Source organism: Podarcis cretensis (genome assembly GCF_951804945.1).
Source record: "Podarcis cretensis genome assembly, chromosome: Z".
NCBI classification, from domain to species: Eukaryota; Metazoa; Chordata; class Lepidosauria; order Squamata; family Lacertidae; genus Podarcis; species Podarcis cretensis.
The window spans coordinates 12,851,141-12,907,553 of record NC_137184.1 but is presented as its reverse complement, the minus strand read 5'-3'; the positions used below and the strand labels follow the sequence as shown (position 1 = coordinate 12,907,553).

Sequence of the window (56,413 nt, the reverse complement as noted above, 5' to 3'; positions counted from 1 at the left end):
CATTTTTCTAGAAAAAGATGTGCCAGAACTCACCGTGAACACCTCCCTCATTCTCTTAGAATGGCAATGGTACCCAGAGCTAATGCTGTGCACTCTGGGGCAGGGCTAGCTGCCCGTAGGGGTGGGGTTAGCCACCTGCAGGGACAAGGTGTCCCCGGGGGGTGGCGGCGAGCGTCCCAGGAAGGCATGGCGAGTGTCCCATGGAAGCGGCGCAGTGATGTTCCCCCACAGGGATGACACCCAGGGCAGCCCGCACCCACATACCCCTTCCTCTGTGATAGGAATTTTATGGTCTTAGATATATGGCAACGTTCACAACCACACGTACATAGATCAGCACAGGAAAGCCAACCTGGAACCATTTTGATTCCTGAACTGAGCAAATGTTTCTCTGCATGGTCAAAATGGAAAAGCCTCCCCATTGTCTCTTCCTTCACAAATCCTGTCTTAATCTGTGTTTGAATAAAGGTGTGAGCCTGTGACCTGGCCCAGGAAATAAGTATTTTACCACTACAAAAGAATGGCCAGGCTCCCCAGGAAATCCAATCAAGTCACCTGCCAGACAGGAAATAAACAAAGCGACAGGAGAAAACAACATGTAAATGTTCTGTTTCCCCTTCATGGATCACTGCCTTGCCGTGGCGAAGGGGCTTGAAGAACTCAGAGAAGCTAAGAACTATGCCGAGCAGGGCACCCAAGATGAACAGGTCATAGTGGAGAGCTTTGACCAAACGTGATCCACCTGGAGGAGGAACCGGCAAGCCACTCCAGTATCCCTGCCAAGAAAACTCCATGGACAAAGACAACAGGCATATAAAAGTTATGACGCTGGAAGATGAGCCCCTCAGGTCGGAAGGCGTCCAACATGCTACTGGGGAAGAGCGGAGGGCAAGTACAAGTAGATCCAGAGCTGATGAAGCGGCTGGGCCAAAGCCGAAAGGACGCTCAGTTGCGGATATGCCTGGAAGCGAAAGGAAAGTCCAATGCTGTAAAGAAAAATATTGCATAGGAACCTGGAATGTAAGAACCATGAACATGGGTAAGTTGGAGGTGGTCAAAAATGAGATGGCAAGAATAAATATTGACATCCTGGGCATCAGTGAACTAAAATGGACGGGAATGGGTGAATTCAGTTCGGATGACCATCATATCTACTACTGTGGGCAAGAAACCCGTAAAAGAAATGGAGTGGCCCTCATAGTCAACAAAAGAGTGGCAAAAGCTGTACTGGGATGCAATGTCAAAAATGATAGAATGATCTCGATATGAATCCAAGGCAGACCTTTTAACATCACAGTAATTCAAGTTTATGCACCAACTACTGGTGCTGAAGAAACTGAAATTGACCAATTCTATGAAGACTTACAACACCTTATAGAAGTGACACCAAAGAAGGATGTTCTTCTCATTATAGGGGATTGGAATGCTAAAGTAGGGAGTCAAGAGATAAAAGGAACAACTGGCAAGTTTGGCCTTGGAGATCAAAACGAAGCAGGGCAAAGGCTAATAGAGTTCTGTCAAGAGAACAAGCTGGTCATCACAAACACGCTTTTCCAACAACACAAGAGACGACTCTACACATGGACATCACCAGATGGGCAGCATCGAAATCAGATTGATTATATTCTCTGCAGCCAAAGATGGAAAAGCTCTATACAGTCAGCAAAAACAAGACCTGGAGCTGACTGTGGCTCAGATCATCAGCTTCTTATAGCAAAATTCAAGCTTAAACTGAAGAAAGTAGGAAAAACCACTGGGCCGGTAAGATACAATCTAAGTCAAATCCCTTATGAATACACAGTGGAAGTGAGGAACAGGTTTAAGGATTTAGATTTGGTGGACAGAGTGCCTGAAGAACTATGGATGGAGGCTCGTAACATTATACAGGAGGCAGCAACGAAAACCATCCCAATGAAAAGGAAATGCAAGAAAGCAAAGTGGCTGTCCAACGAAGCCTTACAAATAGCGGGGGAGAGAAGGCAAGCAAAATGCGAGGGAGATCGTGAAAGATACAGGAAATTGAATGCAGATTTCCAAAGAATAGCAAGGAGAGACAAGAAGACCTTCTTAAACAAGCAATGCAAAGAAATAGAGGAAAGCAATAGAATGGGAAGAACCAGAGATCTGTTCAAGAAAATTGGAGATATGAAAGGAACATTTCGTACAAAGATTTCCATAATAAAGGACAAAAGTGGAAAGGACCTAACAGAAGCAGAAGACATCAAGAAGAGGTGGCAAGAATACACAGAGGAATTATACCAGAAAGAAACGGATGTCTCATATACCCCAGGTAGTGTGGTTGCTGACCTTGAGCCAGACATCCTGGAGAGTGAAGTCAAATGGGCCTTAGAAAGCACTGCAAATAACAAGGCCAGTGGAAGTGATGGTATTCCAGCTGAACTATTTAAAATTTTAAAAGATGATGCTGTTAAGGTGCTACACTCAATATGCCAGCAAGTTTGGAAAACTCAGCAGTGGCCAGAAGATTGGAGAAGATCAGTCTACATCCCAATCCCAAAGAAGGGCAGTGCCAAAGAATGCTCCAACTATCGCACAATTGCACTAATTTCTCACGCTAGCAAGGTTATGCTTAAAATTCTACAAGGAAGGCTCAAGCAGTATGTGGACCGAGAACTCCCAGAAGTGCAAGCTGGATTTAGAAGAGGCAGAGGAACCAGAGACCAAATTGCAAACATGCGCTGGATTATGGAGAAAGCTAGAGAGTTCCAGAAAGACATTTACTTCTGCTTCATTGACTATGCAAAAGCCTTTGACTGTGTCGACCATGGCAAACTATGGCAAGTTCTTAAAGAAATGGGAGTGCCTGATCACCTCATCTGTCTCCTGAGAAATCTCTATGTGGGACAAGAAGCTACAGTTAGAACTGGATATGGAACAACTGACTGGTTTAAAATTGGGAAAGGAGTACGACAAGGCTGCATTTTGTCTCCCTGCTTATTTAACTTATATGCAGAATTCATCATGCGAAAGGCTGGGCTGGATGAATCCCTAGCCGGAATTAAGATTGCCGGAAGAAATATCAACAACCTCAGATATGCAGATGACACAACCTTGATGGCAGAAAGTGAGGAGGAATTAAAGAACCTTTTATTGAGGGTGAAAGAGGAGAGTGCAAAATATGGTCTGAAGCTCAACATCAAAAAAACGAAGATCATGGCTACTGGTCCCATCACCTCCTGGCAAATAGAAGGGGAAGAAATGGAGGCAGTGAGAGATTTTACTTTCTTGGGCTCCATGATCACTGCAGATGGTGACAGCAGCCACGAAATTAAAAGACGCCTGCTTCTTGGGAGAAGGGCAATGACAGGCCTAGACAGCATCTTGAGAAGTAGAGACATCACCTTGCCAACAAAGGTCCGTATAGTTAAAGCTATGGTTTTCCCAGTAGTGATGTATGGAAGTGAGAGCTGGACCATAAAGAAGGCTGATCGCCGAAGAATTGATGCTTTTGAGTTGTGGTGCTGGAGGAGACTCTTGAGAGTCCCATGGACTGCAAGAAGATCAAACCTCTCCATTCTGAAGGAAATCAGCCCTGAGTGCTCACTGGAAGGACAGATTGTGAAGCTGAGGCTCCAGTACTTTGGCCACCTCATGAGAAGAGAAGACTCCCTGGAGAAGACCCTGATGTTGGGAAAGATGGAGGGCACAAGGAGAAGGGGGCGACAGAGGACGAGATGGTTGGATAGTGTTTTCGAGGTTACCAGCATGAGTCTGACCAAGCTGCGGGGGGCAGTGGAGGACAGGAGTGCCTGGCGTTCTCTGGTCCATGGGGTCACGAAGAGTCGGACACGACTAAACGACTAAACAACAACAACAACAAATGTTCTGTTTTAGATCCGCCTTATCTGAGGGGTGGTCTTAGGTTACACCCCTTCTGTGATGTATGCATAATGTTTCTGGGGGTGGTCTTGATCTAGAGGATGGGAATTTCAAAGGTCTTTATAAGCCCTTGCACAGCATTTTTGTGGGTCCTCCTCCTCTCCTGCGTGTGAGGGGAGTACCCTGTTGCAACAGATCAATAAAGATCAAGCTTACTAGCTGCTTTGCTTCTCAATATTCTCTGGTTGGCCTCTGTTATTTTCTCCTACCAATAGGGAACCTATGTAAGGACTCTATATGGGCTCTTGGATACCCATAAGGGAAAAGGGCATATTTTTATTTACAACACCTCTGCCAGTGATCGCGCCCACCTGAGATGTGCCAGAACTGAGTTCCAGCAAGTTCCAGCTGAAAAAAGCCCTGCTTCCAACATTATAATTATCGTACCAAAGAGCTTCGTAGCTTCTCTCTCTCTCTTTCATATACCCCACCTGTCACACACTCCAAACTTAAAAGGTAAAGGTACCCCTGCCCGTACGGGCCAGTCTTGACAGACTCTGGGGTTGTGCGCCCATCTCACTTAAGAGGCCAATGGCCAGCGCTGTCCGGAGACACTTCCGGGTCACGTGGCCAGCGTGACATCGCTGCTCTGGCCAGAGCCAGAGCCGCACACGGAAACGCCGTTTACCTTCCTGCTGGTAAGCGGTCCCTATTTATCTACTTGCACCCGGAGGTGCTTTCGAACTGCTAGGTTGGCAGGCGCTGGGACCGAGCAGCGGGAGCGCACCCCGCCGCAGGGATTTGAACCGCTGACCTTTCGATCGGCAAGTCCTAGGCGCTGAGGCTTTAACCCACAGCGCCACCTGCGTCCCCCACACTCCAAACTTACATAACAGCAAAGGCTATTCAGCAGGGTTGCCAGTTCAGACCCTTCCATTTCAGGTGTAACAGGGAGTCCTTGGAGCACCCCACAATCACCTAACCTTGATTCCCATAGGTTCAGGTTGAGCGTCACAAGCAAGAGGCTTTAGCCAGGTGATAGAAACAAAACAGCAGCCAGTAGGCCTGATCTTTCTTCTTGCAACAAGACCAAAGCAGCCAGAAGCCCCCATCAATGGTTACATCCGTATTTTAAAGTTTCCCATAATACATCTCAGGATGCATCATCAAGACATCATAGATCTGTCACAGAAAAGGTGTGGTCTCGGGTAGAACCTGAGATCCAGGCATACCCCTGTCACGCAAATATAGTCTTTGACACTTACTCCCATCCCAGTACAAAGGAAAGTATTTACAGCTCCTTGGTCCCTGAGTCAAATCAAATACACCCCTCTGTCTTGTCCGGCTTCATCCCACTATAGGATGGATAGGCATTGTGATTGAGGTGGTTGGATATCACTGGCCCATGACTCCTTGGGAAGGCCCTGCAGAGGTGTCTGTACATCTCGGGGATTATGGTGGGCTCACTCACCCCTCCCCTTATACCTCACTTCCCTGGGTCCTAAATGCCATTGGAACGGAGAAGATTGATACAATGAGTGATTTCCGAGGAATTTCTAAAGTTTTGCCATTGAGCCAGTGCATAAATACATTTATCAGTGAATTGATACATTCGGTATTGACACTTTTCCTGTTTTCCTTTGTTGGAGACGTGGGGCTCAGTAGGGAGTCACAGACACTTGAGCTGAGCTTCCCCTGCAGATGCAATGCCTTTGCAGATATGTTGCTGTTGTTTTCTCTTGACACTAGAGGATTTAGTTTGACAGGTGAAAAGGCAGAGAAATACCTCTTGTGTGGTATGTGTGTGAGTGAATTGTTTGCTGGTGTGCAGAGGAGACTCTATCTTTGTCTCATGGTGTGGAGACGCAAGGCTTGTGAAGGGTGGAAGGTATCTCACCCCCCTTCCAATTTCCCACTAACACAGGGCCCAAACCTGAGATGCAAAGGCAGTCCCTGGTGATGTCACAAGGTGTGCCCTGGAGATGGAGGTCAATTGAGAGAGGAGAGCAGAGGAAGGCAGGTGGGGACAGGCTGAGAGCAGTCTGAGGTTGGTGGGGCAGTGTGCCATTTGGCCTCATGAACCAGTTTCAACTGCTGAAAAGTTAAATCACATCGATTGGGCACAAGCAACAGAGGAGCATTCCAGGCAAAATAAGACACACCCCTTAAGTAAGAATTATTCTTTTGTGGCTGACAGGAGGACCTTTCCCAGCTGCAACTGTTGTACTCAGTGGCTTGGCTGGAGGACAACTTTAGCATCTTTGTGTAAACAGCAGTGAGGACCTGAGGCAAAGGGCAGTTGGTGGTGCTTGGCACCTGAAAAAAGAGGACAGTCCAGCTTCCCAACCAAGCGTGAAAAACTGGGAGAATGTGGACAAGCAACTTTGATGCAGCTTCCCAACCCCTTCTTTCCTGCTCCCAAAAGCTGGGAGTCAAGATTTAACAGCTTTTAAATGAAATTGACAAGACACTGGCTTTTTCTGCCATCTATTAATTCCAACTCTGGGGAGTCCAACTCTCCCTCCCACCCCACCCCCACACTTTTTCTATGTCATGCTGGAGGAATATGTTGACCTGACTGATATTTTGGGAAATGGTTTGCCCATTTGCCCTCTATGCAATTGGACATCTCGCCATCCATAATACCAAACTTGGCATGAGGGTTCCCAGGGTGGGGCGGCAGACCTTATTGCTGTTTGTATGTTGGGTGCCATTTTGAATCAAGATGGCAGACTGAAATTTCAGTTTGGCATGACTTTGCCCATTTTGTGGCACATGGTAAGCCACAAGTAGAGATATGCTCATTAGATTCAGCTCAAGAGTGTTCAAGGCGTGTGTGGGGGGGGTCTTCATTGATGTTTAGATGTTGGGTGCCATTTTGAATCCTGGACAGTGCCTGTGTCTGTGATATTAGTGTGGGGGGTATTAGAGGAGAGGTAGTACTTTGGTGGAGGACACACCATGCTCCTTCTGTGGTAGTTGGTTCTCAGCGAGCCAGCCAGCAAGAAATAATATGGATTAAGTGAAGTTAACTCTTTAATAGAAGAAAAAAGGCCTGCTTGGGATGCCAGGCCTAATGAGCACAGCAACTCTTCTCAATAGGTCATGCCCCTGAGGCAGTTGGGGAGCCTGAAGGTCCCCCACCTTCCCACAGCTGCCTAAATTTCTTCCTTCCCTGGATTCTTTTAAAGCAATCTGAGACTCTGCTGACATGCCTGTGTCTTCTCCTTCCTCTTCATACCACTTCTGGTTCTGGTAGACCAGGGAGGTGGGAAGGGGAGCTAGCTCCTCAGCCATGAAATAAATAATTCTTCTTCCCTATTTACAATATGAAACTATTTATTCATTTAAGGTTCAGCCTCACTATCAATCTCATGGATTATCCCATAAAATGCTGCAGCTCTGAGCCAAGGGTTCCCAAACTGGGGTCCATGAAGTTCATTCAGTTGGCCCATAAAACACAGGTTGAATTCAAATTGAAATGCAATAAAATACAATGCAAGAAACAAAAGGAGCAATATAAATACAACAAAAAATGTACAGCACCATGCATTACAGCTGCTACAGCAGGCAGGAAGACCATTAAGTGGTCCACTGAGACTGTCACCACTTTTCAAGTGGTCCACAGGGGGAAAGTTTGGGAACAACTTCAAACACACCTCTTTCTGCAGTTGCATCCAATGTAGCACTAGGTAACTAATTCAGCTAGTACAAGGTTTCTTGCATGTTCAAGAACTTCTCCCCCCTCCCTTTGCCCAGTGTGTACCCTAAATCTGTTCCAGGGGTTCTGCCAACCATTGGATACCTGCCCATCCGTCTACCCTAAGGGAACAGGAGGAGACAATGCAGTTTGAGTTTCATACCCAGTTTTTATTTCTCTGCTGGATACATGTGAGACAATCACATAAAAACAGACCAACACTGGGGGAAACAGAGATTCGTGCAAGACATGCAATGATGGCAAAGGGGTCGTTGCTCCAGCTAAGCCACTGCCTGAGTCCCTGGCAGAGGCCAATGATCCTTTCTAAGAAGGGCAAAGCAAAAGTGGGCCATAGGCCTATATCTGATTTATATGTACAGTGGTACCTCAGTTTAAGAACAGTCTGGTTTACAAACTCCACAAAACCGGAAATAGTGTCTTCGTTCGTGAACTTTAACTCGGTCTAAGAACTGAATCTGAACAGTGGAAGTACACCAGCAGCGGGAGGCCTCATTAGGGAAAGAGCGCCTCGGTTTAAGAATGATTTTGGTTTAAAAACAGACTTCCGGAATGGATTAAGTTCGTAAACCAAGGTGCCACTGTAATGGTGTCTTCTTCCCCCCAGGGCACCTCTGCAAATTTTGGCTCTGTGAGTGGGTGGAGGGTAAAGGAGAGCCTCTCTGCACCCACCGAAAGGGGCAACGGTGTGCAAGGTTCTTTGGGAGAAAGTGAAGGTCCCAGCATAGGCACCCTGAACTTGTGAGTAGAGGGATTCAAACTCAGGCCTCAGGGTCGGTTCTTGATGGGAAGGGAAGGCGATTTTGAAGCACCGACCCATTGACTAGTAAATAACATTATAATAATTTATTATTTATTTGCAACCCACCAAACATAAAAAAATTCCCTATAAGGTATGTCTTCAGAAGCAAAGCTAATTGGTTTTGTCTTGAGGTGGGAGGAGTATAGGAAGAAGAGGTATGGCTCACCTGACATGGAGCTGTGGAACTTTTGGCCCTCTAGAGTGCATTGCACTACAATTCCCATCATCCCTTGCTGTTGGCCATGCTGGCTAAGGCTGATGGGGGTAGGAGTCCAGCAACAGCTTAAGGGACCACAGGCTCCTCACACCCCATGGCCTACCACTTGCAATCCCACAAAACTAAACCCCAAGGCACAAGACTGAGAAACCCTCCCTGGAGGCCTTGCTGTGCTCCTCACCCCACAGCAAATGCCCAGGCAGTGACCCATCTCTCCTCCACTGCTTTGGAGGGCCCAGACCCCCAACTAATCTGTGCTGCCCACACTGCACACCAACTGCCACACAGGTCTGTCTGGCCTTGCCCCTGATTTCCCAGCGGGGTTCTTTGGAGATGTGGTGGCAATGGGAGCACAGCAGCATGTGAGAGACAGGTGAAGCCAGCACAATCCCATGCTGCGGCCCAGAAACATCAAACTAGGGTTGGGAAACCTGGTGGTGGGGAACTTTTGGCCCTCCATATGCTGCTGAATGAGGTATGGTTGAGGGAGCTGGGTACATTTAGCCTGGAAGAGACTGAGAGGAGATACTATAGCCATCTGCAAACTGCAAAAGCCACATGAGACGTTTGTCTGCTAGACATACCTAACAAATGCACATTCTTGCTAGTTAGTATGAGAAGCGGCTAATACCACAGAGGTGTATTACTGAAAGGCAGATACTCAGACCATAGAAATATAATTGGTTGTGTGGTGTTGTTTCCGTTCCTCTCCTGGATAGGAAGCATACAGTACTTCATGTAGCTCTCGCTCTCCCTTTGACTAGCGATGGATGCAGACATGCTTCTGCTAGCTCGAGTTTTAGGCACATGCATGAAGCTGGTTATACTGTAAATATACCGTATTTTGCCTGCATGGTTTTTACTGCTACTGTTGCTGTGAACCTATGCATGATTATAAAGTAAGTAAATCTTACTTTACAAGTTGCTGCCTGTTTTTTTTGTTTTGTTTTGTTTAAGTGGGGTAAGAAGGAGGAAGCCAGCTTACTTTGTTAGCTGGACTTGCTCAAAACAAAGTTTTAGAGACTAATTCCTATGCTTTATTTTGTTTCACCCCACAAACATGGGTGTGTGGAGGGATAAATTGCAATTAATATATCCTCTGCTACCTATTAAAACCCAGCCCCCACAAATACCAGTGGCTTCAAGAAAGGAGACTCTGACATCAGGAGGAACTTTCTGACATTTAAGAGCTGTTCAACAGTGGAATGGTCTCCCTCAGTATGCTGTGGACTCACCCTTCACTGGAGGTTTTAAAGCAGAGGTTAGATGGCCATCTGTCGTGTATGATCTAGTCGAGATCTTTGCGTTGCAGGGGTTTGAATTAGGTGACCCTCTAGGTCCCTTCCAACTCTACAATTCTGTGTTTCTGTTCTATATTTGTACCCTGCTGTTTCTCCTGACAGGGACTCCAGGCACCTTATCCCTTATCTGGATGGGGAACAAATCACCCTGAGCAAGGAATTGTGGGTAGGTGGGTGGGGAGGGATTACTGAGGCACAGCCTCCATGACCAGGCATAGGCAAGGCCTCCCTTCCATAAGGTTTCTGCCAATCTCTCCCCTCTTGATTTTCCTTGTAAGTTTTCCTTGTAAGCGTGAGGGAACTTTAGACTCCCCAGACATTGCTGAACTACAGCTCCCCTCAGGCCCAGCAAGCATGGCCAAAGGCCAAGGATGATGACAGGAGTTGTAATTCAGTCTCATTGGGAGTGGCAAAGAATCCCCACACCTGCACTGGGACTAAGGCTTCCTGGCAGGCAAAACAACACTTCATTCTTCTGATGCATTTTACCTTTTAGTTATAAAATATTTGCAGATCCTTTTGGAGAAAACTGTGATAGAATAAAGCACTGTACTGTTGTTTATGTTAGCTGACTTTGCTAAAAAGGACAGACCTCACCTCTTGGCCGTCCTGTAGTTCAGATGTAGGGAACCTTTGGCCCTCCTGTTGTGGCTGAACTACAACTCCCATAAACCCTGGGTGTTGGCTGCGCTTGCTGAGGAAGATGGGAGTCGTGGTTCAGCAATGCCAGAAGAAGCCAAAAGGTTTCCTCACTCACCTGGCTTCAAGAGAACACAGGACGATGAATGTGAGTGAGCGGTCAGGCAGTGAAAAAGGCTCAGGGGCCTGTTTCTTGGAAGTTGCAAATACGAGTGTCCACTTTCTCCTGCCAGGAAACCTGCCAAGCAAAACCGGGTGGAGGCTGGTTTCTTCTGGAGGAGATGTTGCCTTGGCAGACTATCAAGGTCAATTACTGACCAATGAACCGAGAGGGATGATGAACCAAACACACACATACTCCACTAGCGAAAAACATGTAGTGGGTGGGACGAGACCTCCACCCAACCAGGGCTCTTGCTTGACTTACCCACCCACCCTTTGTGGGGTCCTTAATGCAGTCATTCCAGCTAGAGGGCACCAGGTTGGGGGTGGCAGCTTTAAAACGCTGGCCTGGAAAGAGTTCAAAGTGGTCTAGATTGGGAGCTGGATGCTGGACGGCTGGGAATCACCAACCACTCTCTCCCAGGGTGACAGATGGGACAGCTTCCAGGCACTTTTGCTCCACTGGGTGCTGCTACAGCTTAGCCAGTAGTGGCCTAAAACCCAGCCACAGAAATACATATATATATATATACACACACGCGTGCCAGCCCTGATTCGTTAGGCGGGCAGACAGCAGGGACTTTCTTCTCCTGTACTGAAGCTCCTAGAACCCACTCTGCCCATAGGTTGGGACTGGCATCTTTAAATAATCCCTGCCAGGCTGCCAGAGAAGATGTGGTGTTTGCCTGTTCCCCAAAACGTGAGAGTAGCTTTTCAGGAACTGCAAGCACCGTTCTGCCCTCAGCCCGGAGATGTGCCTCCATCTTAGCCTTTGGGCAGCTATAAGCCAACAGCTGAGAGTTGGGGAGGGGGAGAATTGCAGCCATGCTCTGTGAGCAGAGGATGGTGATGGTTATGCAGACAAAGAGCAAGGAGGTAGTGCATATCCCAGACTGGCCTACACAGCACGCCAAAAGAACCATTGACCCCACCCCACCCCACCCCACCTCTGGCAACCCAGTGAGCAAGGTTGAGGGGGAAGAACCGGGCACATGATGGGAGTGACGCTGTGCCCATGTGGGGCTATCCGCTGTGGAAAAGACGGATGCGCTGGACAATATCCTTGCGGCACAGCGGGCAGGTGCTCAGGGCCTCGGAGCAGGTCTGGCAGCAGCAGACATGGCCGCAAGTCAGGAATACCACCTGGGCCTGGGGGAAAGAGAAGAAGAAGAGGAGGAAGAGGCAAATGCTAGGACCACAGCTCTTACCAACAGCAGGGCCTCCTCGCCACCTGCCCCTTGCACACATGTCATCAGAGATCAGGGTTTTATTCCAAAGCATTCTGATCCTGCTCTTCATCCTCATCCCCATACCTCCACAACAAAGCCTGCCAGAGGATCTGACAAACAAAACAGTTTCTTCTCTCAGGTTTGACATCGAAGACATGACACACAAGGAAAAAAGGATGGGGAGGAGGAGGAAAAAAGCAAGTTCAGGCACAAGATAAGAACATCATCAGAGGATCCCTGTTGGATCAGGCCTTGAGAAACATCACAGATTAGGATTGATGGGTCTTAGGAAGGCCTTCTATAGCCGTGGCATAGAGATGGAGTAGCATTCCATTGTGTCACGCTAATTCCCTGATGCCTCTGAGGATCACTGACTCTGCCTGACATGCAGGTTAAGCTTTCAAAGCTCCTGGGTGGAGGTGAACCTACCTCTTGCTCCATGCAGACCACACACTCACAGCGGTGCTCTTCTGGTGGTGGGGCAGAAGGAGCCATGGCGGTGGGGGACTCTCTGCTGGTCCCCGGAGCAGCAAGCTCAGCCTCTTCTGTAGGCTTCAGCAACTCTGCAAGCAATTGGAAGGAGCTGGGCACTGAGAACAAGCAATTTTATGCAGAGTGGATGCTTTCCTGATGAGCTGGGCTGAAAGGGAGTGGAAGAATGCCAACGCCCCCCCCCCCCCACAGCTCATGAGACATGGCGAGGGGAATGGAGCTTGTGCTAAACCTCAATCTCTGCTCCAACTATACAAGGCAGCTTATGTCCTTAGGAGAGAGGATCCAACAAGTTACCTGGGATGGTTTCAGCCACGGCGTGGATCTCTCGTGCCTTCCGGATGATGGAGTGCTGCAGGCCTGTCTCTGTGATCCCCATCTGGAAGAGGACATAAGCAAATGGCAGAGCGCAGAAAGGAGCCTTCTGAACAGCATGGTTCTCTCCATTTCACTGTGTGTGGAACTTCTATATCAGTACAAATTACGGTCCAGTCCGGTGAAAGGTGGCGGGTGCCCATCGAGACTGGCAGGGAGCCCAAACGGTAGGCGGAGCCAGCTCATGCCTGGCAGAGCCAGAGCCAATCGCAGGCAGAATCAACTCATTTGAAGGTTGTCCCCATCCTCCTCCCTGCAAGGAGCAACCCTGAGACTTAAGAGCAGGGTGAAGGTGAGAGGTTGTGTCACCTCCACCCCCTGGACTGGTTGTGAGAAGGTATGCAGGTGGGGGCTGGCTGAGTGAGGGCAGATTGAAGCTGGGGAGGAGCACCCCACATGCCCAGCCTCCAGTGGTGCGGCCCAGAGGAAAGTTCTGAGGGCTGAACAGAGAGTCCCTAAAGGAAGCATCCAGCCCCTGGACCTGAGGTTCCCAACCCCACCCCTGCTCTAACCTTCCCCACGTACCTTGGCCAAGTCACTTGGGACCATGGCGCTTAGCATTTTGAGCGAGATCCGGTGATGTGCAAAGACGGGCGTGTACTGGTCGGCTGACAGGTCTGCCAGGAGCTTCACGAGCTGCCGTTCCAGTCCTTCCTCCTTCAAAGAAAAAGGACAGCAGTGTTACCAGGTGGCCTCTTGACTGGGAAACCCAGACCCAGGAAGCCTGGAACCTGCCACAGGTGAAAGAGGAGGCCAGAACCATAAGGGGCTACCAGACCCAGTGAAGCCCACGGAAGAGGCAACCTTCTCCACCCCAGCACTTCTGCTAGCCAGTCACCTGCAGCCGGAGTGAAAGGGGCTTCTGGTCCAAAAGCCGCTGGTACTGAATCAGCCAGTAGTTCTCTTGCTTTGTCTCACTCTTAGCTTCCAGCTCCCTCTGCAAGGAAAAAAAACAGAGAGCCAGGGTGGTGTAGTGGTTAGGAGTGTCAGACTAGGATCTGGGAGAGACCAGGGTTCAAATGCATGCCTCCCTTGAGCTTCTTCGGGGGAAAGGTGGGATATACAAGCAAACAAAGGATCGCCATGTGCAGCTTTTGCTGATTCCAGGAGTGTAGCCTGACACCTGGCCTCCTCCAAAGCACCTCTGAGAGAGGGGCAAAGCCACCAGGTGTGGAAACGGCAGAAGGCTGAGCCTGTGTGTGTGTGTGTGTGTGTGTGTGTGTGGAAGAGAGAATTAGCCCCGCTTACAGGTGAGTTGTCTCCTTACCAAAATGGCCTGCAGCTCTTCTTCCCGCTGCCTCTTCTCCTTCAACAGCTGCTGCAGCAGGTAGGTGAGGGCTTGCCGCTGCTCTGTGATTGCCTCCTGAAACGCAGCACACAGGCATTAGGAAACATGCACCATGAGGGCTGTGCAGCAGTAGAAGTGGCTGCCCCCAGAGGAGGCAGCTGGCTCTTCCTCTTAGTGCAAGCCTTCCAAAGCAGAGGCTGCTCCAGCCACCTTTTGGGGGATGCTCAAGCCTGCATCAGCAATGGGGAACCATAGGCCTCCTGGGATCTGAAGGCAGCCCTTCAGGTGTCTTTACCTGGCCCTTGAGACTCTCCCCAAGCCATGTCCTATTTCCCCAGGCTGCATCCCCCCACCCCAGGATGTGCCCATGAACTGGGATATAATGCTTCTTGCTTGCCTTGATGGAGATAGAGGGAGAGAGGTGTCTGCGTGTGAACCTCTGACTTTTTCCACTACTCGAATGTCGCATACTGAACAAAGAGTCACACCAGTTGCTTCACTCACTTTTGCCTCTGGACCTACCCACCACTGGCATTTGGTCCCTGGAAGGCTGCCCATGAAGCAGCACTGCTGTAAAATGTTCCCCACCCCCAAGGCTAGAAGGCGGCGTGCAAACATCGTCCTATCTCTAGGGTCTGAAGTTTGACCTGGACCATCCTGGATGCACCCTTCCCCCATCTCTATATTCCACTGCCTGCTCCCCAACCTCCAGATACAGCACAGGTTCAAAGGAGCTAAGCTGGGTCACAAAAGCGCCAGAGGTTCCCTCACCCTCATACAGAACCTTCTGTTTGAGGTTTGTTTAAAGCAGGTGGGGAGGCAATTTGTTGTGGCCCTCCAGATGTTGCTGATCTGCAACTTCCAGCAGCCCCAGCAGCCAGCATGTTTTCCAGCCAGGAGGAGATGGGAGCGGCAATCCACCAACTTCTGTGGGCCCCCAAAGGTTTCTCCCTCGCCTGGTTTACAACAAGGATGGCTAATGCGGAGTCCCCCAAATGGTTTTTGGCTACTCCCAAATTCTCTGCCCTCACTTGAGTGGATGGAAGCCGAAATTCTGCATCACTCCATTTGTTCTGCTAGCCACGGGGCAAAGCGTTGCTCAGTTTGCTCAGCTCCTGCCCTGGCTTCAGAGATTTCAGCAGGCTTTGACCCCCCCCCCCCTTTCGAGCATCTTTCTGCAACTCTGAAAACCAGAACCTTGCTTGGATCCCCCCAACCCACCACTTTTCCCCACCTTGCAAAATAAAAGCAGGGATACTAATTGTGATTAATGCAGCCTGTCTTCTGCTGGCTGAGGAGAGCAAATGGAGAGGATGGCGTGCTCTTTGGGGATGTTGCTTTTGGAGTGGAGATTTGAGAACAACCAAAAAAAGAAAACAAAACAAAACACACTGAAGCAAAACCAACAAAAAAAAAAGAAAGAAAAGAATTCAAATTCAAAAATGCAGAAAATGTGGAATGCTCAGCAGATCTCAACCCCCTTTTCCTGCCAGCCCACCCACCACTTCCCTCTCTGAACACTACAGCAGGCTATTCCTACAGATCCCCAGGTCTCCAAAAGCAGTAGCGTTTGCAGCGTGTGCTAATTGAAGCCCCAGGAGGCAGGAACCAGGGAATCCCCCCATCCCATCCCCCAAATTTCTGCCTCAAGCATCAAGACACCTCAGAAAGCAGAAGGAAGAGCAGGGCGGGAAGAACGTGAGCCGAGGGAGAGGTCCAAAAGAGGCTGACGTACCTGCAGCGCCTCTGTGTCCAACTGCTGCCTCTTTAACTCCAGCTGGGTCAGCTGCAGTAACTCTCTCTCTATTAATTTAATCTAGGCAGAAGATGAAACAAGGAGGGGAAGGGGAGGTTTGTTTGGTTTTTACTTGCATCGGGAAGGACTCCACTCTCTGCTGTTCGCACTCTGGTCCTATAACTGTATCGCTGTGGTTTCTAACACTCATTTGGCCCAAGAAGAGTTAAGCTGAGCACCTGGAGGTCTCTCCCACAGCACCCTCCTTGCCTATTACTGGTGTGGGGCCAAGAGGGGTTTCATTCTGGGGAAGGGAGTCCTCACGGTGACCAGCTGGACGCTGTGATGTGCAAACTGCAGGTGGGATCCTCAAGAACAGCCTTCACCCACCTGAAATCCTCCAGATGCTCTGGACCACAACTCTCATCAACCCTGGCCAGAGATGTGGGGATGAACAAAGCCCGCTGCAAAGAGTCTTTGGAAATGCAGCTTAATCCCCTCCCCTGACAAATCACGATGAAATACCCTGCTCTCCTAAAACCAAGGGGAAACCTTATTCTGGGAACCGAGGTGCTCTTTCCTCAAAGGCCAGGTACAAGCCTTCAGCTAAAGGAGGGCTGGGGAACTTTTGGCCCGCAAGATGCTGCTGAACTACAACTCCCAGCAGCCCCAGCAAGCACAGTCAGGGGGAGAGGAGTGATGGGAGTTGTAGTGCAGCAACATCTGGAGAGCCACAAGGTTTCACACACCTGAGATAAACCTGGACTGGGGGAAACTGTGGCTCTCCAGCTGATGGCAGAGTACAACTCCCATTGTCCCTTACCACTGGTCATGCTGGCTGATGGGAACTGGGAGTCCAGCAACAGCCCTGAGATAAAGACACCCCCCACTTCACTCTAGAAGTGGAGGTAGCTTAGGAACATAGGAAGCGTCCTTATCCAAGTCAAACCGTTGGGTTCCTGTAGCTCAGGATTGCTACACTGACTGGCAGCCGTTCTGCAGGGCTGTAGGCAAAGAGTCTTTTCCTAGCCCTACCTGGAAATGCTGCTGGGGATTGAACTTGGGACCTTCTGCATGCAAAGCAGGTGATCTGCCACTCTGCTATGGCTCTTCCCACTAGTTAGCTGGCCAGCCTAGGATCACTCGTGAGCCACTGAGCATCCAGGAGGCTTCTGAGAGAAACCGGATGCAGATTCCAGACCTTGTTACAGTTCAGCAAAGCCACCAGAGAAGAGGGAAGACCACAAACACCAGCACCTCTCAGGAAACCCTCTCCCCGGGCAGAAGAAAAAGCCTTGGGACCCCAGCTAGCCAAGTGCTAAGGGTCGGGTGGGGGGATAGCGCCGACAACCTTGCAAACTCTACCACCTCAAACCACTGGCAACAGCTCACTGCCCCTGGTGGGGGACAGCCTGACCTTAAGAAGCAATGTGTTCCAAGTTGGCCGGAATGGATTTGACAAGCAGGTCAGAAACAAATTAAAATGAATGAAGAAACTTATACACGACAACCACTGTAATAATGGAGATAATGCTGTTCATGGGCTGCCGTGGGATGGAAATGCAAACGGAGCCCCTCCCCCCTGCCCCCAGAGATGAGGCAGACCTTCCTGGGCCTGAGGAAGGTAGGGAGAGGATTCAGCTGTCCAGAGCCCCAGAGAGCTCCCCTTGTTCCAATGGCTTTGAGAAGGAAGCTGGACCAAGTGAGAAACTGTCAAATGTTCATCCCACCCAATCCCAGTCCCTGCAGACCCATGACTTCCACTCACCTGATTTCTGATCTGGCAGTGCATGAGATCCCTCTTCACCTGGAGGGCTTCAAATGCAGCCTTCTGCATATCACTCTGAAAAAACAGAACATGCAAGTTCAGGAGAGCACACTTGGCCATTTGGGGAACATGTTCCAACCGGAATAACATCAGGCCCCATTGTTATGGGCCTTGAGAAATCACCTAAAGATTTACTCCAGTTGCCACAAACCTTGCCTACTTGTAGACGTTTTCAACCACAGCTCCTATCAGTCCCAACCATAATGGCTTCATAGGAGGCAACTCATACATTGAAATCATTATTTCAGAACAGGAGAGAAAACACTGTGTATATAAGCCAAAACAGAGTGGTGGGCTGTGATGAAAAGGGGCAAGGGAACTCTTTTGAGAACGCTTCCCACCCAGGAGTGCTCCAAGAGTAACCTGGGGCCAAAGCACAGAAAGAGCTAACAACTGAGCTAGATGGACTTGGTATGTATTGCAGGGGGTTAGATGAGATGTCCTTTTGTGCTCCTTCCAACTCTATAGCTCTGATTCTCCCCCTCCCCTGCCATACTTTGCTTTGGCTCACCCTCTCCCATCCTGCATACAGATGTGCTGCCCTTTTTGCACCCATATCCAGCAAAATACCTCCTGTAGGATCTGGCTGATGGCTTTGTTCTGGTCCAGCTCCTGCCAAGCTAGGATTTGCTGGAACTTCTGGTCCATCTTGGCTAGGCTACAAGAGAAAACATTCCAAGGGTTACCACAATTGCCTCTCGGGAGACAGAGGCAAACTGAGGGTGAGAAGCGCTTTGGAAGACCTTTAGAGGCTGTCAGGACAGGAGCCACTAGTATCAGTACATTTGGAAAAAATCAAAGCCTGTCAGAGGACGGAACCAAACTAACTCCAGTGGGTTTAGGGAACAGAGCCAATATCCCAAGCACGCTCTCTCTCTACCCCTCTCCCCCTCCCTCCACCTTTCTGGCTTACTCTAGCAGGGCCAGTGTGAGCATGGTGTTCTTGGGTTCTGGCACATGGGGATGGAGGGACCCCCCACCCCCATTCACACCCCCATGACAGACTTCCAATCGCTCTAAATGGCAAGTGATGTCAGCTGATCAACAGGTAGCAGAATGGCATCATGGGCCAAATTAGACTCCCTGGATGTAGGGAGCAAGACTGACCCATGTGCCAGAGGTTTCCCACCCCTGCACTCACATAATCTATACGTTGCTGTGATTAACAAAACAGAGGTTCTATTTATGTGGCAAAACATTTCGGCTTCCACCTTTGCCAGCTATTCCACTAAAAACGAAAGCCCGGCGTTTCCAAAGTGGCACTTACAGAGCTTTGAGACTGAACGTTCAGAAGGGCTTTGTTTGCAGAAGCTAAGTGATGCTGGTGTTCTCCTGGCTGAGGGCATGTGGTGGCCAGTGCACTCTTTGCTAATCCTGTGGCATAATTTCTACTGCTGCTACTGACAAGTCCGACAGACTGCGGCCCTCAGAATCGAAATGTCTAAGCAACTGGTTGCTCCGCCTTTCCAGCCAGAGCAGCTAGTGAGGTGAAAGCAGAAACATTTCACCTCATGGATAAAACCTTTTTCTTGTTAATCACAGCAATACACACGCACTAATAAAAACAACAGCATCGCCTCCCTTTCTACAAGCACAGTGTTGTGGACAGAAAGTCAGTCTGTGGGAGAAGAATCGGGATCAAATCACCTTTCAGCCACAAAGCTTGCTGGGTGAGCCTGAGCCACTCATTCTCTCTCAGACAAACCCACCTCGCAGGATTGTTGTGAGGATAAAAAGTGGAGGGAAAGCACATTACGCTTCTTAGATGAAAGGTTAGATTCAAATAATAATAATAATAATGATAATAATAATATGGCCCCCTCCCCACAAAGCAGAGAAATGCCCCATTCTCTCTGGGAGTACCTGGAACAAGTCTGGTTGACAAGATCTTGCCGGCGTGACTCGTAAGCCACCTGCAGGAGCTTGTTCTTATAGGTCTCGGCCAGCATCTGCTGCATGGCCGCTGTGGAGGAAAGAAAATGCACCAAGTCAGGGCCCTGAAGGCTTCTCCTGAGCTTATAAGAGCCTGTTCAAAAACTGTCTCCTCCCGCACATTAGAATAGCACCAAAATTTTCCAGAGATCAGGAAGCAGCTCAGGAGGCTTCCAAATCCATTCCCTGCCTCCAACAATCCACAATTTAGCAGAGGTAGGAAAACCTGGGGGGCGGGGTGTACAGGAGAGATGAAAGAGCAGAACTAGGGGTAGGTAGGGAAGCGTTGTGTCTGCTTCTAGGGAAGGAGGAACCAAAATGGCAGTGCCCTTGTTGTTGATGGGGGAAGAAATACAGAGTACAGAAACCTCAATGGTGAAAAGCCCTGGAGAGTTTTTGGGGATTCGTGCAGAATTTTGCGGGCAGTACTCTCACTTAAGATTGGATCGAAAGCATCCTAACAATCTCTTCCATGCACTAAGCCAGGGGTGGGGAACCTCAGGCCCCGGGGGGCTAAATGTAGCATCCCAGGTCTCTCTGCCTGGTCCTCAGAATCCTCCCCAAGACACAACGCCTTACTCTGGCCCTCTTCAGGGGCTTTTGCCTGGCTGAAGTGTCTCCTTGAATTCTAAAAATACCTCGTTTGTCATGATGGAGGACAGAGGGGAGGGTGTGCATGTGTATGTAAAAAATAGGCTATGGTACAAAAGGAAAAATTTACATTTGTTGTCCCACCCACCCTGGCATGTGGCCTCCAGATGGCTGCCCAGAGAATGCAGCCCTTGAGTGGGACAATATTCCACGTGCTTTCTGTAGAAATCAACATAGCCAGGAGCAGTTCTATGCCTGGGGTGTAAAGGGTCCCACCCAGAACTCCCACAGCCGCACTCACAGGCCACTTCCTTCCTGCGCAGCTGCTCAGCCTCCTCCTGAGTAATGGCCATCAGCTGCTCCATCCGGATCCTGGCAGGGGCAAAGGGAGATATTCAGCCATTGCATGCCCTTCCCTCAAGTGTCATCCAATGGCAAAGGCCTGCCCTGCCTCTTTCATTGTTTAGATTAGACTGAAGGCTCATCAAACCTAGTGTTCCGGTTTCCAGCAGGGGGCAGCCGGAAGCCTCTGGGAAGCCTGGGCATGAAAGCAATGGTCATCTCCCATTTTTATGCATAGCATGTGAAATTTTTCAAACGCTTGGATGAAAAGATGATAGAAGCTGAGGAAGCCACCTTACACCAAGTCAAACCTTCGGTGCATCTAGCTCACTATTGCCTACACTGACTGATGACGACTCTCCAGGGTTTCAGAGAGAGAGCTTTTTCCAACCCCACCTAGAGATGCCAAGGATGGTACGTGGGACCTTCTGCATGCAAAACAGGTGATCTACCACTGAGCTATGGCCTTTCCCCAGTGGCGATCAATGACTACAAGCTACAATGGAGGCAGCATGCCTCTGAATGCCAGGTGCTGGGAACCAAGTACAGAGAGTTGCTGGTGGTGGTCAGAAGATGCATCTGGTCAGTCACTGTGAGAACAAGATGCTGAACTAGACCACCCATTGTTCTGACCCAGGCAACATTTTTTATGTTTTCATGCAAAGGCATCATCCTCCCCGCTCCTTACCCAGCCAAGAGCATCTGGGACACTCACCGGTCATTCTCCAGAGATTTAAGAATCTCAGAGCTCTGCTTTTGCCTAGAAAGAAAGCAAGGAGGGGAAAAAACACCAGAAGCCATTATTAGTCCTGGTTCAGTTCTAAGAGGAGGGGAGAAGCTCATGCAACCACCTGTCTGGACCAGCGCCTGGCTGAGAACCAGCATGGAGTGGAACCTATATAAAGTCCTATATAAACTCTCCACCTTAACCAAATCATGGCTGAAGCAACAGGGTGAAGGATCTTGGTAAAAGATAGCGAGAGAAAAACTCATTCCGCTATGAAGGGTCTGGCGTTTCCAGACCACGACAATTGGGATTTACTTTCAAAGGAAAAAATCCTGGACCAATTTTGCTAACATCAGGGATGTCCTGACAGGGCTACTCCTGTTTGACCTCTTAACTTGAGAGCTGGGAACCTCAGACCCAGAGGCTGAATTTGGCCCTCCAAGTCTCTCTGCCTGGTCCTTGGGACTCACCCCAGCCAACCCCCTTGCCAGCCCTACTTAAATTGAGTGTTTTTGTCTGGCTGGGATGTGCCCCTGAACTCTGATAATGCCTCTTGGTTGACTAGATGGGAGGATAGAGCGCTGTGTGTGTGAGTTCCAATATAAAATTTGCATGTGATGCTCCACCTATTTTAGCCTGTGGCCCCACAAACCACTGGCAAGTGGCCCTTGGAAATCTTCCCAGAAGGAAACATGATCCTCCAGCTAAAAATGTTCCCCAACCTTAACTGAACTCTTTGTCTGGAGTCACACCATCAGATCTGAAAATCCAGCCCAGGTGTCTTTGAGCCTTGGTGCAATAAACCCAGCCTGGGAGTGAAAACAGTCAAGAGTTGCAAGCGTAGCTCCCGTGACTATTGCTCAACACCACCTCTGACCTCTGGTTCTCTTCCAGCAGCTTCTTGATCCGGCCGGACACCCCTTGCTCCATCTGCTTCAGCTGCTCCAACAGCTTCATGCGTTCTTCTCCCAGGCGCTCCTGGTGCCGGGTCAGGCCCTGCTCCAGCCTCACCTGCTCCTGCAAGCAGAGAGCAGAACAGCATCAAAGGACCATTTCACTTGATCTCCAGGACAGCCTTATCTCCCACAGAGGCCTCCTTGGACCTTGCGACCCGAGGGTAAGCCTACATCCGGATTCCTCAGAATGGCATATTTTCCCAACCACAATAAGCAGACGTATGAACCTCTCTTATGGGCAGTGGAGGCTGGTCCATCGGGGTGAATGGGGCACTGTCTCCCCAGCCTACCCGCCTACCTGCAACCAGCTCAGCGGGTAGCAGCACTGCCTGCCAGCTTCTTCCTTCTTAGTCTCTGGGTGGCCCCTTGCAGAACTCAGCAGTGAGGATGAGGACAAAAGTACTTAGCAGTCTCCACCTGTCATTGACTCTGGCGCCATCTACTGTTGGGCTCCCTGCCTTCCGCCCTACCAGTCTCAAAGGGTGTCAGTCATCACTGCCTACAGGGCAATTATCAATCCATCCTAGGATGACCTATTTCATTTTCTTTTACTTAGAAATATTTTTGAGTAGCTTAACCACGGAGCAACAGAAGGGTCCGGGGTGGTGGTAGAAAAGGGAGACAGACAAGATACCTCCTTCATGCTTTGGAGGATCTCCCCTTTCTGGGCGTGGCTCTGGTGCATGAGCTGGGCTTGACCTCGCTGCTCCAGATCCAACCAGCGCTCAAACTCCAGCTTCTCCTGCATCTTCTGCTCCTGGGAAGGACCAACAAAAAGCCTCATCAGCACACACATGCAAACATGTGAACATGTGGCTTGTAGTGTTCCTCCTGGTGCATGACGAGAGACAGGGCTTGTGTGTTCATAAACAGCAGATGGAAGTGAACAAACCTGTGTTTGGACTACAGACTGCAGATGGGGGCAAGGGGGGGTAGAGCTTGCCTAACTGAAAGCTCACCCACACAAAATATAGTAAGGGTTATCCCCCTGCATGTTTTTTGCTTGTTGTTATCTAATCTTACAAATAAAGTTTTTTGAAAAAAAATCCCTCCCAATAGATAATCCTCATGCATGTAGAAATCTAGTATGCCATGGAAAAGCTAGGCTAGATAAGCTACTTTTCTTGGGTGGGGGGGAACGGTGTGTGTGTGAGCAGAAGAGTAATCAATTGTATGAGCTAACACCTGCAGTTTGAAGTGGTATAGTCCAGAGACAACTCTGCCACCTCATCTTCCATTTAATTTTCCTCTCCCCTTTCAGCTGTCACCCAGCGGGCAATTAATCCCTCAAGCTAGAGCATAGAGTAAGATGGGACAGCAGGTGCCCACTCCATCAATTCAGCTGGCAAACCAGCTCACTTTGGGCTCCTCCTCTCCTTAAACCCTTTCCTTTCCAAGCTGCTTGTTACGAGAACTTTGTAAGAACTAATGCATGAGCTTACTTGTTTGCCTCTTCTCTCTTCATTCCTTTTGTGCCATGTCTTAGATTATACACCTGCAGGTTAAGGACTGTTTGCTACTCATCTTGTGTAAGCTGCTCCAGCTACCATTCTGGCTGAAGTATTTTTATTATTTCAACACTTTACACTGGGGGGGGGGACGACCTGTGGCCCTCCAGATCTTGCTGGACCCTTAACTCCCATCAGTCTGAGCCAGCATACCCAATGCTCAGGGATGATGGCAGCTGTACTCCAGCAACCTTGAAGGGCCAAAAGCTTTCCCATCCTAGCTTTAAAGCAAATGAATTTACTGACTGAGGGAACTGAGCCAGATCTATTTTTCTTCAGATGGCACTATCATCATCATCATCATCATCATCATTATACGTGGGCCACTCGTGTACGTAAATAATTCCCACAGAAATTGGCGGATCCAGTGAAGAAATGGAACAATCTGAGGGAGCCATCTGGAGGGCATAACACTTTTCCAAAAGGGGGAAGGGCTGAGCAATGGAAAATGTTTCTTACCTTCCGCTTCTCGTAGTCCATAAATTTGTTCTGAAAAAGGAGAAGAGTTGTTGTTTGGATTTGATACCCCGCTTTATCACTACCCGAAGGAGTCTCAAAGCAGCTAACATTCTCCTTTCCCTTCCTCCCCCACAACAAACATTCTGTGAGGTGAGTGAGGCTGAGAGACTTCAGAGAAGTGTGATTGGCCCAATGTCACCCAGCAGCTGCATGTGGAGTAGCAGGGAAGCAAACCCAGTTCACCAGATTACGAGTCCACTGCTCTTAACCACTACACCACACTGGCTCTCACAAAAGGAGCCTGGATTTAACTAGCTTTAACACAACCCATCCACTCATTCATACAAACACACACACACACAAACAGACACAGACACACAAACAGACACACCACCTCTCACAGTTCAGGGAAGCCAGTGACCATTGTTAGGTTACCTGTAAGGCAGGGCTGGGAAATCTTTGGCCCTCCAGATGCTGTAACTCCCATCAGCCCCTGCAGCCGGCATGGCCAGTTGGCCAAGGGCAATGAGAATCCAGCAGCATCCAGAGGGTAACACATTCTCCATCCCCGACTTGAAGACCACTGCCTGCTTCTCAGCAATTACCTGCCACTGAGCCTCATTCTCCGCATATTTCGTGACCATCCTGCTGACTCCATCCACTGAAGTCTCACCTCCGTCACTTTCCAACACTGGGAGTAAATACTGCGAGGGAGGATTGTACTCGATTCCTAATTCTGGGAGAAACCGGAAGACAGCACAGGCAGGTCAGTTATTGGCAGGGCTCAGGCATCACACTCCTAAGTCTAATGCACTGGGCAGAGAGCTAAAAATGAGTCAGGGAGACCTGAGCCCTGCTTGGCCACCAAACGCATCAAGGTGGCTCTAGAATTCAGCAAGCATGTTTTCAGAGGAAGCGGCCTTATACTGAGCCAGACCATTGGTCCATGTAGCTCAGGGCCATCTACACTGGCTAGCAGTCCCTCTTCTCAATTCCAGACAAGGTTCTCTTCCAGCCCTACTTGGAGATGCTGGGCATTGAACCTGGGACCTTCTGCATGCAAGGCAGATGCACTCGGATTGAGCTACAGCCCCTCCCTAGGCCCTTCGTCCCAGGAGAGGAAAGAGTCTCAGAGGCATCAGGCGTTGTTGGGCTGGTCCTCTCCACCCTGCTTGCACTAGGCAGGCCCTCTGCTCTGCTCACCTCCACACAGAAACTGCTGGATGGCCTCTGTGCCAGCGCTGCAGATGTCATTGGACGGGTAGGACATGGACGAGGCATCCAGGGTCAGTGACTGCAGAACGGACAGAAATATAATTATTTTAGAAGGTAAGAAGAGCCTGGCTACTGGATCAAGGCCCATCTAGTCCAGCATCCTGTTCTCATGGTGGCCAACCAGATGCCCCTATGGGAAGCCCACAAGCAACATCCAAGTGCAACAGAAACACTCCCAAATTCTAGCAGTATGAGAGAGGGAGGAAACCACTTTCTCTGCATTATGCATAATCTCATGTCCCCCTCCTGACATTTACCTGTCTTTCCTCTAACTAAAAAGGCCCAAACATTGTAACCTTCCCTCACAGGGGAGTTGCTCCATCCCTTTCATACTCCTAGCTGCTAATTTCTGAACCTTTTCTAGCCCTGAAAATTCCTTTTGAGGTGGACAAAAAAACCTTTTGAAATGCATTTTAACATCATCCAAAATACCTTCCTCCAAACGGATCCCAGGACGGCGCACAATAATGATGATGAAATGCAATGAAAGAAAAAAATATAATCCCTCAGAAAACAAGAAAACTGACCGAAAGGCAGCCACCTAGAACCCAAAAGCTGGCTGAAAGCAAACAGAACCCCTTTCAAATTGCCCTGGTCAACAATAAAGTCTTAACTAATTGGTGGAAAAATTGCAATGTCAGAGTCTATTGAGCTCCTCTAGGAAGGGCATTTTAAAATCAAGGAGCCACTGCCAAAAAGGCCATGGGTTGTCTCCTGTACTAGTCCTACTCAGAGTAGATGCTCTGAAAAGTAACAAATGACTTTGACCCATTGATTTTGATGGGTCTATGAGCATAACTTAGTTGGCTACAGCCTCTTCTCTTCTGTGCAACCCAGAAATGCAGTGGTCCAGAGTCATGGAAGGTTGAAGACCCGTTACTATTCCCACCCCCCAACATGGCCCCAGTCTCCAGTTTCACCCAATCCACATAAAATGGGGTGTTTTAGCTACTGGGAAGAAGCCTTTGTGTTGATTTGAACCAATCAGAATGAAAGGAAGGGGAGTTATCCTCTGAGGACTGACTCCAAATCATTTGCACAGTTCCTGCACAGTAAATGGAAGATCTAGACCATCAAGAAAGGACCCTGCACTTCTGAACTGGCCACTAAACTACTGATGTAATCACAACACACTTCAGCAACAGATGGCACTTGGAGGAGGGTCTTAGTTGATGAGCAATGCAGGAGAAGTCTTGAGATTCATGCCCTTTGTACAAGGCTAGATTGGAACACAAGCTTCCCAGGAAGAGAAGAGTTGCTTATACCCATCCTAGTATGATCTGAAAGAAGCAAAGCTTTCCTTTCCAGCTCCATATTGACCTCTTCCTTCTGCTCAATATTAATTTTGCACCACACACACACACACACACACACACACACACAAACAAAGCAAAAACTTCTTTGGGCACGTACCTCCAGTGTTCGGATGTGAGCCAGTGCCTGCGGCAACTCCTGCACTAGGTTTTCGCTGATGTCTAAGGTCCGTAGGCTACGCAGGCCGCCCAGGGAGGCTGGCAGTTCCTTCAGCTTGTTGCCTACCAGAGAAGGCAGAATGTGCCAATTAACATTTGTAAAAAAGCCTGAAGCATTTCTGTTAGGGATTGTAGGAAAAGACCTGCCAAGGAAATTGAAGAACATATTCATGTATGCGACAACGGCGGCAAGAATCTTAATAGCACAAGGATGGAAGAATGAAGAAATCCCAACAAAAGAACTATGGCAAGAGAAACTGATGGACTATGCGGAATTGGAGAAATTGACGCACAAACTGCATGGTAAGGACAACTGTGATTTCAAAGAAGAATGGGAACCTTTTACAAAGTACTTCAAGAAACAACAAAATGAACTGGACTCCTTGGCGAGTTTTGAATAAACATACACAAATTTATTATGGGTAACATAAAGACAGAAAATGTAAAGATCTTTACAATTTTTATAATATGCAGAGAATAACATGTGCTGAAAAACCAGAAAAAGGAGCTGAGGGGTGGAGGGGGCTTTTTCTGGGGAGGGACAAATAGGGGGGAGTGAGGAGGATATGTTTTTGATAAATTGTTATGTTGAAATTTTGAATAAAAATTACTTTAAAAAAAAGAGAGAAGGCAGAATGTGCAAGACGCAGATGTTAACACACTTCTTGGATATGTGTGCGTGTGTGTATTTGTATAATGGCTTGATGGTGTCAGAAGTTTTATTTTCAATTATTTTCCTATTGACCCCTAGAATGGAAAATGCTCCCCTGGGGAAGTCCAGCCTGGTACCAGCCTTGTCACTGCTTGGGCACCAGGCAACAACATTCTTGGTTACCCTGGGCGTTTGGGCAGATGAAGGAATTGGATGTTTTTACTACAACTATTTATAAAACTAGTTTTATGTGTTTTTATTACTGTGAAATATGTTCCCTTATCCCTGCGGATTGCAGCCTGAGGCATTTCCTCCTACCTTTCAGATTAAGCGTCTGCAGCTGGACAAGGTCCCCTATCGAATCTGGAAGGGCCTTCAATAGATTCTTTTCAAAGTTCAGGACCTATCAAGGACAGAGAGCACAGACAAGAGGGGTCGGTCTCCTTCCTGTTCCATTAGGGAGAGGCAGTAGGAAGTTCCTGTGAAATCCAAGTCAGAGGGTGAACTTTACAGAGTGCTGAGTCTCTTGAGTTCAGCAGCTTGATCTTGAGGGCAGGAGACAATATGTCTTGTTTTGATGACCCTGCTAAAGCCTCAAGTGCTAAGATCCTCAGGTGAGCACTTGTAAGGGAGCCAGCCAGCAATAAATCACACAGAGTAAATGAAGTTAACTCCTTCTTAGAAGAAACAAAGGTCAGCTGAGGGGTGTCAGGCCTAATGAGCACAGCAACTCTGCCCCTATGAGGCAGTTGTGGAGGCTGAAGGTCCCCACCTTCCCACAGCTGCCTAAATCTCCTCCTCCCCTAGATTCTTCCCAAGATCCTTCCTGAGCAATCTGAGATTCTGCCAATGCACCTGTCTCTGCTCCTCCCTCTTTGTGCCTCTCCTGGTCCTGGGAGACCAGGGGAAGGGGAGCAGAGCTTGTGGCAGCAGGAGAGGGAGACATCCTGGTATATTTACCAGCCTGACTTCTCTCTGCCTCTTGGTCTTCTCCCTGTCCTGCTTCTGCCTCTACTTCTGATTCTGGACTTCTCTCTGTCACAGACTCTCCCTGCTCACTAGAACCTGTTAGTGCTTCAGCATTCAACACCTCCTCCTCCAGGCTTCTCCCTCTGACCACACATTGTCGTCCCACCACCAATCCCTGACTCTGAGAACTTTGTCCCTTGGGGGTTCCCCAGCAAGTGCCTCCCACCATTCCTCTGTGTCCAGCCAGTCCATGGCAGCACCTTCTCATGGTCCAATCAACATTGGAAGCATTGTTTGTGGTGACACAAGAAAGAAACTGCACCCAGATTGTAGCATTCCCTCCCAAGAGAGGTTATCCTTCCACCAATAGACTAATATCTTCATGTTCGGATGGACCTTTGGAAACTAAGGTGCAGATGATACTGATCATTCAGCTGCTGTCAGGGCAAATTGGATTTTAACTGCTGGTTCTAATTGTGTTTTGATGTATTTAAGCTATTTTTTAAACTGGTCTGATTTTATTTGTATTTTACAATGATTGTTTTGAATGTTGCAAGCCACTTTGAATCCCAACTTGCGAGAATGTCAGGATATAAAAACATTAAAACAAACAAAAAAACAGGAATGTCCAGCTCTTGGTATTCATAGAGACCTGGCCAATCAGCAGGTTTCACACTGGCAGCCAGTCACATGGGCTGATGTTCCACACAGGTTTCTCTCTGTATCTGCTCTGTGATAACTCATCCAGCAAGATCCTAGCCTCAAGCAATAAGGAGGCTCTCCATTCAGCCCCTGGTTTCACTATCCCATTTTGAGGGGCTAGTTTGAGACTTCATGATCCCAAAAGAGATGGAAAAGTTCCCATACTTTCTGAGTCACCACACTGACACTGCACACGAGAAACAATTCAGAACAGAATTCTCCCCCAGGAGAATGTTTTGTCTCTTTTACCTGGAGAGATGTCAGTTGGCCAATATCAGGAGGAAGTGAGGTTAGCTGGTTGTCATGAAGATCTAAAACCTGGAAGGGCAGAGAAGGAAAATGGCCGTTCATTTATCTCCAGCAGGGCTGGAAAACTTTTTTTTCCCTATTGAGGGCCACACTCCCTCAGCACTAACCTGTTAGAGGCCAAAGCCAGTGGAGGGTGGACCACTCACTTCTCTCTCTGTCTCTGACAAACTGCTTCTTCCTCTTTCTCTGTCTTTGGCACCCGCTCCCTCCCCTCTCTCACACACACTTCTCTGTCCCTGACATCCCCTTATTCCTCTTTCTTGGTCTGTGACACCCTGGTTCTCTCTTCCTCCCATTCTTCTCTGTGTATCTCTGACACCTTCCCCTTCTCTCTCTGAAGTCTCTTGTATATTTAAACAAGACATGGAACAAAATCACACTGGAATGGGACCTCAAGAGCCCCCCTTCTGTCAACACACACACAGTGGTTCTGTGCCTTCTTCACTATCAGGTCCAGAAGCTTCCACTCAATGATTCATTCCTGCCTCTTGAATCATTTGCAAAAAAAAAAAAAAAAAAAAAAGAGTTTCAAGTTACCTTCACAGTTAGGAGATTCAGGATGCTACAGGATTTAGGGGTCAGAGATGTCAAGCAATTGGTGTGAGCAATCAGCACCTAAGCAATGAAAGAAGCAGAGAGGATATTATCAGAGTGATGCTGGGAGCCATAATCAAGGTTTGTTCTTGGCTAACTCACTTGTGGTTTGCTTGGAGAGAAATAAATGGTGAACCTGAGTTCAGAGGTAGCGCTAACCCACACTTGTTTCCTGGGAGTGGAGACAGAGGGGCAGAGGGAGTGAAGTGCCTGCAGTTTCAGTGCACCCATATAAATCATGGTTTACTGCCACTATGATTTAGGAAACCAGTGCAACAAGTGATCTGCAGCGGGAGGCAATGAAGAAATGGTCCTTGCCAGCAAGACGCTGTATAGGCTTGGACTGCTTTTGCTCTTGGAAAAATCCTCCAGGGTGTTTGAGGAAAGTTAAAACACAACAGGGAGAGGGAATCACTACACATTCAAAAGCACATTGGCCAGGACTCAAAGGACCCCATTTCTGCCTATGGGCATATGAGGCTTTACCTGTTGTTTGAGGCCACAAGCCATTTCTTGCTCTGCGTGGACAAGAGGGTTCTCCAGCCTCATAAATTATTTAGCAGGGGAGGACACAGGAAGAGTTTGATGCATAGAGATGCCACCACCTAATTTTATGATATTGGTCTGTGTGTCAACATGGGCTTTGTCAACCTAATGCTCTCTGGGTATTTTGGACTACAACTCCTATCAGCCCCAGTCAGCAGAGCCATTTTGGACTACAACTCCCAGCAGTTATGGCCAGCACTGCCATGCTGGCTGGGGGTGATGAGAACTGCAGGGCAACAATGTCTGGAGGGCTTTTGCCCAGTGGACAAAGCCTGTACTAACGCATTGAAACATGTCCCTTACCTTCTTCTGCAAGACTTTACAGGTCGCCAAGGCTCCATACGGAATCTAAAAGCAGGCATAGGACAAAACCAAATGCTGGTCAGATAAAATGTTATTGTGAGAGAGAGAGGGGTGATCAGAAAAAAATACAAAAGAGATACTTTATTCAAGGGCCATTTTGTCTTGGGGCATATTACCATTATTTATCAGATTTATAGGCCTCCACTTTCTGCCCAAAGGAGCCCAGGGTGGCAAACAAGAAGCACTATAACCATTAAACCACATGAAAGCAATTGAAATGCAGACGCAGATGGGGAAAGATCTCTGCTTTAGAAGGCTTGTTGGAAGGTCATCACAGGCACAGAACAGACAACAGAGGCAGCGCTTGTCTGATATTTAAAGGGAGGGCATTCCAAAAGGCCCTGTTCCTGTATTGTGCAGAACAGACCTCCTGATGATAAGAATGACAAGAAGATCCACCCAGGGACAGAGACCCTGCAGCCCTCCAGATAATTGTTGACTACAACTTCCATCATCCCTCACCATTGGCCACACTGACTGGGGCTGATGGGCATTGGAGTCCAACAACATCAGGAGGGCTAATGCTCCTAGTCCTTGATGTCAAGATACTACACAGATCCTATGGTTATGGGTGTCAAGCGCAGTTCTGCCTCTGAAACAGGTGGAAAGAGGAACCCGCTCCTGCATAACATCTTCTGCTGAAGGATGATAATAAAAGGTATCACTCTTCAGAATGTGGTACCACAACCCAAAGATAATGCCCAAAGGATTGGAGGGGGGGTTAGTTCCAAAGCAATGCCCAGAAGTGAAACCAGCAGAGCTTTTGATCCTTAACCATCGCTGCAAATAAAGTACTTCTGCATGCAATGCATAGTAACTGTGGAACTCCCTCCCACAGGAGGTAGTGATGGCCAGCAACTTGGATAGATTTAAAAGAATATTAGACAGATTCATGGAAGAGAAGGCTATGCATGGCAACTAGCCATGGTGGCTATGCTCTGCCTCCACAGTTGGAGGCAGTAATGCTTTTTGATGCTGCAGGGGGAGTGGGTGCTCTTATGCTCAGGTCCTACCTGCGGCTGTCCCACTGGGGCATCTGGCTGGCCACTGTGAGAACAGGATACTGAGCAAAATGGGGCATTGGTCTGATCCAGCAGGGCTCTTCTTAGGTTCTGATGTCAACAGCATGTCTCCCACCCAACCACTTGGCCAACATTTGGGAGTCAGCATCACCGGAAACGTACCTCTAAGAGTTCACATTTGGATATGTCAAGTATATCATCAGCTCCGGCTTCCTTTGCCTGTTGAGAGACAGACAGGTGAGCTACATTTGCAAAAATGAGAAATCAGATGGTTGCCGGCCTTATCTCAATTGCTCACTGAATGTAATCAAAGTAATATATATGTATATTTAGGGAGGGGCACATGAGTAAGCCCCACTGCGCCCATGTTGCTTACAAGTCTCCAGTTGTCAGAGGTGTGCTCCAAGCCCTGCCAATACTTTGGGGAAGGGCTGTAGCTTGGTGGCACAGCATTTCTTCTGTATGCAGAAGGTCCCAGGTTCAATCCCTGGCACCCCCAGGTTGGGTTGGGAGCATCCCTTCTCTGAAAACCCTAGAGAGCCACCATCAGTCGGTGCAGGCAATACAGATGTGGTGTCCCAACAGGGTGACCAGGAGGCTCCAGCATTACACCAAGCCCTGGGTCACGCTCCATCTGGGGGTGAGGAGTGATGAGGCCTAGGACAGATGACCAGCACCAGGGGTAAGTTTGGCCTCTGGCATTGAGGTTGGACATGTCACAAGCCCAAGGGGAAGCCTTAAACACCAGGTCCATCCCAGTCCATCTGGAGAAGTGCCCAACTACAGGCAAGGTCTCCTTGGGATGTAAGAGCATCTCCTCAAGCAGACCCCTGGACAGGAGGAAGATGATAGGATTTGGCTGAGGTTGGGGTGTGCTTACACCAACTCCAGCTCAAAAACCAGCACAGTGCTGGAAGAGTTACTAAGAATGTCTCTATATCAGCTCGGTGGCCTGCCTGCTAGCCAAGCTTCTGCCCAGGCCAAACCTGATCTTGGAGTGCTCTGACATTGCCTCTCACCTGATCCTTGTTGGGAACTCTGCTGGTTTGGTTCCCCAGTCCTGGTGAAAAGACTCTTCTGCAGAGTTTTCCACCAATAAGGGGCATGTTTTTCCGGGTGGGTGGGTGGAGTAGGCACCAGCTGATCCCCTGAGGGTCTAGGGCCTTATCCTCTAACCCCCCCGCCCAAGCTGCATCATCCCAGAGTTGGCATAGTTTTATGAAACAAATTATCACATAGCGGCAGGACTTTTATACTGTGGATCTGCTACATCCATCCAGCCTGCTTAGGATTCATCTGTAACAAGGGACAGAAAAGACCAGGTGATGACATTCTTTCAAGGTTCCAGAAGATTCCTCAGAACCTTAGTGGAGCCCCGCTAGCTTGAAGAGTCCCAGCAGCTGGCCCACCTAGCTCTGGCTGACTTACCAGGCACATTTGGTACTCAAGGCGCTTACGGGCTTCATCGCTGGGTTTCCTTTTACGGAAGAAGAGCGGCATCTTCCTCTTGTCTTCCCTTTATCCCAATTCAGAGATGGAAAAAGGAAACGAAAGGCAGGAAGGCAACCACAACCTGAGCAACAGGAATTACATCTCTGTCAGTCTGAGAAGAAGCTGCTCATGTCAGACGAGTTCTGCTCAAGGTGCCGCCCTCTGGAGAAGTTGGGGGTGGGTGGGGGGAGAGAATAAATAAAAACACATTTATGAATTTTATTTCTCATAACCCTTCTGTAGTTCAGGGGTGGAAACGCCTTTTTTGGCTCAAGGGCTACATTCCCTTGTGAGGAACCTTCCAGGGGCTGCAGTGGTGGGGTGTAGCCAAACAGATACCACTTGCGAACCTCCATCACATAAAATTGGCCAGAGGGTTGTGGTGGTGCAGAGAGGCCTGGCTTAAGGGGTGTGTGGCCTGGGACGAGTGCAGAGGGTCATACGGACACCTAGAGGGCAGTATTTGGCTCCTGGACATGAGGTTTCACATTCCCTGCCCTGTCGTGGCACCTCAGTTACACAAGCTGGGAGATTTGTATAAGAAAGGGGTCAGCCACCGATAGCCACTGGACCAAAACGTGCCTGTAATCCTCCCACTCCCAGTACAATAAAGGCAACTAACTCCTGCTGTGTGTGTGAGCTTTCACACACATTCTCACATGCAGGAAAGGAAATACAGTAGTGGCAATGCTGAAGACTGCCATTGTTTTATCAACAGCCTGGCAAGGTAGTGGGTCTAGAAAATTCATCAGGTAGCTCATTGCCCGGGGCACGGGCTAGCATGGGGTTGAGGTGGAGAGTCCAAAGCATGAGAGTTAAACTAGTGAACTTAACACCTGTCTGAAAGTCAGAAACTCAACAGGGGCAGCTTTTCATAGCATGGGTGTGTACTGACAGGAAAAGCTCCCATAATAAAATAGCCAGCTGCCTTATGCTGAGTCACTTTGATTCCTCAGTCTCATTATTGTCTACACTGACTGACTCTCCAGGGTGTCAGATAGTACACAACCAAACTGAACCATTTCCACAAAAATCATCATAAGACCTAAAATAGATATATTTAAAATTAATATAAATAACAGCAACAACAAATCCTAAACAACACCCCAGCCCAAGTGTCAGTTCTTCTGTAGCTGGAGTCAGTCAGGGCCCCATCCTCTCAGTCCAAGTGGAAAAAGCCCTGCAAAGCAGGGAACAGGTCCTCCAGGACTCACGGGCAAAACACCCCCCCCCCCGCTCCCCAGAGAAAAATATGAGCCACAATCCTGAGTGCTATCAGCAGACAGGCATTTAACCAAGTGATTCCCAGCAGTGATAGGCAATGCTGGATCTGACCTATCTCCATCTATCATGAAGCAGGCAGCACTATGCTACTTCAAACTGCAGGAAGGTCCTGACTTTCTCCATTCCGATCCCTGAATGTAGGGAACCTGCCAGAACGTTTCTACTAGACTATTTGTTAAAGAATATACTGTATTCAGCTTTTGTTTTTTTCAGTGGAAGAGCATCACATCGTAAGTGTTCCCCAATATGGTCTAAACTGGCGCAGCAATCTTTCCTGACTCCCCAAAATCTCCACGAGGACTGTGCCCTTGAACACTTTGTTTATGTAGCTTTCGCTTTTAATAGAAGATTGCAAACATATCAGAAGAGGAAGAAAGATAAAATCTCCCTAGCTTGTATTTACAATGAAGAATATCCCCTCAATTCTGACTTAACCATCAAAGATTAATGTACACAGTCCATACATCCAAACAGGTGTCTAAATGAGATGGGCAGGTGTTAAGCTATGGATTCAAATGGGATAAAAGCTGGGTTTCTATCCTGTGGGTTCAAACCAAATTTCGTCAGGTCCACTGCCACGACCCCATGCCCTACAAGGACTCGCGCTTCTGTTTCCTAGGCAGCCCCCGCCTTGGGCTGCATGCAGAGCTTGGGCTGTTCATTGAAGAACATAAGGTGAGCCCTGCAGGATCTGGTCCAAGGCTGGCCAGAAGCCCCAGTAGGAAGCCCGAAAGGAAGCCCCAGTAGGAAGCAGGACCCGAACGCAGCAACCCTCCCCGCGCTTGCGGTTTCCCCAGCAACGGGCAATCAGAGGCAGCGGGTGAAAAACAGGGACATGAGGACTAGTAACTTACCTGGGAGAAATCCCCATGGGGGGGAGACGAGGGTGTACTGTGGGGTTTACTTCTAAGTAAACATGCCCACTGCCCAGGGCTGCGCTTGTCACTCAAGAGGCGCTGGAGGGCTCGACGGGTAGGCAGAAGCTCAACAGGTGCGGCTTTGCCAAGCCTGTCATGCTAGGGGGTGTGGAGAAGGAGCCCCAATGGCAGCCTTGGCTGCTCTCAGGCAATCATTGCAACACGGCGGGGGTGGGGGAGAGAAACAGCAGCTCCCTTGGCCACACCCAGAAGTGCGGGAGGGAGGGGGAATGCTGAGGAGTAGCCCCGCCTCCAGCTACGCCTTAGGCCACGCCCACCTCGACAATGTCCCCTCCCGCGCCCTGTACTCACCGGCTCATACCGTTCCCTCACCACCGCCAAACTCTTTGTCTTTCTCCCTGCCCATTTCTCTTCCGTAAACGAAGAAACAAACATCGAACCGGTCAGGAAATATTCGCGGTCTGTTACACAGAGGCTACACCTTAGAACGATCTCTTGTGCCTACAGACTTCGGTCTCTCGCCCACATCTAAAATGGAGACCGCAGCCTCGCTCCTCAACAGTGAATGCCCATAGTGGACATGGCGGCAGGGAGTTTTGAGTCTCGCGAGGTTGTGGCTGGAAGAGCAACGGTGCTTATTGGACGGCGGGAGGGTTTGTGGGCAAGGACGTAGCAACGCAAAGTAGAGATACTAAAGTGTAGAGAAGCACTACGTACTCTGAATTCGAAGAGAACACGGTGGTTTTTCAGTAAACGACCGGAAGTTTAGTCCGTCCCTCCTGGCCAAACCTAAGATGACTTCGTTTGACTCACCCTTCAAAGCCTCAGAGGACGGGTGAGTGTAATCTCGCGAGATCTTAGATATTATATCCCGCGGGATCGCACGCAACCGGCCCTTTTGCCACATCGATCTTACGGGCGAGGAAGAGCTGGTCGCTCTCCTGAATCCGACGCCATCCTCCTTGGTGCTTAGCTTGGCATCCAGTTCGCAGTCATGCCGCCCAAGTTCGACCCCAACGAGATCAAAGTCGGTAGGTCTTTCGGCTCGAAGCGTTTTGGAGGACCGCTTATTTGGGGTTGGGGCCTATGGAGTGGTACCGTCTACATCTCGGTGGGGGCGGGGGGCCGATTGGCACGTGTGAATGATTGCCGCGTGTTCAGCTTGCTTTTTAGCCTTTATTTGCTATGCTTCTCTACAGAACCTTCCATGCCCCTTTTCAAGTTAGTGGTATATTTTTAAAATTACCTAGACCGGTGTTCTTTCATCTCATTCAAATGCCACCGGTACTTTAAATAAATAAATAAATAGATATAACACATACAAAATACATTATAAATGATAAGTGTATTGTATTCTCGGTTTTTTTGTTTTCCTCCCCGTTGTATTTTTGTTTTATTTTATCTGTTCTTGTATGCATTTGTATTGGTACCTGTACATGACAGCGTATAAGCTCTGCGTTTATTTTCTGTACTATGTTTATAGTTTCCGATCTTTGAAAATTAGATATCTTGCACCACATCCAAGAGTATTTATGTACTCAGATTGGCAAACCGCACTGTGACCTGATTATTTTAACTCTGGAACACCAACAACTGAATATTGTCACTTTCTGTGTTAAGTGCATTAACAACACTTACATGAAAATCAAAGAGTGCTAAATCGTTTGGGAGTAGTAGAATTCATAGTCTTGATTGAAACTCTAAGTTATTCAGCTCTTTTGATATATTAAGACCATAATACTAGCCCTATCTAGTCCAGCCAACAGGATTTGCTTCATTTTTAACCTTTCTACAAAGGCCCTGAAGCAGCATATTTATATGGTTCTTTTTACGTGCATGCATTATTTTTATCTTCAGAACAACCCTGTGTAAATAGGCTGTGCTGGAAGACAAGTGAATGTCAGACTGAAAGTCACCCAGCTTTGTGGCTTAGCTGAAATTTGAACATGGTTCTTAGAATCATAGAATTATAGAGTTGGAAGGACACCAATGGTCATCTAGTCCAACCCTCTGCAGTGCAGGAATCCCGGCTAAAGGAAAGTGAGACCTTGCTTTAGGGTGAAGCACTTACCATGTTCCAGCAGTTTATCCCCTGTATGAATTTTTGTATTGGTGTTTTGCCATGATACCACAGTGGCTTATAATTATATTTAAAGTGCTGGTTTTCTCTCCCCCGCCCCTCTTACAGTTTTCTTAAGATGCACTGGGGGCGAAGTTGGTGCCACTTCAGCTCTGGCTCCAAAAATTGGGCCACTGGGTTTGGTAAGTCAGTTCTTATTCAACCACAGAAATGCTAATGGGTAGAGTGGGAATAGAGAGCCACATGCGCAGGGGCCAGTTGCTGCTATCCAGACTTCTGTTCAGAACCCAAAGCCTTGTGATGAAAACTTTGTCCAGTTCTGCTGCTGAATGCAAGTGGTGACAATTCAAATTCTGAAGGCAAAGTAGCACTATTGGCCCATTTCCTGTGGAAGGCTCTTCCCATAGAGATTCAGCAGGGTACCTTTTTTAAAGTTTAAACACGTGCAGAAAACTTTTCGGTGCCAGTTGGCTTAGGCAGGCAACTAAGCCAGCTGCACATTTTCTGCAATGCTTCTGCTGTAATTTTTTTGGATTGTTTAATTGAAATTGTGGTACACTGGTAAGTTAAATTCTCCTTGCCCAGCAGTTTCTTAATTTCTGTTTTTATGCAACTTCATTTGGGGAGTGGAAATACTTGAAGTATAACTATACATACCTGCAGGCTTTTAAATTACCTATTTTCTGGTTTTGGTCACCCCTTTAGGACACAGTAGGCAAGGAAGCTCTTCAGAATTTGTTTCCCCTGCAGTTTCTCAATGCAGTGTATCACCACCTGCCTATGCAGATGAGGCTCAGACAATATCTTGTGAACTAGATAGATATTTTGTTTATATTATACACCACCCTATGATTGTTGGGATAGCATAGAAATTTAATTAGTTGATAAATAATAACAAATAGAAACCTTAAACCTTGTTTGCAAAGCAAGCATTGTATGTCTGGAGTGCAGGTTTCCCACATGTCTTGCTTGGGTGCTGCTGCAAGGCTTGAGATTTAAGAAGGCAGAATGTAGTTAGTGAAGCACCTAAATCTGGTCAGTTGCTGGATTAGAGGAGAGGTTTGGGGGGACAGTACTTAAGTATCCCATTGGTTATACCTGCTGTTGTTGTTTTTTCTTTTAGTCTCCCAAAAAGGTGGGTGATGACATTGCCAAGGCTACCGGCGACTGGAAGGGCCTGAGGATCACTGTTAAGTTGACCATCCAGAACAGGCAAGCTCAGGTACAGACAACGCCACAAAGGACGGGTCTGTGGCCAAAAGCACTGGCATTTGAAAATGCCCAGCTGTGCCGGTGCCACAGAGCCATGATCCTGGCAAGGTTGACTCAGCCTTTCATCCTTCCGAGGTCGATAAAATGAGTGCCATGCAGCTTGCTGTGTGGGAGGTCTTTGGATCCAGACCTTTAAAACACGGTCCTGGTCATTAGGCGGTTGCAACGTATCCAGGTGTTGAACTACAGTTCCCATCATTCCTAGCTAGCAGGACCAGTGATCAGGATTTATGGGAGTTGTAGTTCATGTTATCAAGAATGTCAGCCGCTATTCTATGTTAAAGTATATTAAAATAATTGATACCATGCCGATTGATTGTTTTCTTGTGCTATGTGGAATTGGGTGATTGCAAGCTCTGGAAAGCAGCTGGTCAATATGATTTAGATAAGGGATGTCCAACCGGTGTTTTTCCTTTTCTTTTCTGGGAGTAGATTGCAGTCTTTTGGGAGTTGGATGTCCCTGATTTAGACTATTATTATTTTCCTCAACTGAGCTCTGCATTGACTTGAATAAGTGTCAATTAAAGGATTTTAGATAAAATTGCTATAAGGTTGTTTTGTTTTCTGGTTTTTTGACATTTAATCTGAAATCAAGCTAGATTTGAGCTTGTTGGTGTCTCTGGTATCTTCTCATCATGGATGTTGGCTTACTTTACAGATCTATGGTCAATATTTTATTAATGCTATTTCTATAAGTTTGTTATGGCCTTTGGCTAGAGAAACTTTTGAACTTGACTTTTAATCCCCAAATAACATTTCCTCTTAGCTCCTAGCAATATTTGGCATTTATGCATGCTGCCTTTTTTTTAGCACTGACATCACTTTTTGTAATAGCCTTGTGATCCTGGGGGGCCCTGGGCTTTCCTGACAGCCACCCGCCACCATGCCTTTCGTGCAACAGTGACTGGCATGTTCCAGTGGTGAGCTAATAACAAACCCCAGCTTAGGAAGCAGAACTCTTCTATCTGACCCATGGAGAGTCCTGTGCCGAAAAACTGGGGACACAAACCTTACAGAAGAGAATGGTTTTGTTTCATGATAAGTTAAATTCATATTTAAAAGTTTTAGGAGTGTATATGTGAAATAATGCTTTGTCATCCAGTGTTCTACTAGCACAAGGTCTTCTGCCTTTGCAACAGAATGTCTGCTCCTCATGGGCCCCTGAACAGATTGAATAGGTGCTCAGGAGGCAGAAAGGAGGAGGGTGTTCTGTTGCACAAGCCGAAGTCCCTATGTGAATGAGACAACTTTGTTAGATACAGCCCTGGGAGTTGGGAGGAGCTGTGGTGGAGGGTGGGATTTTTCTTTCCATGCCAGGTTTTCTGTAGTCAGTGAATTGCTCCTCCTTCCCACCCCTGCCTCACACGAGTCTCAAATCTGGACTGTTTTGCATTCTAGATCGAGGTGGTCCCATCAGCCTCTGCCTTGATCATCAAAGCTCTGAAGGAGCCTCCCCGTGACCGCAAAAAGCAGAAAAACAGTGAGTGTCCGGTGGTGGTGGTGGGTTAGGTGGTAAATTGCAGCTGGGCAGCTATGAAAATGGAAGTAGAACCATGGTTTGTTTTGCAGAGATTTAGGATAGAGTGATTAAAAACTTAATTCCCAACTAGCTCTAAGAACCAGGAGGTCCTTTCAAGGAACTGTACCTAGTGTCCTCAATCATGCTCATAAGAAATCTGGTTTGTATGAGGGTAGATGGGAAATTTGGAAAGCTACAGCGCCAAAACAGTTGAAATATAATATGGATCAGTGTGATGCTGTAGTTCTGTCTGTCTGCAACAGCCACCCGCCACTGTGCCTGCCTGATTTCATCTGTGGCTTGTACATTCCAGTGGTGAGCTAAGAGGAAACCCCCATTCAAGGAAACAGGGTTATTTCTCTTCATGGGTAACTCTGTGCCGAAGAATGGGAACAGAGCAAGAACAGCACTGCCACAATCCCTTTTTATTTTTTAAGAGGACTGGCTGATGAGGCTCTCTGTGTTTGGCCTTTGGTGGTCTGCTCCCAAAGCCTGACTAATGTGAGTTCTCTCTTTGTTTACAGTTAAGCACAGCGGCAATATCAGCTTTGAGGAGATTGTGAACATCGCCCGGCAGATGCGGCACCGATCCTTGGCCCGGGAACTCTCAGGTAAAAGCAGGGAAGGTTAGGGCGGAGGGTCTGAATGTATGACAGGCTCATGAGTTCCATGTAACAAATGCTGAAGCAAATGAAGCTGCCTTTTATTTATTTGGCTCCCAGGCCCCCTTGTACCTCACTATTACAGCCCCCCAAGTTTTGCTTGATTTCTTTGAATGTCCTGTGAGACTCAAGTTATTGCCATCATCCCCAGCCAGCATGGCCCTTCATCAGGGATTCTGGGAGTTGTAGTCCCAACAGCAATGTCTGCCCATATTAACTTCCCATACCTTCCGTAAAGTTGGAGCTGGAGTGACTCCATTCAGGGAGTCTAATCTGGATGAAGCTATGCTTTGCTGACCATCTGGCAGAAAGGTCATGAGCGCAGCAGCCATCATGACAGAATGTACTTTCCTGCCCCATCTACAGGAACCATTAAGGAGATCTTGGGAACAGCCCAGTCTGTTGGCTGCAATATCGATGGGCGACACCCTCACGATGTAATCGATGACATCAATAGTGGTGCAGTTGAATGTCCTCCAGTAAGTGCCTGCCTTCCCATGAAACAGGCTGCATATGTTTTTTTCTCCTTACCTTGGTACCAAATTGAATTATCTCTAATTCCAAACTTATTTCCTTCCCTACAGAGCTAAGGCTGCTACCTGAATGGACATGATGCAACTTAAGCAAGTTCTGTATGGTGTATGGTGAATATTGGTAATAAATGCAGTTTCACACTTGTGGTGATAATGGCTCTCATTCTGATGTGTACTTCTATCAAGAGTATTTCTCGTGTTAGAGGTTCTTCTTCCTAGTTACCTAGAGTGTGAGCAGGCTTGTGTTTATACTCTGCACTTTAAAAATAAAAATGTACACCAGATGTGTAAGCCTGTAAAAAATAGTTACATCAACATGATTTCCTTGCCATTTATAAGACCACAGGTTGCTTTAACACCATGGGTGATTATGGAGTTTTGGATCTGGACCCTGGAAATTAGGGCTGGTGTCCCCACTCAGCCATAAAATTAATTTGTTTTTACTTTTTAGACAGTGTCATTTCTGCGCGGTGAACCACTGTTGTTAGAAGGTCTTAAGACAGGAATGGGGAAAAGAAACAGCCCCACAACATCACGGTGGCATCAGTAGTCTCACTGTTGAACTTCAACTTAGGTTGTGGAGCCTTCCAAGTTATAAAACTCTGCAGCTTAAGTTGAATGGTATATATTCTGATCAGACTTTACAGAGTCCCATCACCCCACTATTTTTTAAGGAGTTTCTAGGGTGGGACACTGCAGGAGCAGAGATTGAGGAAGCTGATTTTGTAAAGAAAAAAAAAGAATGAAATTGTGTTGGTCCTTCAACTCCACAAATAAGATTTCTCTGCTTTGCTGTTAAATTAGTATACCTATGCAGCTTCTTTTTTAATTTATGTACATTATTCCCCCTTCCATTAATTCGGGTTAGGTGGATACCCAGATGGCTAAGATAACAGGATTTGTGCTTTTAACAAGTCTGAGCCTGTATTGAAAGTTGCAAGAGCTGCCTGGAATGTTAAACACTGGGCAGAAATGGGGCATGCAGCATCAGGGCAATCAGGCTTTTAATCACACTCCTGGTAGGGGGGGGTGTCACAGCGTTGAAAATGGCCCTGTCTCGTGCTTCTTGGGTCGCCTCACGCCTTGGATGAAGAAGCTGGGGGAGCAAGGTAGGCGAGCGATGTGCCCTCTCTCCACATTGTAAGTGCCGGGACCAGGGGTGGTGTCTGCAACCAAGGAAGAAAGTGGAAGAAGGTAACTAACTGAATGGTAGTGGCCAGAACTGCACACATAAATGTTTTGGGGCTCAGACTCAACAAGCAGGCATGGCAACAGCACCAACTGAAGCTTTTAACCAGCAGTCACTATAAAAAACGTAACCTCCTTGCAAAGGTTAGTCTGGTTTCACATAGCCTGTCTATTTGCTAAACATTTTAGAATGGGTAGGGAAACCTGCTGGTGCTTTTGGATTGCAACTTCCACCATCCCTGCTCATTGGTCATGTTGCCTGGGGCTGGTGGGAGTTGGGAGTCGGAAGAAAAAAGGAACATCACACCACCATCTAAAAGTTTGCAGAAGTCATAAGAGCAGCACTACTGGATCAGGCCAAAAAGCCCTGTCTGGTCCAGCATCCTGTTCTCATGGTGGCTGATCAGATGCCTCTGGGAACCTGCAAGTGGGATCTGAGAGGAGCAAGCCTGGACAAAAAGATGTGGCTGTGAACCAACTGCTGGGTGATGCTTCACTTACAATAAATAAATAAAATTTTATTTATACCCCGCCCTTCCCGGTTCAGAAATCTGGGCTCGGGGCATCTAACAACAAATTTAAAATTTAATTGTAATAAAACATAGAAGCAGCATAAAAGACAGTATAGAAGCATGAATAACAATAAAGTTCAAAGTTCAAAAATCAATTTGGAGGAAATCCATCCAATAAACATTAGATAGTCACCAGGGCTAGCTGGCTGAATTAGTCCTACTTGGTAATAAAAGGGGAGGGAGAGGAAAGAGAAAGGAAATAAAAGATCAGGCTGAAATCAAATTAAAGGCCAGGCGGAATAGCTCTGTCTTACAGGCCCGGCAAAAGGAGGTTAAATCCTGAAGGGCCCTAGTCTCATGGGACAGAGCATTCCACCAGGTCGGAGCCATCACTGAGAAGGCCCTGGCACTGGTGGATGATAGTCTGACTTCCTTAGGGCCCGGGACCTCTAAACTATGGTTCTTCATGGACCTTAAGGTCCTCTGTGGGGCACACCAGGAGAGGTGGTCCCGTAAATAAGAGGGCCCCAAGCCACAAAGGGCTTTAAAGGTCAAAAACTACCTTGAACCTGACCCTAACTCCACCAGGAGCCAGTGCAACTGGTAAAGCACTGGGTGAATATGCTCCCATGGCAGGGACCCCGTGAGGAGCCTCACCGCAGCATTCTGCACCCGCTGGAGTTTCTGGGACAGTTTCAAGGGCAGCTCCATGTAGAGCGAATTACAGTAAAGCCTGGAGGTGACTGTCATATGGATCACTGTGGCCAGATTGGGGCAGGAAAGGTAAGGGACCAACTGCTTAGTGCTTCTAAGGTGGAAAAATGTCGCCTTAGCTGTTGCTGTAACCTGTGCCTCCATGGAAAGGGAGGTGTCAAGGATAACACCCAAATTCTTAACAGAAGGCACTGGCACTAATTGGGCTCCCGCAAGAGAAGGGAGTTGGTCCCTCATCCTCATGCCATCCCGATCCAGCCAGAGGACCTCTGTCTTTGAAGGATTTAGTTTCAATCGGCTCCCACGAAACCACCCACCACAGCCTCCAAGCATCTGGTCAGTGTGTCCAGGGCCGAGTTGGTGTGACCATCCATCAGCAGATAGAGCTGAGTGTCATAATGTTATAATGGCAGCAATGGTCAGGGGTACTGCTAACTCTTATTAATATTCAATCTCTGCCCCTTTATATACAGTCATACCTTGGAAGTCAAACGGAATCTGTTCCGGAAGTCTGTTCAACTTCCAAAATACTCGAAAACCAAAACGCAGCTTCTGATTCACTGCAGGAAGCTTCTGCAGCCAATTGGAAGCAGCGGAAGCCCTGTTGGATGTTTGGCTTCCAAAAGAACGTTCGAAAACCGGAACATTGTTCAGGAGCCAAAACGTTTGAGAACTAGGCTGTTTGAGTTCCAAGGTACAAGTGTAGGTGTGCAGCGCTCCCTCTTGCTGTTCTAGCTTCTGGCTTAGCCACGTGCAGCCTCTTCAGGGCAGGGGGAGCCATCATCCCGCTGCCCTGAAGATTCTGTGCGGCTATCCCAGAAGCCAGAAGAGCGAGAGGGATCTCTGCACAGCGATCCCTCTTGCTGTTCTGGCTTCTGGGATTCGGAATATTTTTTTTCTTGTTTTCGTCCTCCAAAAACTAGGTGCGTCTTATGGTCTGGTGCATCTTACAGAACGAAAAATACAGTAGTTAAAAGAGTGGTGGGAGGGAACCTGTTACCATTCCTTACCTTTCCTGGCCCACTTGTGCATAGTGTTTCGTGCAGGGCTGATGATGATAGAGGGTGATCTAAACATCACATGTTTGTATGCACTTTCTGTGTTGTACTTATTGGGTGCTGGATCCATCATATTATCTAGGGAAGAGAAAAGGGGTGAGAGAGAAGCCAGCCCAATCTGTGGTGCCAGATACTAATGGAGAGGGAGGGGAGAAGTTGGCATTGCCAGGCATTGACTTGAAGAGCTGCAACCCGACAGAGACCCTCTTGGATATGCTTAGCATAGCTCCCCTTACTGTTACTGCCAGGAGCAACTTATGCTGCTCTTGCCCACCCCCTTGTAGTGTTGAGTGGACCCAAATGAAGAGGTCAGGTTAAATGGGCAGTGTAGATACCATATGTATTTATGAAGCAAAAATTATATACAGGCAACCCCCCCCCCCACCGTTGCACACATTCAAATAAAGCTTGACTCTACACACGTGCATCCCTGCAGCCTGGAAGTGGCTGGAAAAGGGGACAGAATGGGGTAGGGGCATAATGGGTGGAGCAGGTTTACATGCCTATATACATGGTCAGGAATGCAGCCCCCACACAAAACGGTATTGTTTGAACGTAGGAAAACAGCTAAATAGCTTACAAAAACAGTTTTAAAATATTGAGGAATAAACAGTTAAAACCATGTACGTAATTTAAAATTCTGTAGTTAAAATTAACAGTAAGAGATTAGATCTTGTCAGCATCCATGTTTCTGGTCAGGCTGGCCTAAACAATAATGTTTTGAGCAGGTGGTGAAAAGAGCACGACATAGGTTCCTGCCTGGTGTCAATAGGCAAGGAGTTCCAAAGTCGGTCCCATAACAACAAAAGAATTATTTTCTTGCAAGTGCAGAACAAATAGGTGGCAGCTGTAACAGTGTCAGATCTGCAAATTGAAGCGGTCAAATGGGTTTATATAGAGAAGGCAATGTGCAAGTAACTGGTCCCAAATAACTTGGCCTCGGAACAAATCTTTGAGCAGAGGTGTTAGCTACTGGCAATGTCTCACTAAAAATGGAGGAACCCTACCGAAGGCAAATTTCTGGTAAAAATCTGGAGTTTGCACTCAGCAAGTGCTCAGCTTCCTGACTGGCCATAAAGGGCAAGAATAGAGTCCTGGGGCACACCTTGACCCAAATAAGGATAATAGCTCCATTGGTAGAACATGAGATCCATAATCTCAGGGTCATAGTTTTGTGACCCATATTTGTAAAAAAATATATAAAAAATTACATTGCAAGGATTTGGGCTAGGTGACCCCCTGGATCTCTTCCAACACTACAGTTCTATGAAATAAATACCTCTTGATAACCTAAGGCACCCATTATGTTCTTACTTTTGCTGACAAGAGTGAACTCTCCCTTCTGTCCCATGGTGAAATGGGGGCTGTTTGGCAGGTTGGCTGGCTTGACATCCAGGGGCTGGCCGTAGTGGAAAGGAGAGGGCCACTGCAAATAACAGAGGGACAGCTGAGCTGCATGATCCTTCCTGGGGAGGGGGACCCACATGGTGGAGGAGCATAAACCCAACAGAGACCCAACAGAGCTACATTTCCCAGAATGCTTTAACCATCAATCCTCCTTCCCAGGGAACTGTGGGAGTGGTAACTCTGACAGGGAGTAGGGGGCCTCCTAACAACTCTCAGCATCCTTAATGAACTACAGTTCCCAGGATTCCTTTGGGGAAGCCATGATATTCTAGTGCTTTAAATGTATGGTGTTAATGGGACTCCAAATCTGTGGTTCTAAAGCAGCCTTGCCCAACCTTTGGTCCACAGATGCTCCCATTATCCCCAGGGACTGGCCCTGGTGGCTTGAAATGATGCTTAAAAGAATTCTATGGACAAATTCAAAGAGGATAAGGTTATCAATTGTTACTAATCATGATGGCTCTGCCTTGCCTTCCACAGCTGGAGGCAGTCATGTAACTGAGTTATGTGACACCCCAAGCCAAGGTGATATGTAACTTTACAATCTTTACAAGACATCTGAAATCAGCCCTGTATAGGGAAGTTATTTAATGTTGAACGTTACATTATGTTTTTATATATGTTGGAAGCCGCCCAGAATGGCTGGGGCAACCCAGTCAGACGCATGGGGTATTACTATTATACTATTAATTAGGATGTCTATTTTCCTTGGAGAAATGTTGGAGGGTATGAAAACTAGCTGCTGGAAATTGCAGTAAGAGAGTGCACTCTTATGCTCAGACCCTACTTGTATGAGGTGCTTCAAATGCATAGTGCAGATGGGGCCTTTAATTTCTGACTGCTTCCAAATACAACAAGGCCACCACTAGCATTTATACAGTATACAGCTTGCTACTTGATCTTTGCAACATGGAGACTGACCCCGGGACCTGCATCTCTTGATTCTTTATATTACACTTTATGGATATTTATGGAGTTATTTATTTATACCATTATTTTATTTATGTTTTGCATGTTGTCAACTGCTTTGATGCACTTTCTGAAAGGGAGGGTTGTAAATATTCCATTTAATTAATGAATGAAGCATGTGCTCTTGTCACTGAACTATATGAATTGGGTGGGGCATAGCACAAATGGACACCCCCATGCGTGACACTTACATTGGTCTCGTTGCTAAAATCCACTTTCTTAATGAACGGGTTATTGCTCAAAAACCAAGACTTCTGCCAAGAACGCCGCCCTCCGCCCTCTGGAGAAACAGAACAGACAAGGTTGAGGCAGCATCAGTGTTGTTACAGAGCCTTGAACTTTGAACCAGGCCCCCAACTGTCATCCCAAGAGACTTGGGACCCAGCCTACATAGAGCCGGCCCAAGACACTTTGGCAGCTGAGGCAAACCACAAAATGGCATCCCCTCCCCAACCTGGGATGAAGGGGTGAGTGAAGACTTACATCAGGAACATGTACAGTGGTACCTCGGGTTAAGTACTTAGTTCTGGAGTACTTAAGTACTTCATTCCGGAGGTCCGTTCTTAACCTGAAATTGTTCTTAACCTGAAGCACCACTTTAGCTAATGGGGCCTCCCCCTGCTGCCGCACCGCTGGATCACGCTTTCTGTTCTCATCCTGAAGCGAAGTTCTTAACCTGAGGTACTATTTCTGAGTTAGCGGAGTCTGTAACCTGAAGATATGTAAGCCGAGGTACCACTCTATGATCTAGTTGAGATTCCTGAGTTGCAAGGGGTTGGACTAGATGACCCCTGGGGGACCATTGTAACTCTATAACTCTACAATTCTAAAGAGCTACAGCAGGAAGGGGGGAGGAGAGCAGTGCCATCTGTTCACCAAGAGGCTGCTGTAGAGGCAGCTTTGAGGGTGGGGCTGCTAAGGAGACAGCAGATCTCTATGAAGCATGCCACAGTGATCTATGAAGCATGCCACAGTCAGTGGCAGCAGTGGCAGCAGAAGTGGGGTTGGATGATGCATTCCTTGGTGGCCACATCTGCTGCCCCTGTGGATCCTGCCGCCTGAAGCGATTGCCTCATCTTGCCTCATGGGTGGGATGACCCTGAATCTACTCATGTAACAGGGTGAGGTGACAGAAAGCAGGGCTGAACAGGCCTTTCCATTTCCATTTCCACATGCTGGTAGAATAAGCTATTCATTTGTTTTTTGTTACAGTAAGTCTATGTCACATCCTTTGCCATTGTGGCCCCCAGGAGGTTGCCTGCTAGAAAATGTGGCCCTCAGGTTCCCCACTTCTTGGGGGAAAGTGTGACTTGTGAATATACAGTATCCAGAAAGTAGGCCTTACCTGTTGTAAACACACATGTTCTGCCCCCACAAGGGTCAGTTATTTAGGCAGTGCTTTTTTTCTAGGGGGACGCAGCATTTTGTGAATCTAAGTTTGGCCTCATTGAGGGGCAGTATTTTGACATGAGTAGGAAAATGAGAGTACCCCTGAACATTTTTTTAAAAGAAAAAAAGCACTTGTATTAGGTAGAAGGTATAACAATGCTGCTCCTTTAAGAAAAGATACAGTGGTACCTCGGGTTAAGTACTTAATTCGTTCCGGAGGTCTGTTCTTAACCTGAAACTGTTCTTAACCTGAAGCACCACTTTAGCTAATGGGGCCTCCTGCTGCCGCTGTGCTGTGGGAGCACGATTTCTGTTCTCATCCTGAAGCAAAGTTCTTAACCCGAGGTACTATTTCTGGGTTAGTGGAGTGTATGTAACCTGAAGCGTATGTAAGCGTATGTAACCTGAAGCGTATGTAACCCGAGGTACCACTGTAGTGCCTTTCCCCCTTTTTTAGACCTCAAGGCAGGTTGGGAAATGTAGGCACAACAATATAGTTTCTATTGGCTCTACCCAGAGCGAGAAAATTACCTCCCTTCTCAAAGTCTCAGTTGCAAGCATGCTAGCCCTAGGATTTCCCCTACCCTCTGCATTGGAGAAATTGCATCCAATAAGCCATTTTTCTTAGGAAGCTCTGCAAATTCATGCAACGCTGTAAATGAATAGCCTCATCTGTAACAACACACCAAGCAATATTGGTAGATAAAAACAATGAAGTTGTTTGTGGTAGAAAGTACGTAACTCAGACAGAAGAGTTTCTAATCCTGAACTAACTAACTAGCCAAGAGGAAACAAAGGCTTGTGCTTTTCTTCTCGGAGGATAGATCCAAGATGGCCTCTCAAAAATGACACCTTGTTTAGAGATCAGGAAATCACAAAGAAGGCCCAAAAAAATATGAAAGACTATTTTGAGATAAATTTGAAGACTTCTGTGGAAAAAAGAGTAATTTGGGACGCTAGCAAAGCCGTAATGAGAGGATTTCTGGTTCAACAAAATGCAATAAAAAAGAGAACTCAAGAGGAGAAAAAATAAAAGATTCTGGGGAAAATAAGAGAAGGAGAGAGGAAACTTAGATCTAAACCGAAGTCACAAGAGATCCTAAGAGAAATTAAGTTACATCAAGTACAATACATGAAAATGATAAACCAAGAGATAGAATGGAAAATTAAACAGATGAGACAAAAGACTTTTGATTCAGCAAATAAATGTGGAAAGTTGCTAGCGTGGCAGCTGAAGAAGAGACAAAAATTAAATACTGTTACTAATCTTGAAGTTGATGGAAAGAACATCCAGAATTCACAGGAGATAAGAAACTGCTTCCAGAGATATTTTAAACAACTTTACACACAAGGGCCACAGAATGAGACTGTAATTGACCAATTTTTGAAAGTTAATGGACTGCAAAAAATTTCTCAAGAAAATAAATTGTTTCTGAATTACAAAATAACAGAACAAGAAATTGAAGGTGTCATTCAGAATATGCAATTGGGCAAGTCTCCAGGACCTGATGGACTAACCTCCAAATACTATAGAACTTTGAAAGACTATCTAATTCAACCACTAAGGGAGGTCTGTAACGAAATTATGGAGGGGGAAAAAGCGCCAGAGTCGTGGCAAGATGCATATATCACACTTATACCAAAAAATGAGACTGAGAAGACGCAACTTAAGAACTACCGTCCCATATCCCTTTTAAATGTGGATTATAAAGTTTTTGCAGATATTTTGGCCAAAAGATTGAAAAAAGTTTTAGCTGAAATGATACATAAAGACCAGGCTGGCTTTCTCCCTGGTTGACATCTATCTGACAATATGAGGAATATAATTAATATTTTAGAAAAGTTACAGGTGAACATCAATACAGAAGCGGTTTTGATATTTGTGGATGCAGAGAAGGCCTTTGACAATATCTCTTGGAGTTTTATGAAGAAAAATCTTCAGGGGATGGGGGTAGGACAAAACTTTGAAAATGGTATAGGTGCGATTTATTCTGAACAAAAGGCTAAATTGATAGTTAATAATGTGGTGACAGAAGAGTTTAGAATTGAGAAAGGGACATGACAAAGCTGCCCAATTTCCCCATTACTTTTCATTTTGGTCCTGGAAGTCTTACTTAACATGATAAGAAGGGACCGTTTGATACAGGGCATTCAGGTCGGAGTCAAACATTACAAACTCAAAGCTTTTGCAGATGACCTTGTTTTGACATTACAAGAGCCAATAGTTAGCACTAAGAGGGCATTAGAAATAATCCAGGATTTTGGTCAAGTGGCAGGTTTTAAGTTAAATAAGACAAAAACCAAGGTTTTGGAAAAAAATTTGACCCAGACTGAAAGAGAAAGGTTTCAGAAGGAGACAGATTTAACATTGGTAAAGAAGGTAAAATACCTAGGGGTAAATATGACCTCTAAGAATGTGAATTTGTTTAAAGATAACTATGAAAAATGTTGGTCAGAAGTGAAAAAAGATTTGGAAATCTGGACAAATTTGAAACTTTCCTTGCTAGGCCGAATTTCTGTTATTAAGATGAATGTATTGTCGAGAATGTTGTTTTTGTTTCAATCGTTACAAATTATTGACAAGATGGATTGTTTCAAGAGGTGGCAAAGAGATATTTCTATATTTGCCTGGCAGGGCAAAAAGCCCAGAATAAAATTTAAGATACTTACGGATGCTAAAGATAGAGGGGGATTTGCCCTGCCAGACCTGAAGCTTTATTATGAATCAACAGCTTTTTGCTGGTTGAAGGAATGGCTACTTCTTGAAAACACAGACATTTTAGATCTTGAAGGTTATGACAATGCATTTGGATGGCATGCATATTTGTGGTATGGCAAGGTTAAGGTACACAAGGCTTTTAAAAACCATATTGTCAGAAAAGCATTGTTTAACGTATGGTCGAGATATAAAGACCTTTTGGAAAGGAAAACCCCAAGGTGGCTCTCACCTATGGAAGCCAAAGCGTTGAAAAAACTTAATATGGAGACTAAATGGCCAAAGTATTGGGAAATTTTGGAAGAGGAAGGTGACAAATTGAAATTGCAGAGTTATGAGAAGCTTAAAGATAAGGTGCGAGACTGGTTACATTATTTTCAAATAAGAGAGGTTTACAATCAAGATAAGAAAGTGGGCTTCCAGGTGGAAAAGTCAAAGCTAGAGACAGAATTGCTAGAACCCAATGCTAAGATATTGTCAAAAATGTATAATTTGCTGCTGAAATGGAATACTGAGGAAGAAACGGTAAAATCTGCTATGATAAAATGGGCACAAGATATAGGTTATAACATTATGTTTGCAGACTGGGAGAAGTTATGGACCACCAGAATTAAATTCACGGCATGTAATGCCTTAAGAGAGAATATCATGAAAATGATGTATAGGTGGTACATGACCCCAGTCAAGCTTGCAAAGATCTATCATTTGCCCGATAATAAGTGTTGGAAATGTAAAGAAACTGAAGGTACATTCTTTCACCTTTGGTGGACGTGCCCAAGGATTAAGGCCTTCTGGGAGATGATATATAATGAACTAAAAAAGGTACTTAGGTACACCTTTCCTAAAAAAACAGAGGCTTTTCTTCTGGGCATAGTCGGCCAATTGGTGTTAAAGAAGGATAGAACCTTTTTTATGTATGCAACAGCAGCAGTGAGAATCCTGATCGCAAAGCATTGGAAGACACAGGACGTACCCACTCTGGAAGATTGGCAGATGCAAGTGATGGAGTATATGGAGATGGCGGAAATGACTGGCAGAATCCGAGACCAGGGAGAAGAGTCGGTGGAAGAAGATTGGAAGAAATTTAAAACGTATTTACAGAAATACTGCAAAATTTTTGAATGCGAATGACGTTGAAATGAAACGAAGTGGTTCTAGCAATATGATTAGAAGTTAAAATTTGAGAGGATAAATAATTAAGGGTAAAATAAGAGGATATGAATTTGCTGATTAAATTTCTAAATGGAATACAAAAAAGGGAGATGTGAGGAAGTCAGGAAAATAAGTTAACGAATGGTATGATACTTGAAAAAATGATTTTTAATTTTTCTTTTTATACTTTTGCTTCTGTTTTTTGTGTTTGTGTGTTTTTCTGTTTTTGTAAACTTTTTTGTAAAACTCAATAAATATTATTATAAAAAAAATAGAAAAGAAAAAAAAGAAAAAAAACCAAAAATGTTGAAAACCTCTGTCTGGTCTAGTGGCTTAAACACAAACCATATTGATTCATGAATAGCTGGAAACTGAAAGAATGCTCTCTTAATCCCTTCCCTTCACTCGCACCTTTAGAAGGTGACTTCAACCCAAAGGTGTAGGATGGAGCACTGGTTTGCCGGAAGTTCAAACTGCAGGCCGAGTAAGCTGCTGGCCCAGGGCTGTCTGTGTTCACTGCCATCGACAAGCGGCCTTCTGGGGATATGCGACCACCTGGAGCAAAGAGCAGATCATTCAGCTGATGCAGGTTGGGATCTGAATGCCCTGCAAGGAGGCTTCCTGGCTGCCCCTGCCCCAAGAGCCTGTCTTCCTGCCCCTATGCTTTTAACATAAGAATGCAAAATCTGTGGTCCTGCATATGTTGTTGGACTACAACTTCTGTAATCCATGAGCCTTGGTCATGTTTACTGGGACTGTTGGGAGCAGGAGAACAACCACATCTGGAGAGCCACAGTTTCCCCAGCCCTGGACCATGATGCATGCGTTACATATTTGTACTCCATAAGGCCAGCTTCTGAGGCTCTGCTTGCTTTACCTACCATCAAGGTCCCTCAGCTCTATAAACAGGGCCTTTTTAGTGGTGACCCTGTATTTTTGATCCTAAGAGAAATATGTGGTGTTTGCCCTACCATGTTATCTGTTGCTGGTTTTACTGGTTACTTTTAAGCTGACCATAAAGGTAAAGGTAAAGGTACCCCTGCCCGTATGGGCCAGTCTTGACAGACTCTGGGGTTGTGCGCCCATCTCACTTAAGAGGCATGGGGCCAGCGCTGTCCGGAGACACTTCTGGGTCACGTGGCCAGCGTGACATCGCTGCTCTGGCGAGCCAGAGCCGCACACGGAAACGCCGTTTACCTTCCCACTGGTAAGCGGTCCCTATTTATCTACTTGCACCTGGAGGTGCTTTCGAACTGCTAGGTTGGCAGGCGCTGGGACCGAGCAGCGTGAGCGCACCCCGCCGCAGGGATTCGAACCGCCGACCTTTCGATTGGCAAGTCCTAGGCGCTGAGGCTTTAACCCACAGCGCCACCTGCGTCCCATACCATGGGACCATACCATGCAAGAAAAACAGTACTTGCTTCTGTCAGTCCTGCTGCAGGGCTCTGCAGATTTGTCTGCCCATCAATGCAATAGGTATTGCAAGTGTCTAAAATAAGGAAGACAGAGAGGCCCTTAAATTGAGAGAAAGTGTGGCACAATCAGAGGCTGAGCAAGGAGGGTGTGGCCCGCCCTGAGTGACATCACCTACCCGACCCTCGCCGTGGGCGGCGCCCTCCCAGGATGCTTGAGGCGGCCAGCAGCCCCCCCCCCCAGCCTTGCGGCAGTCGGCAGATCCCCTGGGACATGTGCCCTGCTCCCCTGGGATGCTAGCCCCGCCCACCAGGTGCATGCCGTTCCGGGTGCCGGGGCAGCTAGTTCTGCCTCTGGGGACAATGGCTAGACTTGCAATGAGTAGACTTGCATTCAGAAATCTTCTCAGACATGAAATACAATGGTTCATCTTTGGTGAGTTACTGTCTCTCAGTCTAATCTACCTTGCAAGGTTGTTGTGAGCTAAAATGTGGATTTTGTTAGTTCAGATTGTTGGCATTTGTCTGTCTCAGGAGACTGGATGAAGTGGAACTGTTGGAAGGTTACAGTGCCTGCTGCGGCTGTAGAGACCAATACGGGAAAGACAGGTTTTCTTGCTACTGGGGCAGATGAAGGCTTCTAGTTGCCAATTCTTACAGAATTACACTGAAATTGCACTATAGGTTTCCCTATTGGGCACCCACAAACCAATGGGGAGAAAGCCTTGAATTGCTCTTTTCTGTCTCTCAGACCTCCTTCCTACTTACTGCTCTGCTTTCCAAACTGAATTTCTGGGAGGAATGGTGTTGAGCTAGATTCCCTGCTCAGGCGACCCCTGAGAACAAAACACAAGCAACAAATGAGGAGAGGCTGTCCCAGCAGCTGGAAATGGAAGGAAAAAGTAAATTCCACTACTGGTGCCAGTAGTGGGCGAAATCAGGCATTTGCTGGATCCCACCATTTTATTTAGCTATACTGAAATTTATTCCCTATACTCCTGACACTCCTTATGTAAGCACATAAGACAAGCCCAGATGGATCAGACCAAAGGCCCATCTAATCCATCACTTTGTTCTCTCAGAGGACAACCAGATGCTTGTGGGAAGCACTCTGGGCTATTGACAACATTTTTTAAAAAGAATTGCAGCACAGTAAAAACAAATTGAAATAGAAAGAATGCATCAATATTATTTGCACTCAGGTTCTGCTTGTGGGATTCCCATAGGCATCCAGTTGGCCACTGTGCTGCAGGATGGGGCAGAGGCAAAAGAGGCTAGTTTCTGCACAAACACCCCCCTCTATCCTCCATTCAGGCAGGCAAGAGGCATGATCAGAGTTCAAGGACACATTCCACCCAGGCAAAATCCCTGCAGGTGGGTGCAATGCAGGGCTATTGAGGGAGGGTATGGGGAGGGCATTTGTGGCATGTGGAGAGTCTTGGGGGCCATAGAAAGAGGCCTCAGTGGCTGTGTGTGGCCCCTTAGCCCTGAGGTTCCCCATTCCAGGACTAGATGGACTGTTGGTTCTGGTCCAGCAGGACTAATCCATCACATTTTAACTTAATAGGGTTAGGTGAGAATCTGGCCTTGCGGGGCATGCAGTAGGGGATAGTGGCAAGTGCCTGAGGCCTTCTCTTCCTGCATTACCGGTGCAAATGGTGGTGCCTCTTTAAAAGCAACTGAGATTTGGGGTTCCTTTTCTGGCTGGTGTCCAGGTACACCTGGGCCATGAACTTGATGTGTTTCTGCTGGAACTCCATTTTCCACAGCTGGGCAATGTTGACTCGCCCCATGCTCCCCCTCCGGCAGAATGGTTGCTGCAGGTTGTGTGACATCAGTGGGTTCTCTCATTCCATGGCTCCATGCATTCTGTGCTGTTTGATGGTGGTGTCTCTTTTCCCCAAGGGTGGGGAATAGATGAGGCGGGACGGTCCAGCTAGGTGCAAACCTATGATCAACAAAGGTTGGTTCTTTGGGGCTAATGGGGGGTGGGTGGTCATTGTTCTACTAACCCCAATCTTCCCCCCAGCCACCTGCCTGCCTTCTTGCTTAAAACCAGCCCAGGAGGTAACACTGGCTGCCTGTTTCCTCCTCAGGTTCAGTGTTGCCATTGCAGGGAGTAGGACAGGGCA

The 56,413-nt window shown here is 47.2% G+C and overlaps 3 protein-coding genes across 7 annotated transcripts; 1 reads left to right on the top strand and 2 right to left on the bottom strand.

Moving 5' to 3' along the window:
- Positions 1 to 7,689: 7,689 nt before the first annotated feature.
- On the bottom strand, positions 7,690 to 36,435 carry LRSAM1 (leucine rich repeat and sterile alpha motif containing 1). Of its 5 annotated transcripts, none has more exons than XM_079961560.1 (25): positions 36,050 to 36,435; positions 33,474 to 33,698; positions 32,208 to 32,264; positions 30,964 to 31,008; positions 30,058 to 30,135; positions 29,461 to 29,529; positions 27,859 to 27,943; positions 26,830 to 26,951; positions 25,345 to 25,435; positions 24,747 to 24,877; positions 24,142 to 24,171; positions 22,809 to 22,931; positions 22,096 to 22,235; positions 21,207 to 21,251; positions 20,451 to 20,521; positions 19,490 to 19,589; positions 18,197 to 18,284; positions 17,567 to 17,641; positions 15,799 to 15,879; positions 14,043 to 14,138; positions 13,614 to 13,712; positions 13,301 to 13,432; positions 12,698 to 12,779; positions 12,338 to 12,471; positions 7,690 to 11,828 (listed from the first exon to the last, which is right to left on the bottom strand). In XM_079961560.1, exons 2-25 carry the CDS (start codon positions 33,543 to 33,545, stop codon positions 11,703 to 11,705), a joined length of 2,172 nt encoding a protein of 723 aa, XP_079817686.1. In that variant the 5' UTR covers positions 33,546 to 33,698; positions 36,050 to 36,435; the 3' UTR covers positions 7,690 to 11,702. The 5 variants fall into 5 exon arrangements, with proteins under 5 accessions (XP_079817686.1, XP_079817688.1, XP_079817685.1 ...); XM_079961562.1 differs by having other exon boundaries at positions 33,474 to 33,618; XM_079961559.1 differs by lacking the exon at positions 36,050 to 36,435 and adding an exon at positions 35,675 to 35,941.
- Positions 36,436 to 36,569: 134 nt separating this feature from the next.
- Positions 36,570 to 41,918, top strand: RPL12 (ribosomal protein L12). The gene is made up of 7 exons (XM_079961569.1): positions 36,570 to 36,729; positions 37,887 to 37,960; positions 38,902 to 39,000; positions 40,449 to 40,530; positions 41,094 to 41,180; positions 41,598 to 41,710; positions 41,816 to 41,918. The coding sequence occupies exons 1-7, from the start codon at positions 36,693 to 36,695 to the stop codon at positions 41,819 to 41,821; spliced, it is 498 nt and encodes a 165-aa protein (XP_079817695.1). The 5' UTR covers positions 36,570 to 36,692; the 3' UTR covers positions 41,822 to 41,918.
- Positions 41,919 to 42,751: 833 nt separating this feature from the next.
- On the bottom strand, positions 42,752 to 56,119 carry STPG3 (sperm-tail PG-rich repeat containing 3). Its single transcript, XM_079961568.1, has 7 exons — positions 55,929 to 56,119; positions 55,050 to 55,117; positions 53,281 to 53,424; positions 47,804 to 47,892; positions 46,551 to 46,662; positions 45,189 to 45,314; positions 42,752 to 42,930 (listed from the first exon to the last, which is right to left on the bottom strand). The coding sequence occupies exons 1-7, from the start codon at positions 56,114 to 56,116 to the stop codon at positions 42,797 to 42,799; spliced, it is 861 nt and encodes a 286-aa protein (XP_079817694.1). The 5' UTR covers positions 56,117 to 56,119; the 3' UTR covers positions 42,752 to 42,796.
- Between the last annotated feature and the right edge of the window lie 294 nt (positions 56,120 to 56,413).

What these genes read in the sequence shown, in the direction of transcription:
- LRSAM1 (XM_079961560.1), bottom strand. Translation starts at nt 33,545, where the DNA reads ATGCCGCTCTTCTTCCGTAAAAGGAAACCCAGCGATGAAGCCCGTAAG. An exon ending in TGAATCTCCTAACTGTGAAG is followed by an intron (nt 29,530 to 30,057) that starts GTAACTTGAAAC and finishes CTGCCCTTCCAG; the next exon opens with GTTTTAGATCTTCATGACAA. An exon ending in CCAGCAGTTTCTGTGTGGAG is followed by an intron (nt 24,878 to 25,344) that starts GTGAGCAGAGCA and finishes GGTTTCTCCCAG; the next exon opens with AATTAGGAATCGAGTACAAT.
- RPL12 (XM_079961569.1), top strand. Translation starts at nt 36,693, where the DNA reads ATGCCGCCCAAGTTCGACCCCAACGAGATCAAAGTCG. An exon ending in TCCAGAACAGGCAAGCTCAG is followed by an intron (nt 39,001 to 40,448) that starts GTACAGACAACG and finishes TTTGCATTCTAG; the next exon opens with ATCGAGGTGGTCCCATCAGC. An exon ending in CCGCAAAAAGCAGAAAAACA is followed by an intron (nt 40,531 to 41,093) that starts GTGAGTGTCCGG and finishes CTTTGTTTACAG; the next exon opens with TTAAGCACAGCGGCAATATC.
- STPG3 (XM_079961568.1), bottom strand. Translation starts at nt 56,116, where the DNA reads ATGTCACACAACCTGCAGCAACCATTCTGCCGGAGGGGGAGCATGGGG. An exon ending in AGGCACCACCATTTGCACCG is followed by an intron (nt 55,118 to 55,928) that starts GTAATGCAGGAA and finishes TTTTGTTCTCAG; the next exon opens with GGGTCGCCTGAGCAGGGAAT. An exon ending in TCAGTTTGGAAAGCAGAGCA is followed by an intron (nt 53,425 to 55,049) that starts GTAAGTAGGAAG and finishes TCTTTGCTCCAG; the next exon opens with GTGGTCGCATATCCCCAGAA.